Genomic DNA, 72,089 nt, shown 5'->3' with positions numbered 1-72,089 from the left:
TTAAAGAAAAGAAATAAAATAATTTCCTTTTTTCTTTTATTTACAAATTTACCACCTTCCACCACTTAATTACAAAATTGGTAATTATCACCACATAAGACTTGTTCTACCAATATATCACATTAGATCTCTTCTATATATATATATATATATACTAGTTTTTGACCCGTGCGATGCACGGATTCATCTTAATATATAAATATTAACAAAATATTATTATTTTATTTTCACATTTAATTTAAATAATCTGTTTATAGATAAATATAATAATATAATTAAAATTAATATATTATATTATATTTTTTATCAGTAAAAAAAGGAGGAAGTGACACCCAAGCTCCACCGTTACTGTTTTATATATATACTAGTTTTTGACCCGTGCGATGCACGGATTCATCTTAATATATAAATATTAACAAAAATATAATTAATAATTACAATTAATGATATAAAGGTGCTATATAAATTAAATATTATTATTTTATTTTCACATGTAATTTAAATAATCTTTTATAGATAAATATAATAATATAATTAAAATTAATATATTATATTATATTTTTTATCAATAAAAAATAATGAAGTGACACCTCAGCTCCATCGTTACTGTTTTATATTATATATAGATATGCAGAGAATTAGAGAGATTTTAGGGATTAATTTAAATTATGTAGAACTTTTAGATATAGATATGCAGAAAATTAGAGAGATTTTAGGGATTAATTTAAATTCTGTAGAACTCTTAGATATAGTACGGATAAAATAATCTTTTTATAAATAAATATAATAATATAACTAAAGTTAATATATTATATTTTATACTATATTTTTTATCAGTAAAAAGGAGGAAGTGACACCTCAGCTCCATCGTTACTGTTTTATATTATATATAGATATAGATATGCAGAGAATTAGAGAGATTTCAGGGATTAATTTAGATTCTGTAAAACTTTTAAATATAGATATGCAGAGAATTCGAGAGATTTTAGGGATTAATTTAAATTATGTAAAACTTTTAGATATAGATATGCAGAGAATTAGAGAGATTTTAGGGATTAATTTAAATTCTGTAGAACTCTTAGATATAGTAAGGATAAAATAATCTTTTTATAGATAAATATAATAATATAAATAAAATTAATATATTTTATATTTTATTATATTATATATTTTATCAGTAAAAAAGGAGGAAGTGACACCTCAGCTCTATCGTTACTGTTTTATATTATATATAGATATGCAGAGAATTAGAGAGATTTTAGGGATTAATTTAGATTCTGTAAAACTTTTAGATATAGATATGCAGAGAATTAGAGAGATTTTAGGGATTAATTTAAATTCTATAGAACTCTTAGATATAGTACGGATAAAATAATCTTTTTATAGATAAATATAATAATATAATTAAAATTAAAATATTATATATTATATATTATATTATGCTTTTTATCAGTAAAAAAGGAGGAAATGACACGTTACTGTTTTATATTATATATAGATTTTATAGTTGCATTTAACATAATGATACATGGATTTGGAAATTTGATTGAAGAAGGTTGTGAGTCCCCGTAACAAGAGCCAAAATGTTGCTTTTTTTTTTTTATGACAGGACATTTTTTTTAATTGAAGAGATGATATAAAAGGACTTATTAGGGTATTTTTTCATACATATAATGTAAAAGTACTAAATTTGCATCTCTTATTTTATTTTTCAACAATATTTAGCATTGAGAAGTTGAATTAGGAAAAAGAAGAAATCAACAACATGATTATACATTTAATTCTAGGAGAGAAAAGCTAGCTTGAAACATGATGATTATACATTTAATTCAATATTGCTATTTTCTTGAAAGTGGTTGGGTGTTATAAGTAACAGGCTTATAACATTCATTAGAGGTCCTCTTAAATGCTCTTGTTCCAGCATAGCTGCGGGAAAATCCATTGGTCATTAGGTAAAAAGTAGACCCGACAATTATCATGTTTGACTCGTATTTGTGTCATGTCATTTTTGGATTCCTGTTAAAAAGAGTAAACTCAAACCAATCCAAAAAATTTCATGTCACAATCGTGTTAACCCGTTTGGTTTAGTGTCGATTTTATGTCGTGTTTTCGGGTTACATGTAATTTTATTATGCATATATATTAATGATAACTTTAAAAAATAAAATAATGAGTCCGCTGGTCCAGAAGAACATCAGTTTCTCTGGATAAAAACTTCCACCCTTTACATTCTTCTCTTCCTAATTCAAAACGGGTCTACTTTGAGGAGGAAAAAGGAATTTTTCTTCTTCCTTCTCCTATCGGGTTAGATTGTGTGTTCTTTTTGTTGTTTTTCTTATTCAGCGTCCATATATTTTGTAGATTTCTATATCTGTCTGAATTATATCTGCTTCCAATCATTCTTTTATTTATATCTTTTTCAGATTTAGCAAGTGCGGAAACGATTTATTTTATACGTGGATTAATAGATCTATGTGGTTGCAACAAAAGAAAGGACTCTGATCCGAATATTCGAAAAGGTCTGAATGATGAAGATCGGATTGCAATTGTTCTTCTGTGGATTTTGATTTTCAAGAAGTATATGTTTCATTGTTTTTTGTGTTTTTTTATACATTTTATGGGTTTTTCATGCTCTTTATAGTCAATTTCTCCCCTTTGTGGTTTTGTTAGGATTTTATTCCTTGTGGTTTTGTTATTGTATTTGTACTCTTTTCATCTAATGAAGTAAGTTTGTTCAAAAAAAAAAAAAAAAAAAAAAACTTTTAAAAATATAAGAAGATGTAATACTGTTTTTAAATTCTTTGTGTCATTTTTAGATTAGTATGTAAACACTGCTAATATCATGCTAATGTATTTAGAACAATTTAATAGATTTATATTTGCAAGTAATAATTATAAATTTATTATCTTTATTAATAAAGTCACACATAAAAACACGTGATAATATAATAAAATTTTTAAATATTCATGTCACTTTGTGCCGTTTTCGGGTTATCATATCAACCCTAACCCCATCCAAAAATTTGCATATCACTTTTATATCAACCCAAAAATAACACGTTATCTACTAACCTAAATCCAAATATGTCGATTTTATGTCATGTTGTGTGTACTTTTACTACCTTTAATTACAAGTAAGTTTATAACTCACACTAAAGACCAGAGCCGGTCCTGACAATTTAGGGACCCTAGACAAAATAAGTAATAAGCATCCCTTTAATAATAAAAAATGTATACATAATAAAAAAGGCTTTTTAATTTTTTTTATTAATGGAGTTTAGAAAAGAAATAAACCCTCCTATATAATTTTATCACTATTTATATTAAAAAAAATTAAATTTTATATATACATATAAAGGCTAATTTTTTTGGGCCCTTTCAACCGTGAGCCCTAGGCTGGCGCACCTCGGGCCCATGCCTAGGACCGGCCCTGCTAAAGACGTTCTTAAATGGTTTTGCTCGAGCTGATGCTCGGGAAATCCGTTGGTCATTAGATAAAAAGTAGTGTATTTGTAAGAGGCATGTTTACCTACCTTTGCCTAATTTGGAATGTTTTCTCTAAGCAGGGTACAGAGGATGTCGGGGTGGGAAAAGCTTAAGCAAGCCCTGGAATTGGTTTAGTTTTCCCACAGGAAGAGAATTTTCGTTTACCAGGTTGGTATTTATTAATTCAAAGTCAATAATATTCCTAAAATATCAAAATATTCCTAAAATAAAAAAAAAAATATTCCTAAAATATCAAAATAATGTGTGAATTTGTAAATTTGATTAGTTTGTGAGTCACAATTCTCCAACCAAACCAATATTTGTCTATTAGTAAGATAAGTAGTTTCTGTCCCATTTCATCACATATACCAACAAAATAAATAAAACTCTCACCAAATTGCCAAAACAAGAAGTATATATTTAAAACACTGAAATTGAAAAGATTAGTCATTGTTCTTTAAAGGCTGCCTACTATTATTATTAAATGAATGCTGTTCTTCTGAACCGCCTAGACGTTCGAAATTGAGAATTCGCCTCGATTTTTTTATGATTAGTCCCTTTAGGCATTTTATTGACTCCTAAGCGATTTTCAGCTACTTGAACTCCGCTTAGACCGTGTCGACACCGCCTAAGTACCGTCTAAGCGTTACTTTATTATAATTCACTTTTAAATTATTTTAATGATATTGTTGTTGAAATGTTGATGTTTTCACAATTTTAAAGATATATGGTACAAATTGACATGTTTTTTTTATATTAAATAATTTTATATTATTAATTTCAGATAGTATAATACTTATTTTAATTGAATTTATATAATAATTTATTGATTAATAAATAAAAAAATAAAAAAATATAAATTCGATTGATTCCCGATTAATCCTCGAGGGTCCTGTCCGCCTAGCGCCTAATGTTTTTTACAACCTTGGTTATTATTATATTTTTTTTTTTGGATGAATCGCGGATGAGGTAGATTTTTTTTAAGACGTTCGTAGCACTGCTTCAAAAAAGTACAAGCAAATTAACATTACTATGATAAGTTTTTTTTAGATATTTTTTTTTTGTCTTTTAACTCTATATAAATGGTTGTGTTGTGGTCTGTCTCTCCGTATAAGTTTATCCTATTTTCCTCCATAGAAAAAGTTTTATCTACTATGACATAGATCTAGTTTACTGAAAGATTATGAAGTCACTTCTGAATAAGTATTACCTAATATGCAAAAATACCCCTAACGTTGACAGTCAGTAGCAATTTTACTCACAATGTTTAAATAATGCAATTGTACTCTTAATAAGCAATTTTATCCATAACAATGATAAATTGAGTCAATTTAGGAAATAATTCATTAAACTGATTTTTCAGTTACAAATCTTACCATACAAAAAATGTGAATTTTTTTTATGTAATTAGTTCAGAATAAGGAATAAAATATATGTATTTTATAATAATTTGTTAAATTGGTCCAATTTATCAATGTTAAAGATAAAATTGTTTTTATCTACCAATATTTACATCATTTTAAATGTTAGAAGTAAAATTACTTCTAATTATGAACGTTAATTTTTTTCTTTTTTCAACTTATATTTTTTACCCATATAGAAAACCCTTTTATTTAGTGCTTTGTATTTTGCAGGTAGTAGGTATATCGGTATGGTCACTTAAATGTCATCTGAATTGAAAACTGAACCCTTAAATTATTAACTATTATCAGATAGACCCATTAATTTTTTAATTTAACTACAGGCTGCTTCAGTTCCATGAATATATTTTTTTTTATACACTTGCGTCATATTCCACAATTGAAAATTAGATTTGAAGACGTGTACTTTGACTATTTATATTTAAGAAAAGTTCAATTTGACGTATGGAATATAATTAAGAAAAATCTCCCTCTTGCTGTCTATATATACGTGATTATTAATTTGATTTCATTACAGCAATTAGAAACAACAACAATGGTTTCATTACTGCTTTCGGGTTTAAAGTCTCTCGTTACTTCACATGTGAATCGTTTTATCCATCCTGATTTTCATCCTGTTGTGTCTCGGATGACCATCCTCGACACTTTTCTTTTTCTCGTAAGTAATTATTATTCGTAATTAATTAATTAATTAGTGTTAATTACTATACTAATTAATTATTTGATCCTGCAGATTGTACACTCAGTTGATAAGCTAGGGATATGGCCTAAGTTACCTGTTTTCTTAAGTCTGATATATCTCGCTATGCGCCGTCATCTTCATCAGGAATACAACCTTTTTAATGTCGGGAAAACTCCAGTGGGCGTCAGGTTTAATCCGGTGGATTATCCTTACCGGACTGATGATGGAAAGTTTAATGATCCATTCAATGATGTTGTAGGCAGCCAAGGAACTTTCTTTGCCCGAAACATCCTACCCGTTGACCAGAAAGATAAGGTTTGTATTCGTTTCTGTTTCGGTCTTTTTCTGTTTCTATTACTGTTTACTAGCTATATTTTCTTAGAAATAACGCTTTCCAGTGTTTATTTCATAAATCTTGATTTATACTAGCGTTTATGCGTTTTGTGTGCGTTTCTTTTCTGTTTTTATTAATGTTTCCGAGCTAAATTGTTGATTTGATGACGTGGATGCAGCTGACGAAGCCCGATCCGATGGTGGTAGCAGCAAAACTACTAGCAAGAAAAAAAATGATAGATACAGGAAAGCAATTCAATGTTATAGCAGCTTCTTGGATTCAGTTTATGGTTCACGATTGGATTGATCATTTGGAAGATACTAACCAGGTCTGTCTTTATTCGTTTTTTTAATGAAATAAGTTTTACGTCGTAATTTTCTAAGGAGATTATAATTATATAAAATTCGTAAATTAATTACTATATATTAGAGAGATTATGATTATATTGGAAATAAAAAAAGACATAAAATAAAAAATCAATATTTTTGTCATTACGAAATAGGTAAAGAATAATTTTATCATCTTAAATTTTATTTAGTATTATAGAATATTGACTTTAATTGAAACATTAAAGAGTCATTTGAAATAAATTATAACTTAGAAACTGTATAGTTATTTCTAAAAACACGTGTAAAGCATAAAACTTACCCTATTGTGAATATGGAGTATATGGTTTAATTTGTGGCATTTTGATGATATTTTTATATAGATTGAATTGGTAGCTCCAAAAGAAGTTGCAAGCGAATGTCCGCTTAGTTCCTTCAAATTTTACAAGACAAAGGAGGTTCCTACCGGCTTTCATGAGATAAAGAGTGGTGGATTAAACATTCGTACACCTTGGTGGTAAGACCATTATATTATATTATTAAAGATCATATAATATAGGAGAGCAAGATTTGGTAATGTTAATTAATTAAAATGACAATATAAATGATGTTCAGGGATTCAAGTGCGGTGTATGGAAGTAACACAGAAAAGGTGGAAAAAGTGAGAACATTCAAAGATGGAAAGCTGAAAATATCAAAAGACGGACTTCTTCAACATGACCAAGATGGTATCGCAATTTCTGGCGACGTTCGGAATAGTTGGGTTGGTGTTTCGGTTTTGCAAGCTCTCTTTATTAAGGAGCATAATGTGGTATGCGATGCTCTTAAGAAGGAATATCCAACCTTAGATGATGAAGAGTTATACAGACATGCAAGATTAGTAACATCAGCTGTAATTGCAAAAATTCACACCATTGATTGGACTGTTGAACTTCTTAAAACTGATACTTTACTTGCAGGAATGCGTGCCAACTGGTAATTTAATAAAACGTATAATTGGAATAAATTGTTGATTTTTTTTTACTTGAGTTAGACAGAATTCGGTAAAAAAAATCAATTATTCAATCAAATTCAGAATCTTTTTTCTCGGATATTCAATTCAATATTATATTTGTATTTGATTTCAGGTACGGATTGTTGGGAAAGAAATTCAAGGATACATTTGGTCACGTAGGAAATGCATTCCTTGGAGGTTTAGTGGGTACAAAGAAGTCTGAAAATCGTGGAGTTCCATATTCATTAACTGAGGAATTTGTGACCGTTTATAGGATGCATCCACTCCTACCTGAAACTCTTGTTCTTAGGGACGTTTCAGCTCAAACGGGTCCCAACAAATCTCCACCATTGCTTAATGAGTATGTATTTATTTGTATTCTCATTAAAATTGATGATTTGAATAAATAAATTGATGTACATATAATGCACAGGATGCCAATGGAAAACTTGATAGGTCTGAAAGGAGAAAAGGTCCTACCTGAAATTGGATTCACTGGATTAATGGTGTCAATGGGTCACCAAGCTTGTGGTGCACTTGAGCTTTGGAATTACCCTCAGTTTCTCAGTGATGTAATCCCACAAGATGTTGATGGCCATGAAAGGCCTCATCATATCGATCTAGCTACACTTGAAGGTATATATTTATATAAACAATAATTTTCGATTGTTACTTTTTATCAACTTGAGGCTTAAATATATCACGGATAACTAGAGTTTAGAATAACTTGAAATACATCAATGTATTCTATGCCATGAAATCTTTTTAACGACATAGTATAAGCTCAAAATTAACAAACGATGATCGAGAAATTGATGCTTAAAATGAACCACTTGGAATGATTTTGAATAAGATAAAAGGAACCAAAGCTAAACTAAGTTCCTCCGACATCCCACGTAGTAAAAAAAGTGAGACTTTCCACTGGTTTATAAGTAAAAGAGCTTTATAACCCGTTAACAAATTACTAGAGGAAAGATTCTCTCATGCATGTGGGGTGACTATTTTACTTCTTATTCATTCATACTGATATAATTTCCTGCTCCGTTGATAACAAATTCACGCATGGTAAGAATTCTCTTAAGCAATATGTTGTATACAGGTAGACGATCGTCAATAGAGATAAAATCTATCTTAAGGAGAATGTTAATATAAATCTCATATTTCTCTATTCATGTTCTTTCGAATGGTTTATAAGCGTTTGATACACTTCCGTATCCTTTCACTTAGATTCTATTAGTCAAATTTTATTATTATTGCATTTTTATGTATCCGTTTTTATTTTTGGATTAATCATATGTAACACAGTAAGGAATTTATATGCGCAGTTTATAGAGATAGAGAGAGAAAAGTTGCAAGGTAGAATGACTTTCGCAGATCCCTACTTCTGATTCCCATTTCCAAATGGGAAGATCTGACTGATGACAAAGAAGCTATTGAAGTACTAAAAGAGGTGTACGATGACGATGTTGAACAACTTGACATTTTAGTTGGTCTTTTAGCTGAAAAAAAGATCAAAGGATTTGCCATTAGTGAGACTGCTTTTACCATATTTCTTGTGATGGCTACGAGGAGGCTAGAGTCAGACAGGTTTTTCACAAGCTATTTCAATGAAGAAATATACACAAAGAAAGGATTTGAATGGGTGAATACAACAGAGAGTTTGAAAGATGTAATGGATCGTCATTATCCTCAAATTTCAAACAAATGGATTAACTCCACAAGTGCTTTCTCTGTTTGGGACTCTCCTCCCAATGCTTACAATCCCATCCCTATCTATTTTCGTGCGACCGTATGGAGCTTGCAATCAATTTCTTTATTTCTTTATTTACTTGTTGTAATTAAAGTTATAATTCTTGTGTTGAAATTTCCATTTCAAGGTTGATGTTATCAATTTTCATTTTTAAATATGTTGGGGTGGTTTTTAGCATTTAATTTTTTGTTGTTGTTAATCTTGCAATGCCCTTTATTATATTGTCAACGAATTCTAATAATATAAGCTTAACATATTCCTAGCCTTTTGTATTTATAAAATAAAAAATTCAATTGTCTTATGTACTTTTAAAATGTTCATTTCATCCCTTAAATTTGTTTAACGTGATTTATTAACCCTTTAAAATTCACAAGGTAGAGTAAGGAAAAATTTTGAAAAGTTGAAATTTGTACAGTTTGAGCAAGTTCAGGGAGCCAATAAATCACTCTAAGAATATGTGTCATTTAAAGAGTCAATTAGTCACTTTAAGCAAGTTTAGGAAGTAAATAGAATTTTTTCAAAATACAAAGGGACAGTTAAACAAATACCGAGAACTAAAAATGTATTAAACCAATAATATAAAAGAGATTTTACTATATGTCTAGTTCACTAGGTTATTATACCAATAATATTCTATGAAACTTCAACTAGTAAAATATTAATAATTTGCAACTAATTAATCATATATTTTTAATTAGTTTTTTATATAAAATTTTAGATCTTAAAATATAAACCTTAAATTGTAGAAAAATAAAGCATAAACCTTAAATTATAAATCATTTTCCTAAAATATATTTTTTGAATAAAGGTTGGGACGATACTTACCTCGGTCTAACATCCCAACTAGGTCGGCACCCCAGCCAAAGGCAAGCAAACCCGAATATATTAAAAAAGGTAAAAATCTGTACAAGGAGGGAAAAGAATGAAAGAATAAAAGCTAGAAACGAAAGTTAAGAGCGCCTAAAATGTCCAACGTTACAAATGTCTTCAAGAATCATCGAATGACAAAATGACGGGGCTGCGTCCCACCATGTCAGGTCCTGTGAGGATACACCAAAACGGGCCAGCGCATCCGCGGGGCGGTTTCCTTCTCTGTAAATGTGGGTGGCCGTCACTTCCATGCCCGAGCACTGGTTTAAGCATTTTAACCATATTTGTCTAACTTGCCAAGGAACTTCTGTTGAGCGGTGTCTGATGAGGTTGACCACGTACGTGGAGTCCGATTCGATCCATAGACAAGACCAGCCCTTCTCCTAGGCAATGTCCACAGCAAAAATTACAGCTCTAAGCTCAGCCAAGAAGGCGAAAGAATGTGGGATCGGGAAGGCGAAGCAGCCACGGGCAAAGCCACGCGAGTTCCGAAAGATGCCACCGGCTCCTGCCGGACCAGGAGCCCCAAGCGCCGAGCCGTCTGTGTTAACTTCCAGCCAGCTACGCGGGGGAGCCTTCCAACGCACCACTAATATATTAGGTGCAGGTGGGGGTCTGGGAAGCAGTCGAAGGGGCGATAATGTCTGAGTCCGCGCGGTTGCTGCAGCTTCCAACAGACAGGCCATGAGACTCACGAATATAGCCTTTCAGCTGCAGAATAGCATTTTGGATTGAAGGGAGCTCGGAGTCAAAAATTGCTTTGTTCCGAGTATGCCAGAAGAGCCAAAGGCAGCTCGTTACAGCACTGCGCCAAAGCCCCGTTACTTGCGAACCAAACCTGCACAGACAAAGGTTAGTTAAGAATAAGTTGAGGCCGTTATTTGTAACCAGTTGTCTGTTGAAAATGCCGCTGAGTTCCCTCCACAAGGCAATGGCGAATTTACAACTCATGAAGAGGTGAGGAGTTGTCTCAGATTCAAACAGGCAGAGGGCGCAGCGGGAGGCCAACATTTTCCTAAAATATATGATCTATCATTAAATTATTAGTGTAATACACGAATAATATGGTGAGTCGAATGTATAGTATAATTTTTTAATGAGAGTAATTTGTAATCATTCAAATAATTATTATTTTTAATTTTTTTTTGTCATATCCTAATTAAATGGGATAAACAAAAGTTGCTTATCGAAATGTATATACAGAGCAGAAAAATTTTAAAAACCTAAAAACTTGAACTGCAACACAACTGAAAATTAGGTTGACCAAGACAAATAGACTAATGTATGATTTTCAATTCTAAAAATAATGGTCATTATATAGTTTGGTATTAGTTTTAAATTTAACTTAATTAGAAAATCTAACGATTTAGAGGTCATTTGTTTCTTCTTTTTATTGTTTCAGTCCAAACATGAGCTAGTTCTAGCGCATGAGCTAGTTCTAGCACGGAGTGGCAATGAGGTGAAAGTTCTAAAAAAGTAACAACCTAAATGATGTTGATGATAGAGGGAAAATTATAAGTTGAATTCCACATCGAAAATATAAAAACAAGTAGTTGAACTATATTACTAAAAACTATTTGTAATACATGTAGACGAATTTAGAGCCACGGGCCAATAAGTTGGATTTGAATTGAAACGAAAAATATCAACATTGGTCAAAGTATTAATTACAATTAGTATTAAAATCGAATCTCCACTTGCGATGTATTGGTCCTGACGAATCAAGTAAAAGTTGGTGAGCCTGTGTAATAACTCGGTCCTAAAAGGATGGTGTGGAGGTGGAAGATCTAAGCAAGGAGTAGATGAGAAAGATATTTAAAATTTAAGAATAACTTTTATTATTGTGTTATATCCATATATGATTCAAACCCTCTACTACATAGTCTAAGAGATTTTGATATCATATCAATGAACCAGTTGGATCAACAAATCGATTGACCTTAATTTACAAAATGTTTCATTAGCCTCCTAAACTTGCTTAATGTGATCTCTTGATCATCTTAATTTATTTAAAGTTGTTTTATGAAATTACATGTAACATTCTGACCTAGTACTATGTAGATATTATTCGTTTTGGCCCAAATCTAACACCTTGGACCTCACAGCTTTAAAACGCGTCTGCATGTATTGGATCTACACCTTACTAATAAGCCTCAGTCACACACACTCTCTCTATTTCCGATATAAGATTTCGTTCATTCCTGTCCCTATCGTCATCCCGTAGGACCGTTCTTTGCTCATGCCTTCTACCACAACACCACCTACTCCGGACCAGATCATTATAGGCCCACCAGCTTCCGCCTGGTTCATCCCCGAATCACACATCGTATGTAGGTCATCCCTTAGGGCAGCTCTTTGCTCAGGCTTTCTACCTCGACGCCACTCACTCCGGACTGAGTCTATAGGTCCACCAGCTTTCAGCTGGTTCACTCTCGAAAACCACATCGTATATGGGTCATCCCTTAAGGTAGCTCCTTGTTCAGGCCTTCTACCCCGACACCAACCACTACAGATGTCGTTATAGATCCACTAGCTTCTTCCTTGTTCATCCGCGAACCACACATCGTATGTGGAGAGTCGACTCTGATATCAATTGTAACATCATGACCCAATACCATATATATATATTATTCACTTTGTCTCAAATCCAACACCTTGAGCCCCACGATTTTAAAACGCGTCTGTATATATTAGATCCACATCTTACTATAATAACTCACAGTAACTCTCTCTCCATTTCCGATGTAGGATTCAGTTCATTCATGTCCCCATCTACATCCTTGAAGGTCGCTCCTTACTCAGATCTTCTACCCCGGCACCATCCACTCTGGACCGGCTCATTACATTGCATATAGTGATCTATTAGTCTTACAAATTTACTCAAAGCAATCTAGATGTCGCCCTCTTATTATTACTACTACTACTACGTGTGACACAATGTTAATATTACTTAATTCACATTAATAATTTATGTGGTCTCTATCAACAATTAACACAGATAGATGATACAATATCTCATTGACCTCCCAAACAATTGGGAAAACATAAATGAAACATGGTGTTCCTTCAGGCTCGGAGACAATGACTTCCAACAATGTCGGATTCTCCAGTTCATCATCATCCATTCCTCTTGCCACCACCACCTCCACCTCCCCATCTCTCCATCACTCCCCCAAATCCAATCCTCCAATCTGAACTTTCCTCCCCTCTCCCTCCATTACCAGAAGAACCAGACCTCGAATTACTCGAACAACAACAACAACATGATGAAACCCCCGAAAGAGACAACAACAACAACAACGAACAACAACAAAAAGACCTCAAACGACGTCGTTACATCCTCTGCTGCGCCTGGATAATGTTTTCATTACTCGCTGCCGCTTTCATCACCCTCATCACCTTCCTCCTCTTCATAGTCTCCGTCCGGTCAGCATTGCCGGAATTCAGCGTCATCCGAGCCGAGTTCCGGAGGCTGCACATCGGTAACAGAAAGGAATTGGATTGTGATGTTCATGTAGTGATTCAAGCAATGAACATGAATAGGAATGTGGGGATTGAGTATGGGAAGTTGAGTGTTAATACGACGGCGTTTGGGGGTGTTAAATTGGGGAAGAGTAGAATTGGGGGATTTGTGCAAGGGCCAATGGAGAGTAGAGATTTGAAAATGAGAATGAGAGTGAGGAATGGTGTAGTTAAGGAGGAAGATGGGATTATGTTGAGAGAGAAAGTAAAGAAGAAAGAGATGGTTTTTAATGTGTTTTTGAGAGTTAAAATTGGGTTGCATGTTGTTTCATTTTTTGGTATGAAAGTTTGGGTGCCTTGTCTTGTAGCTTGTCATGATATTGAGCAAGTTCAACTTGATTTTGGTGCCAAAACTAAATGTAACATTCAAATCTTTAAGTTTGAGTATTGATTAATAAGATTCCATGGATTAATTTGATTACTTGTGTAAGGTATTAGTTTCATGTGATTAGGGCTGTAGTGAGCGGAGCCGTTCGGTGTTCGGCTCGATAAAAACTCGATTATAAGTTCATGAGCAAGCTTAGGAGCAACCTCGATTATAATATTCACAAACACGTTCATAAGCAAACTTGGTTTAGTTATTTTTTTAGTAATAATATTTGTATAAAATGGATGTAAAACATTGTAGTTTTGTAGATTTCAGAATTATGTAGTTTTGTGTTTAAGAAATTAATGAACATAAATAATGTATTGTTCGCCAGCCAAGTTCATGAACTGATGTAATAATGGGCTAGTCACGAGCAAAGCTCATTAACATGCTCGTGAATAGCTCACAAACAAAATGTTAAACTTGAGCTTGACAATTTTTATATGAGCAGACCATTGCTCGACTCGGATGGATTCAGTTACACTCCTAAATGTGATTGTGAAGTTAATATTAAGAAGTTGTGTAGGATGTGATTACAAGTATAGATGTAATCTCTATCTGATACGTTAAAGCAGGTCGTCATGCATTATTTATTACGATTTGCATTAATACTATCAGATATTAATATAAGATCTATTATTAGGTATTACCTATTAGCTTAAACGATTCCACAATATTATATCAGATTTTCTTAGATCAAATGGTCGAAATATACTTGAATCAAGACAACCTTGTTTATTGAAGACAACAATTGGAAGTTAACATTCCACAACAAAATAAACTTACCTGAGAATATGTCCAGGCCCCTATAAAAAATGCATAACAAACAACATGGTATAAGCTGAGCCACCAGTAGAAAAAAAACTGTCCTTAAAGTAATCCGATGTTAACACTAACATCATGCATAACAAGAGGGTCTAATATTCACACGGTGAGTCAATTTCACACGGTGAGTCAATTTCAGATGTTAAAGAACATATATTTTGTTAGTATAGTACGCAAGAATTGCATATTAGTTTGTTTAAAAAAATGATTTTAGGATTTTAGAATAGGATTTAAAGATAAAATGCTCTTTTTCTTATATAAAAATGTCATATTTCATTCCATAGAATCACAAAGTATAAATATAGCACCATAAACTTTTCACCCATACATGTAAGAAAATAGACTACAAAGAGCAAGAAAAAGACTACAAAAAGCAAATAAAAACCATAAAAAGTTCAAATACAACAAAATAGAAATCATATACTCCTCGTAAGTCGAATCCCATTGAAAAATAGCTGTAACCCATCCTTCATCATTTAATCTCTTCCGGACATTTGAGTCCTTTCTTTTTTTTTGTATCCAGCTCTTGCTAAGACCGAAAAAAAATAAACGATAAAAGTATAGCTAACAGGTGTAGATCTGGTGGAAAAGAGATTCGAGAAAGTATATAGACTTGAAACTAGGAAGAAAAGATAAATTTGAAGCTAAAAAAACAAAGATTAAAATATAAATGAGAGGAGGAAGAAGGAAGACAGACTTCCTCCTTACTCCTCTAAGGGAACCTGAACAGAAAGGAGTAACTGAGACAGTGACGGTGATGGAAAGCTTGAGAAGAAGAGCAAAAGGGAAGAAGAAAGTGTAGAGAGATGGAGGAGTCTCTCTCTTTACAACTTGTGTTTTTGCTGTTTTTTTACTTTATAAAAGATAAAATGCTCTTAAATTCCAAGAAATATTTGCTATAACATTGGTTCTAGTTGCAACATTTTCATTTGAGGTCTAATGTTCATACTACTAGTAATTTTAAGTTGAGTAACTTGATTTTAATCAAACAAAGTTTCACCCATTTTTAAACTTAGAAACAGCAACAAATACAAACACAAACGCAATACTCATACTGCCAAAACCTTCTAATGCTCTATTTAGAAACACAATTGCCTTATTGCCTCCGTTTCTCCGATCACTACTCGTCGCCTTTCTACCGCTTCCCCGAGCTCTCCCCGCGCCTCTTCTTCTCCGGCTACCAGCTCGACACGCTCCATGTGCAGTTGTTGCATAACTTGTTCATTCATCTGATCTCTCTTCAACTTGAGACCATCGTTACTTTTGTTTAAACCTACGATTTCTTCCTTGAGCTGATTGATTTCAAAACTGTGTCTTTCTTCCTTTTCAATCTGTAATACTTTAATTTCATTCTTTAAAGATTGGTTTTCTGACTCTAATTCTCTGACCTGCTTCTGCAAAATAGAACGTTCATCCAACATTTTGAGTATTCGACCCCTTATTTCACCTTTTTCAGGAATTCTTAATTTCGTCTCAACAGCATCATCAGATACTTCAATTACTTTCGTGTCTTCAGATTGATTGTTCCTTTTAACTTCTGCCAGTGGCGAATACATGATTGATCGATTGGGGGGACGTCAGGAGTGTTGAACTGTGTTTTGGATGTAATGCAAAATATGGAAGTAGGAGTATGTATGTATATATAATAATATTCTTCCTCATTGAATCAGGAAGGATTTTTAACTTTTATTCCTGAAAAATAGCCATTCTATCAATTAGGAATTAATATTATTCCTAAAACTGAGATTTGTGTGTTGTGTTTTGGAGTATCTATTTACTTTATTCATTTAGGTAACTTTCTATTTCCTAAATAGTCACTTTACCAATTAGAAATTGTCATTTTCATTTTACTAAGAGCTAATTTCGTTTTTTTTTTTTTTTTTTTCTAAGAATAGGAAAGAAAAAAACAACAAAAAGACCCACAAACTAGTTCAGGATTAGCCTAGGAAAGCTAACCCCCACTTGATCATCCGAAAGTAAAGAAGAGAGGAAGTCCGGAGGAGATGAGAAGGTTGTTACACCCAAGGACGGCAAGGCGGTCTGCCACCCGATTTTGCTCCCTGAAAACGTGGCCAAACCTGATGGAATCGAAAGAGGTGCCCAATCTTTTGATCTCTTTAATTAGGTTTTGGCACCCTAAACTCATAGCTTTGTTATCAGATATCATTTTGACCGCTTCGACGTTGTCTGATTCCACAATTCGTTTCATCTCTTCATTTATATATTTGATTCTTTGCCTTTTCGGGGGTGCCAACCTGGTTGGGATTCCCGTTGGGCTATGTCCGTATTTCAATAGGAAAAAAAAAATTCTTTATTCCTAATTAGTTATTTTTTTTCTATTTCTAATTAGTTGCTTCCTACTCACTCCTACTCGATTATAATTTATAACGAAACAAATGATGTATATAATATAAATATATATAATCCAAACTTTGATATTTTTTTATATTTAAAACCATGTTGAAATCGAAAACCAAAAAAATCTACTTGTATAAAATGAAATCGAATCGCTCAGTTCGGTTAAACAATTTTTTCGGTATGAAATTTTACTTTTAACATTTTCAAACAAGATCAATTTTATTGTCATATCCAAGATAACTAAAATAGTAAAATAGAAATGAAAATCGTAAAATCGCCGAAAACACAAAACAGGAAATTAAAAGCTTTAAAGGCCAAAGTTTGCTAAAAAGACCCAACTGTCACATCGAATCAGTGTGTATTGCTCGCGGACCCATTTCCATGTAAAATAGGGTTTAAAATCGCAAAAAACCGCAACTCTACAACTTGTCAAAATTTATCGAATTTCAATCAAATCATACTCTTCCGTAAACTATGTGATTTGAAATATTATGTTCTTTCTTCAAATGTCAGCTCTCTAACTTCTGACTCAACCTACAACATTAAGCATTTCAAATTACATTGGAAAATCCAGTTCGGTTTTTCGATTTTTTTTATTCGACACCAGTTTGATCGTTTTTTTTGCCCCTATACACTCGCGTGAGTTGGTGGAGAATAAAAATAAGAAAAAGAGACAATATTCTTCTTCTTCTTTTTTGCCCCTATATGTTTGTCAATGTCAATTGTTGAGTACATGTGAACATGCTACTCTTGTGTTCATAATTCCAGTATCAAAACCTGCATTTCAAATTAAAAATAAAATTAAATAAATTACTAATTAGATAATATATCAATATAACATATCTCTTTTTAAATTAATTTATTGGACTACAACTTTTAAATAAAATCAGGATATTATTAGAATATTGTTATGATCCATTTACCATTTTATGCATGAAAATGTATTAAATATAAACCAAATAATAATTTCTTGCTATAAAATCAGGATATCATTAGGATTGTAAAAATCTGGTAACAAGGAAGGACTAGTCCTAGAGCACAGTGGCGGAAGCATGAATAAATTGAATCTCACATTTGAAATGGAGATCACATAGTGATTTGTTGTGGCTGTATTATAGTAAAGTCTGTCTTTAATATGTGTAAACATGCTTTAAAGCTGTGCGGTCCAAAAAATTAAACATTAAAAATTAAGTAGCTTCTCACCTGAAAGATCATGTTTAATAATTTTTAACAACCAATACAAAACAATTGAGATATAATAATCTAATTCAAAATTCAATACAAAAAAGTTGAGATAGAATTTCTCACCTAAAATGGTTGTGGCTAGTGAAATTGTGGGATGATAAGCCTTACTGTCACGATCCATCCCACGGACCGTGACCGGCGCTAGAGAACAGGTAAGCTTAAGCTACCGGAACCCGTAGCAAGCCTAATTTATCTTAGATAATTAATATACATAAATTCATTTCTTTTTCTTTTAAGTTTTTATACATATTAAATATTATGTCATTTCCAAATATAAATAAATACTAGTATATCTGATACTGCGGTCTAGAATTAAATTTTTTTATATTAACTAGAAAGGCTATACATAATAAAGATAAGTGTGCCGCCCGGAAGAAGATATTGGGCTGCAACAGACTTCTAGTCACCTGAAAAATTAAAGGAGTAAAACCTCCCATAGTGAATTAATTATATGCAATGCATGAGTAATTTAACATTTATGTCACACACAATAATAATAATAATAATAATAATAATAATAATAATATAATATACGTGATCACACAATATGTTTTTCATAAAATTATCTTATAAATAAATAGATAGGTGGTTTAATATGTGTGTTGGACCCTAAACCTCAATACCCGATCTAATAATCCACCAATAATCACCATTTCACTCATATCCAATAACTGGGGACCGGGAATAACTCAACCGACCACACGCCCAGTTAGTTGGAGGACCGAGAATAACTCAACTGATTCCGTACCCAGCCTCACTTAAATCCCAAATCCACATATCATATAGCCCGAGAATATCTCAACCGAGCTTATCCATATATCACAACATTCACAATACTAGTATTATCAATATCCAATAACCCGATAGTACCTGTGCGCATAAGGTCGTAATGCCGCTCACTAGGAAGTATGTCCATAACACGTATTTATCCACAAATAATTACGTATAAATTATTATAAATAATAATACACTTTTATAAGTGAAAATAATACTTTACTTGAAATATCATGAAATAATTTATTATGAATGCAAATGCTAAGTTAAAAATGCAAAACATATAATTAACTCACAAATTGCTCCTAGCCGATTGTCCTAATTTTCAGGTACTGCTCCTCCTCCTATCGGTTGAGTATCTAAAAGAGATAATATTATTTTTAGAATTTATATATGGTTAGGGAAATATTAAATTTTATTTTGTCTCGTTTTACAGACTGTCTACCGAAAATTCGGCAGAGTCTCCTCTATAAAACGGACATCCTCCTAGTAATGACTAGGGTCAACCCTGCAATAAAATACACTTCTATATTCAAAAATATTCAAAGTCTAAAAACCTAAAAACTTGAACTGCACCACAACTGAAAATTAGGTTGACTAAGACAAATAGACTAATGTATGATTTTCAATTCTAAAAATAATGGTCATTATATAGTTTGGTATTAGTTTTAAATTTAACTTAATTAGAAAATCTAACGATTTAGAGGTCATTTGTTTCTTCTTTTTATTGTTTCAGTCCAAACATGAGCTAGTTCTAGCGCATGAGCTAGTTCTAGCACGGAGTGGCAATGAGGTGAAAGTTCTAAAAAAGTAACAACCTAAATGATGTTGATGATAGAGGGAAAATTATAAGTTGAATTCCACATCGAAAATATAAAAACAAGTAGTTGAACTATATTACTAAAAACTATTTGTAATACATGTAGACGAATTTAGAGCCACGGGCCAATAAGTTGGATTTGAATTGAAACGAAAAATATCAACATTGGTCAAAGTATTAATTACAATTAGTATTAAAATCGAATCTCCACTTGCGATGTATTGGTCCTGACGAATCAAGTAAAAGTTGGTGAGCCTGTGTAATAACTCGGTCCTAAAAGGATGGTGTGGAGGTGGAAGATCTAAGCAAGGAGTAGATGAGAAAGATATTTAAAATTTAAGAATAACTTTTATTATTGTGTTATATCCATATATGATTCAAACCCTCTACTACATAGTCTAAGAGATTTTGATATCATATCAATGAACCAGTTGGATCAACAAATCGATTGACCTTAATTTACAAAATGTTTCATTAGCCTCCTAAACTTGCTTAATGTGATCTCTTGATCATCTTAATTTATTTAAAGTTGTTTTATGAAATTACATGTAACATTCTGACCTAGTACTATGTAGATATTATTCGTTTTGGCCCAAATCTAACACCTTGGACCTCACAGCTTTAAAACGCGTCTGCATGTATTGGATCTACACCTTACTAATAAGCCTCAGTCACACACACTCTCTCTATTTCCGATATAAGTGAAAATAATACTTTACTTGAAATATCATGAAATAATTTATTATGAATGCAAATGCTAAGTTAAAAATGCAAAACATATAATTAACTCACAAATTGCTCCTAGCCGATTGTCCTAATTTTCAGGTACTGCTCCTCCTCCTATCGGTTGAGTATCTAAAAGAGATAATATTATTTTTAGAATTTATATATGGTTAGGGAAATATTAAATTTTATTTTGTCTCGTTTTACAGACTGTCTACCGAAAATTCGGCAGAGTCTCCTCTATAAAACGGACATCCTCCTAGTAATGACTAGGGTCAACCCTGCAATAAAATACACTTCTATATTCAAAAATATTCAAAGTCCAAACCGGGACTCCATAAACTACAATTTATCAACCCGGTTGGACATCAATCATTCGACAGTTCCATAACTGTCAGTAATTCCAATACTTTACTCCCAAAATTACTCATCATCAAACAACATATAAACATATATACTTATAATCCATTTTCATAATATCTATATCAACCAAATTAACTAACCAATAATCTTAAGAGCATAATTAATTAATTATGCTTAGTCCAATCTCCCTTCAACCTTTATTTTTAAAATTATATATTCAGAATATTTTTTTTAAATAAGGATCCAAAAATTATTTTTAACCCAACTTAATTTATTTTTCTTAATTTCACCCAACTATACTTTCGTAATTTATAGAGACTAAACGGTAAGGAATTTGGCCAAAGTCCAAGAATTAATGTTGCTCCAAATAATATTTAGAACATTCTGAAGTTAACCAAATAATTTTTTATGCACTTATTTCGTATGTCACCGGAAAATATCACCGGTGTTCGGGATCCGCCTATCGGAAAAATTAAAGTTGATTGTTTTGAGAAACTAATTATACCACTTTGTTCCTTATGATTTCAGGAGTCTAGAATCACTCTCAAAACACCCAAAATCGACCGGAAAATTAAACTTTGGTTAGATTTCTTACTTTTTTCGGTGTAGCTCCGATTACCCCTCAAAACTCTTTGCATGCATCAAAATCTAGTGTATCCATAGGTAAATCGACCACCTGAGTCCATTTTTGGTGTTAGAATTGCAACATAATGAACATAGGACCGAGAAATAGAGAGAATAGCAAAAGTGATGAATTTTCTCTCTCTAAACGATTTTTAAAAACTTAAAATCTCACCATAAAACTTACATGCACTTATAGCTGGAGTTGAGAGCTTCATTTCGGTATAAAGAACGCCAAAAACGGTGAAGAAAGGAGGAAGATTGAGGTTAGAGAAGGATAGAGAATGGAAATGAGACTAGAAGGTATAGGGAAGAAGATGATCCCTGATCTTTCGATTTATTACAGGCCTTATTTTAAAAAAATTGGCCAAATGTCCATAATAGTCCCTATATTTATAATATCTTTTAAAACTTTCTCAAAAGTAATTATACTTTAGCCTTACCTCCTTCTAACTAATTTATTTTAGCAACTAGTTTATACATATAAATTGGGGTATTACAATTCTTCCCCCCTTAAGGGAATTCGTCCTCGAATTTAAAATTGAAGGACTAACCTCATGTTTGAAATAGATAAGGATAATTGTTCTGCATCTCTAATTCAGATTTCCAAGTGCACTCTTCCATAGAATGGTTACTCCATAACACCTTCACCATTGGGATAACTTTTGATCTAAGTTGGCGAATTTGACGATCCACTATTGCCATTGGTTGCTCCTCATAAGATAAATCTTCACTAACTAGGTGTCAACTTTCCTTTCTTTCCAAATCTCATGATTCCTTTCATTGGTGACACTTTGATAAAAACATAGTCCTCTTCCATGAATACCACGTCCTTCCTCCTTGGATCCACATAGCTTTTCTGCCTACTAAAAGCAGTTTGCAATCTTTTCTGCCTACCAGTAAGCTTCCTTTCACCAACTTCTTCCCAACATAAAGGAGATCTACACTTTCTACCATATAATGCTTCATAAGGAGCCATTTGAATGCTTGAGTGGTAGCTATTATTATATGCAAATTCAATGAGAGGCAAATATGTATCCCAATGACCGCTAAAGTCCAAGACACACATTCTCAACATGTCTTCCAGTGTTTGGATTGTTCTTTCAGATTGACCATCTGTTTGTGGATGAAAAGCTGTGCTAAAATTTTATCTCGTGCCCAAAGCACTCTGGAGTTTTTCCCAAAATTTTGAAGTAAATACCGAGCCTCTATCTGACACAATAGACACTGGTACTCCATGTAGGCAAATAATTTTATCCACGAACAACTGTGCCAATTTTGCCACTGAATATGTTGTCTTTACTGGAAGAAAATGCGCTGACTTGGTTGATCTATCAACTATGACCCAAATAGAATTATATCCGGTTAAAGCACGGGGCAATCCAACTACAAAATCCATAGTTACTCGCTCCCATTTCCATTCTGGAATAGGGAACTGTTGTAATAATCCTGAAGGCTTCTAATGTTCGAGTTTCACTTGTTGACAAGTCAAACATCGAGCTACAAACTCTGCTACATCTCACTTCATACCATTCCACCAATACAACTTCTTAAGATTTTGATACATCTTAGTAGAACCCGGATGTACATTATAAGCTGCAAAATGTGCCTCTTCCATGATCTCCTTTCCTAAATTATGTACATTCGGAACACACAATTGTTTTCCATGCCATAGACATCCACCATCATCAATTCTAAAATCTCGAGCCTCACCATCATTCAATTCATATGCAATCTTACACAACTGAGGATCTCTTGTTTGAGCTGTCTTGATTTTATCAAGTAATACCGATCTAACCTTAAAGTGAGCTAAGAATATGCCATGATGATTCAACTCTAGTTGCACTCCAGAATTATACAGATCGTGCATTTCTTTAATCAAGGCCTTCTTTCTGAGCTAATATGAGCTAGACTTCCTGAAGATTTCCTGCTTAGAGCATCTGCCACAACATTAGCTTTACCAGGATGATATAAAATGGCACAATCATAATCTTTCAAAAGTTCCATCCAACGTCTCTGCCTTAAATTCAAATCCCTTTGCTGGAATATGTATTTAAGACTCTTGTGATCAATGTAAATTTCACAAGCTTCTCCATACAGATAGTGTCTCCAGATCTTTAGTGCGAATACTACTGCTGCCATCTCTAAGTCGTGAGTTAGATAGTTTTGTTCATGTTTCTTTAATTGTCTCCAAGCATATGCTACAACCCTACCATTTTGCATCAAAACATAGCCTAAGCCAACTCTAGAAGCATCACAATATACAGTGAATCCTCCTGATCCCGATGGTAAAGTGAGTACCGGCGCTGAAGTCAAACATTCCTTTAGCTTTTGAAAACTATTCTCACATGCTTCTGACCATACAAAAGGAATATTTTTCTGAGTTAGCCGAGTTAAAGGTGCAGCTATTTTGGAAAAATCTTAAACAAATCTCCTATAATAGCCGGCTAAACCCAGAAAACTACGAATTTCTGTCACTGTAGTAGGTCTCTTCCAATTGGTGATTTCTTCTAACTTTTTAGGATCTACTTGAATTCCATCTTTGGACACTACATTTCCTAAGAAAGCCACACTTTCCATCCAAAACTCACATTTAGAGAACTTAGCATAAAGTTGATGTTCTCTCAAAGCATGCAATACCATTCTCAAATGGTTGGCGTGTTCCTCCTCGTTCCGTGAATATATCAAGATATCATTAATGAACACAATCACAAAGCGGTCTAAAGAATGGTTTGAACACCCTATTCATTAAATCACTAAAGGCCGCTGGTGCATTGGTTAAGCCAAACGACATTACCAAAAATTCATAATGGTCATATCGTGTTCTGAGTGCTATCTTGGGTATATCTTCACTCCTGATTCCCAACTGCTGATACCCAAACCGCAAATCAATTTTAGAGAAGTGACACACTATAGGTGCTGCGGCCTCGCTTGGAAGACGCGGGGGGTGGACACCGTTGATGACAGATGCTGTGATTGGCGCCGAAAGCAACCAATCGCGAAATCAAGCTGCTCGGTAGGGCCGGAGCTCAGAGTATGGAAGAGTCGCCACCCACGAATGGAAAATGAACACCGATCCCTTGCGAGAGACCGGTGAGGGTTCGAGAAATTTGGGTACGAGCCGAGAAGGCTAGCTCCTTTCTGGAGAAAGGCTATTAGGCACCCCGACATCGCCCGATTCTGAACCACCGGCCTCCTACTTAGCATGTTAGGCGCTAACGGACTAATCGCATATTTCTTTAAGTTTAAAATTCATTTTGAAACCTTTTCTTTCTCGTTCTGAAAGCCGTTTTGAGCATGTTATTGAAATCCACTTTAGTGAAGAATCACTCATTTACATGAATTAAGATATATAGAAGGAAGAGGGAGATAAGAGGAAGAATTGGTTCATTTACAACATGAATTGTGTCTTAAGCTATACATTCAATCTAAACTAATCTCACTCCCTGAAAAGAAGGTTTATTTACATGGTTCGTACCTTAATCGCCGTTGGAACGATTTAGATACGTTTCAAAGCCCCGTTAATTTACATGTTTTTCACTCGAATCGCCGTTGGAACGACTCGAGCGTTTGAAAACCTGAAATAAAAAAACTTTAACCGAAAACATGATTAAGCATACAAGTCCATTAATTTTCGTACAAAACCGTTTAGATAGAAAAACGATTCAAAACTCCATTATTTACAAGAAGAAAAGATTTTAATTACAATGTTCGCTTAATCCGTCATTGGAACAGATTAAGGTTTCAAAACGTGATATTTTAGGAAGTCGTTTAAAAAGGATAACGAACCAAACCTTTTATTTACATTAGGAACCTCTAGAAATCTTTAGTTTAAATAAGCAAATTGAACTCTCTTTTTGTGGTTTATTTTCCTTTTTCACTCAATTAAATTTTACTTGAACATAATTACAACAATTAATAAATTAAACCCAAATTGACTCAACCAAAATAATATATACATATAGGAAATTCAAAAAGGAGAATAAATATACATATATATAAATATACATTATGGTAAAAATGATAATAATACTTATAGATCAAAAATAAGATAAGAAAAATAATAATAGTATATATACAAGTGAAAATAAAGATAATACTAGTTATAATACACTTCGATTTTAATTTAAGAAAAAGCAATGTAAAAATAAGGAATAAAATTCATGAATAAGAAAACTACATTTAATACCCAAAATAGCTTTTCTTTACATAATAAATATATAGAGAATAACCCACCCAAAACAATAAATTAATATGGTGCAAATATTTTTAAAGAAAACATATATATATATATATATATATATATATATATATATATACATATAGTTTTTATAAATCCAAATTAATATAAACAATGCTCAAATATACGAAAATAAGTAGTTATTAGTCATATACTCCAAAATGATTTTAACAAATTAGCTACATAATTATACATATATATATTCAAGAATAAATGCCAAAAAGATGAGAAAAAGGTTGAAAAAGAAGTTTTTTTAAGTTCCAGCAGCTTTACCGACGGAAAATCCGTCGGTAAACCGCTTTTAGTGACAGAAAAGGGAGAATTACGGAAACAGTCCAATAATTTCCAAATTTATCAAAAAGCTTTAGATCTACTTCTATTCGATCATTTTGATCCCCGAACTACCCAAATTGGGTCATAGTCTATAGCGGAGCCCCCCAAAACGATGTTTTATTTTTAAAATGTTAATTTCAAAAACCTTCAAAATTCTATATTTACAACGTTTTAATCCCGAACTACCCTTAAATCGGGTCACGGTTCGTATTGGGACCTTAAAACGAGGGTTTTTTTATTTAAAACAAAACCAAAACGTTTATTTAATACGAGACGGGAATTAAATAAATGCGGAAAAATAAATAAACGTGATAAATAAATAGCTAACTAAACGAATAAATAAACGAAACTATAAATAAAATAAATGAAATAAATAAAATAAATAAATTATAAACGAGTCTAGTCCTCGGATAATACATTGAGATCGGTATTGACAGTTGAAGTCGGTTGATTACACGAGTTGTGATTTTTGGTGTTTTTGGTGTTTTTTTTTGTAAAATATTTAACTTTTGGAAATTTCAATTTTTTAGGAAAAAAATGTTTTTTCCTTAAAAATTTACTCTCTCTCTAAAATCACTTCTAGAGTGAGAAGCTCCTCCCCCCTCAAATGCATGGGGATCCGTGCCTTTTATAGGCACGGATCCCAAAGTTGGGCATGCGCCCAACGGGTGTTGGGCGGACGCCTAACAGGTGTTGGGCGACGCCCAACCTCGTTTGGGCGAGCGCCTAACAGGAGTTGGGCGGACGCCCAACGCAGGTTGGGCGCGCGCCCAACTGCCGTTGGGCGTGCGACCAGTGCTGTTGGACGCGCGCCCAACTGCCGTCGGGCGTGCGTCCGACACTGCTGGGTCCAGCGCTCGTTGGGCGCACACCCGACGTCCATTGGACGGCACTCCACATTTGTTGGGCGCCCTCCTAATTGGATTCGGGTGGCCGTCCTACGAGCGTTAGGCGTGCGTCAAACTTTCGCCGATCGAGCATTTGGCGCGCCGAGCGCTGCGTCCAGCATTCGGGGGACGCCCACCTGCTGGGGAGCGCCGTTAGTTGCCTACCCACCGACACGCAATCCTTCAGGGCCCTTTCGTGGTTTTTATTTTTTTTAACTATTGGAATCAACTGCTTTAACCGTCTTGTTATGGGTTTTCGTCACAGGTCCTCCGACTCGGTGTCTACAGTTGCCCCTACTTTTCTATTTTGACAGTGACATGTGTGCTTTTTCGAAAAAAACTTTTTCGTGAATGCGATACATGCAATGGGAAATATATTAAAGTAAAAGACACACATATAGAGTGGGAGGGGAAATACATGATCTCCATGTCGCAAGCTCCTTCCTTATCTTCAGTCTCTTCATTGACCGTCTCCCCATAGCTCTTTCTAGCGACCCTAGTCTCTAAATCGACCGCAGGTAATATGGCTCTTTCTAGCGACCCTAGTCTCTAAACTGACCGCAGATAAGTGGCTCTTTCTAGCGACCATAGTCTCTACATCGACCACAGGTAAGTGGCTCTTTCTAGCGACCCTAGTCTCTACATCGACCGCAGGTAAGTGGCTCTTTCTAGCGACCATAGTCTCTAAATCGACCGCAGGTAGGTGGCTCTTTCTAGCGACCTTAGTCTCTACATCGACCGCAAGTAAGTGGCTCTTTCTAGCGACCCTAGTCTCTAAATTGACCGTAGGTAAGTGGCTCTTTTTAGCGATTGTGATCTTTGACCTACTGTCCTCTGCATTTGGACTGGAGTTACTGTCTTACGTACTGAAGCCGTCGATAGGAATGACCTCATCTCTTCGTCTGGAGCATTCTCAAGCTAAAAATTATTTTCCTATTGACTGTTGTCTGTATTTTTACTGGCGCCACTGTTCTGTAAATTTTGCCTGTCGTCTGGAGTCGTCTCCCTAGTCGATAGTTACTGCTCAGCTAAAAACGCAGGCTGAAACGGACTGTGAATCGGAGGTTTGTGCACTTGGTAATTATTTATTTACTTTTCACCTTTATGTCACGTCGTACCTTTTTCTCTTGTTACCATAATGCCATCTTTTACCCTTAGAAAAGGGTGGTGGGGGCACATTTCAATCCCACACCTTATCTCTCCTCCCCTCTCTCTCTCACTAACATTTGAGCATTTTTGCGATGGCGTCGAGCAAATACGATGGCACAAAGGGTATGAAGATGGTCTTCGAGAATTTGTCAAGCGTCGTTCCCTTCCAGAACCCCGACTCTCATCGTAGTAGGACCAACATAAATCGGGTAAGTACCTCTTTGCCCTCCTTTTCTTTTTTATGTCAAGACTTTTAGGCTTTAGCAACCCCGTTTGCACGTTATTTGCATGCTAACATTTAAACTGCTTATGAGCCCTTTAGCTAGAAGACATGAATTTTTCATGCATGTGAACAACACTTTATGATTTTTGGACAAAATGTGAACTTTAAACACGTGAATAGTAAAAACAGCGTGAATGGTAAAAACGTGAATAGTAAAAACGTGAATAGTGCACGTGAATAGTAAAAATGTGAATAATACTAAACAACCTCCATCGAAAATTTGAATCGGATTAAGCTCCTCGCAAGCACGCGGGCGAGTGGAATGCCAAAGAATAATGAATTGAGTTAAATCATATACGAATGATCCTATGGACAGGAATTTTAAAGAATAATTAAGTTAAATTTCACGTGAATGCTCATGAGAATAAAAACTTTAGAGAATAGTGATCATGTATAAACTCAAAGAATAACCCATTAAACTAAACCACTATTAGACGTACATGGAAGTGAAACTCTTAAAGAATAACGACCTTAGTTAAACCCCACTCTTATTTGTACTATCTCTTCCCAGTCTATCATCATATCGGGATCCACCGAGGGCATCCACTCCTGGTTCGCTTTGCTTCCTACGGCGGTGAGAGGCCGTGTGCGGGAGTTGGGCTTCGAGCCTTTTATTCTGGCACTACCCCACGGCAACAGCGTGTGCTACAGGTGCGCCCTGCGAGCCCTCTACGAGAGGTGGGTAGATTCGACCCACATATTTCACCTTCCGTTCGGGGAGATGACGATCTCGCCCAGGGACTTCTCCTTACTGACCGAACTACGGGGTAGCGACGTGCCGGTCCCCCTTTGCTTCGAAATGGTGCATCCTAAGGTTGACCCTACGAGATGGACGCCCTGCTCAGTCCCGGAGTTTACATGGGCATCAACTCTACCCTCGCGAAGTTTATTACCACCTTCGGACTGTTGAGTCGCCGAGACTTTTATGGTAGAGATGATACGGACAGGGCTACCCGTAGTTTCCTTCTTCATGCTCTTGGCGAGACGATCTTTCGCACCCGGAGCAGGACCGTGCACGCAGGTCTCGTCCAGGCCTTCAGGGATTTAGATGCGGTGTTATCCTTCGATTGGGCCAGGGCCCGCCTGGTGTATTTGTATCAATTTCTGGACCTGACTTGCCACGTACGCATAGATTTCGGCGGCTATACCTTCGCCCTCCTAGTGCGTTTTCCGCAACTAGCTTGTCTTTTATTCTCTTCCGGTCTTCTTTTTCTGACAGAGGTTTTTGTGAGCAGGTTTGGGCCTATGAGAGGAGGATTCTCCCGAGCGTCCGTGGGAGTAGTCAGCGTGGAGACCCGCTTCCACTTATGATGAGGTGGAGGGATTTCGCTTTGAGCGATGAGGCGAGGCCGTCAGTGGCACGATCACTATCTTGGATCGACACACGGAGCTTAGGGCAGGTGAGTGTCACCTGATTGCTCTAGATTTTTACTTGTTCTTGTCTGATTCTCTTTATGCTTTTAGATATCTTTTGGATGGGATGACCTTGATTTCGGCCCTGAGTACGCACACGTTACTCGCATCCAGAGGCAGCAGTGTGTGCTTACCAGACCATGCGTGTGGGCGTGGTATTTAGGTGATCGGAGCTTTACTGGGGCTGATGTCTTTTATTGGACTCCAGGTGAGATCCCCGTCTCTATGTTCGCGGTGAGGACTATGCCCTTACGGAGGATACATCGTGACCTTGTCGGACGCTTAGTGCCTCGGGGCGTATGGGCCCGTGCGAGAGATCGAGCTCCCTATTTGTCGACGCTTCTGACTCCGATAGTCCCACCCGAGGTCATGATGGATGTTGATCCTACGACGGATGTGTTCTCGACGGAAGCTGTTGTTGGGGTCTTCGGCCTCGAGGTGGTTCCGGTGAGTACTCAATTTCGCTTATTCTTTATTCGTGAGATGGTTGGATGTGTTTATTTTGCTTTTGTTCGCAGGAGGGTTCTTTGAGGAGCGCTCAGACATCGGACTTCTTTGACGATACGCGGGCCCGGACGTCCAGAGCATCCCCGGTGGGCGAGCCTTCCTACTACGCAGGCGAGTCTTCAGGCGTTACTCGACCAGAGCAGCTCTCCCTAGGCGTACCCTTCCCTACCTCTAGGAGAGAGTATTCAGTGATCTGTTATGGCGAGGCAGGCGTGGCCTACTCCGGTCTTCCCCTCCGGTTTTTACCTCGATGGTGTCATTCGATCCCCATGATGCCCTCCATACCTCGAGGGAGACTTGCACAGACTTTGTGGGATTATTTGATTATTTCTGAGGGCAGCTCAACTTGCCTTGTGCCAGCCACCTAGTGAGTATCCTTATTCTATTACAGTGTAGTGAAATGTATGCATGTGATGCACGTATGTATGTATAACTTCTGTTTTCTTTTTATTTATTTGTAGAGCGATATTCAGGTTGTCGATCAGAGAGTTAATGAGTTACAGTGAGACGTCGATGCTCGGGTCAGACACGTCTATCGGGAGAGGGATGCCAGCTGGGCGGAGAGCATTTGGATTGAGACAGAGGGCCGCCATGTTGCTGAGGAGGGACGTCGGACTACCGAGGAGGACCGTAGGATCGCCGAGGAGGCCTTAGCTGCGGAGCGGGCTTCACATATGAGGGGCTTTGAGGACTTCTGGGACTTTGGGCAGTTTCCTCCTTGATAGGCCTATGAGTATCATGTCTTGTAGCTTTCTTTTTATTAGTATCACCCCGATGTATAAATTGTATGTAGGGAGAGGGGTGGATATAGGTATAGGCTTTTATTTGGTAGAGATAGGGAATGTATAACTCATGATTTATAATACAATGCATTCAGTCGATCATAATAATTCCAATCATTCTCTTCGAATATATTCATGCCTTTATTTATTTACAAACAATAGAAATACTTAGCCAATTATACATTATTTTTATAATTGCTCAAGACATAACCTCTTTTACCAGGATCCGCCTTTTTTCGGTTTTCAGATCCCAGCGATTTTTCAACTCTCCTTTTATTATCCCGGAATTTTCAAATGAATGCCCTCTCGGGTTTTCACTCATTGGGATGTCCCTTATTGTTGCATAGATCGCCCTTTGCGGGTTTTCAACCTATCGGGAATTTTTATTTTCTTCTTTTTTTCTTTTTTTACGAAAAGTATTTCTTAAGCCTATCCAGATTGGTAGGTTCGGAGAACTCCATGCCGTCCATGGTAGTTAGTTTCACCGCCCCTTTGCTCAGTATCTTCTGTTGGGGTTTAGTGTCCTATAGACAATTGTTCTAGGATACAAACTTAATGTAAATGAAGTGTTCTTTATATCATTTGTTTTAATGAGATATATGTTTTATAACTATATAAAGACAATCCCTTTTAAGAACTAAATAAAGTCTAATAAAAGGAAATCCGTAAGTTTGTTTAAGGTGATTATAAAGTGTTCATACAAGCATGAAGTGAGACGAAACTTTATAATAAACTTAAAACCACCCCAAGTCAAGTAATATGTTCAGGATTGACATATCACTGTTGAGACTTGCATGTAACAATGTCTTCTATCCCGACAGAAAGCTGATCTCACAAGCTTCATATATACAGATATCTGGACAGTTACATGGATCCGATGAAAAGAAGTTCATTAGGATTGGGGACCCGACTTGAGATAACAGGATGGGTAGATTCATCCTTGTCACATGTTCATCTCATTGGTATTAATAGGTATAAGTAATCCTCAGACTCAAAGAAATGTTAATTAGTAATTCTGGATTACGGAATGTGACGCTTTGATCTTGTTGTAACACGATCCTTAACAGAGATGACTCCGGGGTGTGAACAGCAGATGTTGGGTATCACAGGAAGTAATTGCGGGATAGTTATACATTGGATTGAGCATTTATCACTCCCGATAAATGGGAGATATGTCCATGGATCGCTTGTGGAAGACTTGACTCTAAATCCTTGCAAGGTGATAGCTTAAGATTGAAATGCAGATTTCTCTTAACCTATCTAATTGGAGTTGACTCGGCCTGTATAAGTAAAACGAACGTCTCGCTATATGTGACTTGACATTATCCATAGTCATAAGATTCAGTTCAAGGACGTAGTTGATAAAGGATCGAATTATACTGTAACTAATACGGAAAGGTCAACGACAGAATCAACATGTCTCCTTATAGCTCTGGGGGAATGATTACGGACTTGCTAATCACATTCTTCGTACATCATTCCGTTATGCAAAGATTAAATATAATTCTTTGAAAATTAATTTTAATAGTTGCATACGGCTAGAAGCAATAAGAACCTAATGGGTCACACATAAGACTTGGAACCCAAAAGAGAAACAGATGTTAATTAATTGATGGAAGCCCGACTAAGCCCAATAGGGCCCAGTAACTGTAGGGGGCGATTTTATGTATAGTGGATACATAAATAATTAATTTGATTTTATCAATTCTAATTAGATTATGATTATGAATTAAATTAATTAAAGGATAAATAAATTAGGAGATTTAATTAGATTATATTACTCCTATTATTATCCAATAAGGTTATTATTATTATCTTTATATTTAGATATATTAATAGATAATAATTAAGAATTCTATTCCGAATTAAATTCTTATTCAATAACCTAATTCTATCTAACTAGGGATTAGATACAATAGATTATAAATACCCCCTACATAGTGATTTTCGAAATCCCCAAGCAATCCAAGAGAGAGAATTTCGACCCCCCTTGTTCGAGGACGAGATTATCTACCGCTTCCTTCCATTCAATTGATTTTCATCTCTTTCTCTTTATCCTTGATCTTGTGTTGATTAATTAGAGACAATCTACTTTGGTTGTTATAAACGGTTGATTCTAACTTGATCTTCCATTGTTTTTGTTTTGTGCTCGGGAACTCGAAGTAAGAGTTGTGGGCACTTCGTTTGCAACGGTAGATAGAACTTCTGAAAGGTACTTTTTTTATCCCTCTTTATATGAAATAACGATTAACGGATCTTGGGTTAATGGAAATAGGTTAAAATTTTTATATTTCCGCTGCTATACGTTTGCCTATTTTCCTTCATCTTCTTCACAAGGAATGGTCCTTCCCAGTTCGGCCTAAACTTGCCCCTAAGGTCGGTGTGCATTATCTGGATCTGTTTCAGCACCATGTCCCCTTCTTTGATAGGGCTAACCTTAACCCTTTTGTTGAAGGCTCGGGCCATCCTCCTCTGATATAGTTGTACATGGTAGAGGGCTTCCATCCTCTTCTCGTCGACCAAAGCCAACTGTTCATACTGTTTCTTCACCCATTCCGCTTCAGGAATCTCTGCTTCTACCGCGATTCTCAGTGATCGCTTCTTAATCTCGATCGGCAGAACTGCTTCTGCCCTATATACTAAGGAGAACGGCGTTGCCCCAGTATATGTTCTAATAGTCGTGCGACAGGCCCACAAAGCAAGTGGAAGCTGCTCGTGCCAATTCCGATGTGACTCTACTGTCTTTACGAGAATCCTCTTAAGGTTCTTATTAGTCGCCTCCACTGCCCCATTAGCTTGCGGGCGGTACGGTGAAGATCTGTGGTGCTCAATACTATATTCTTGGAAGAGATTTTTCACTTCTCCCTGGAACTGGACCCCGTTATATGTGATCATGTGATGGGGCACCCCAAACCTGGTGATTAGATGTTTTTCGATAAACATCCTCATCTGCTTAGATCCCAACTTACTAAACGATTCTGCCTCTACCCACTTGGTGAAGTAATCAATGGCCACTGCGATGAACTTATGTCCGTTTGACGCATTAGGTCTCACCTCGCCGATGATATCAATGCCCCAAGCCGCAAACGGCCAAACAGGTGCCAACACGTGCAGTTCCATAGCGGGCAGGTGATTATAATCTCCGTGGATTTGACAATCATGGCATTTCTTCGCATATTCATTGCAATCTCTTTCCATGGTGAGCCAATAGAAGCCTTGCCTTACGATTTTCTTTGCTAACACTGCTCCTCCCATATGGGCTCCACAAATTCCTGAGTGTACTGACTCCATTGCTTCACGGGCTTCTCCCTCGTCTAAACATCTCAATTGTAATCCGTCCGCGTGCCTTTTATAGAGAAAGTCATTGTGGATGACGAACTACTGGGCTAACCTTCTGATCACGGCCTGATCGCTAAGTTCTGATTCTGCCGGATAAGTTCCACTTTTCATGAAGTTCACGATGTCGAAATACCAAGGCTTTCCATCCACTCCTAACAACATTACATCTTCATAGCATGGTTTGTGAGACCTCCTCAGCACCAGCTGTAACACCCTGGTCCAATACCATGTAGATATTGTCCGCTCTGGCCCAATTCCAACACATTGGGCCTCACGGCTTTAAAACGCGTCTGCATGTATTAGATTCACATCTTACTAATAAGCCCCAATCACTCCCTCTCCATTTCCGATGTGGGATTCGGTTCATTCCTGCCCCCATCGCCATCCCTTAGGGCCGCTCCTTGCTCAGGCCTTCTTACCCCGGCGCCACCCACTCCGGACCGGGTCGTTACAGGCCCACCAGCTTCCGCCTGGTTCGTCCCCGAACCACACATCATACGTGGAGAGTCGGCTCTGATACCAATAAAATCTTAAGAAGGATGACTCTACATACTGGCCGATCCATATGAGCATTGCTAGTCTTTTATTCCTGAAAAGTGGTGGTGGCAAGGGGTGAGCTGCCGACTCAATAAGATAGTTAATTAAATACACAGTTCAACCACATGCGCATACAATACTTTCGTGCATTTAATTTATAGGTTATCAAGCAATATGTTTATCAATTTAAAAAAAATTATTAGTCCTTTTTATTTAAGGGCCCTGCTTACTCTAGTCTAGTAATACCCAATGGTTGCTAGGCCAATAAAATCATATCATGGGATACCCTATCGTAACAAATACCCGGTATCCCGTCTCTTATCTTTAGGTACCCTGTCGTAACAAATACCCGGTACCTTAACACCCTGTCGTAACAAATACCTGGTGTTTAAATTTCAGTCGCAACCATTGAATATACTATCTAGATAAGCTCTTATGCTTATAATTTTCCAGTCTTTCATATTATCAAAGTTTATCAACTGTATCATAATCGATTTCCATTCTATCCCCAATAAATCTCGGTCTAACATCCATTCATATCCTCACAACCATTAATGTCAAATTCAATTCATTCACGTTACCGTAATCATCATAAATATCAGGTATACGTATCAAACATATAAATCAAATCAATAAGCAATTATTACACGAAGTCAAATATAGCACTCAAACATACAAGTGCACATATTATATATTTAATTAACCATTTACACATGTTAAACACGAAAAATCGAACCAATAGACAATTTATCTCAACCAATTAACATGGCTACAAACATATAATGAGAGGTACTGTATATTTAATTAACTACTCACCTTGATTGCAAACAAAAATACGAACAGCTATGGATCTCTGATTTATCACCCGTTTGATCACCATAGCTTTGAGCATAATTTAACGGGATCTCCACAAAGTAATCACCCTCAATAACTCAATATAATATAATTTTAGAAGATGGAGGAAGGAAAGAAAAATGGTAGACGGCTGTTCTTCTCTTTTTTTTCTCAAAAACTTAATATACATACCTGTATATATGTAAATCCCGCCAACCCTATTATATTAGAAAAAGAGTTCCATTTTGTATAGAGCTCCCTTTTATTAATTATTATAAAAAAAATCCTAATGTATGATGTGTAAAAATAACAATTCTCTAAAATAATGTAATGTCTAATACTTTTACGTAGTCTTTTAATTACAAGATATATATAATGATAAAAAAATGTTTAATATTTATGCTTATCAAAATCAAATTAAATTTTGACGAGTTATTATACCGTCCTAATTAATTATTTTAGGAACCTAATTTTCTAGATGATAATATCTAATAAAATTTTCATATACAAGTAAATGTTTATAAAAAGTTATTTTGCGGGCGTTACAGTTCTTCCCCTCTAAAAGAAATTTCGTCCCCGAAATTTAAAAGTGGAGTATATGATGAAATTATTTTGACTATATTTAAAGAAATATTAAATAAATAAAAAAGTATTATAGTAGAAAAGAGAAGATTTTAGATATTGCAATTAAGAGATTTAATTGAAAAAAAAAAAATCATTTTAGAAGTAAACTAGGAATCTTTCATCGAAAATTTAAATTTAAGGAAAAATTACTTTAACTAAACAATTATATATATATATCCTTTATGTACGATTTGATATCACAAGGGAAAAAAAAACAAGAATTTTTTTTTATCACTTTTTTTTTCACTGTTATCTTAAATCTTCTAAATATATATGTAGTATATAAGTTCTATTATTAAGCCTATAAGTATATAGATCCACAAGGACTCAATACTAATTATAAGCTGTAAGAAAGGATCATCTTGTTAAAAGGTATGTAGTAAACTAATATACATGGAACCCAAAACAAGTTAAAAATGATATTAATACCACTGCGAAATCACTTTCATCCCAAGAAAAAAAAAAGAGATCTAATAAAATAAAAATAACATAAAGGTTAATTATATGCAAATCATAATAATGTGAACATAAAAATTCCTTAATTTCGTATCATTAAACCTCAAACACTTTTTCATATTTAAACTATTTAATTAATTAGCTAAATGTTCCCAATTTGTTTTGAGTTCTCTCGATCCGCTTAGTTTTCTAGCTTCCCGCATTTCATTAAAAAAAATTAATTAATTAATGTAATAAATACTTTTTGTAATAAATAATATTTTTGGTACAATGAAATCTAAAACCTATACTGTCAATTTGTCTTTTATAAAAAATCATGTAATCTAACAAACTGATCCAGGTACTGCTGAAATGTGCGGTTCATTAGAGCCATGAATGCAGCTGGTGCATTTGTCAATCCAAATGGCATCACTAGAAACTCATAATGTCCATAACGCGTACGAAAAGCCGTCTTAGACACGTCTTTATCTGCTACCCTTAATTGCCAATATCCAGATCTCAAATCAATCTTTGAAAATACCTTTGCTCCCTTCAACTGATCCAACAAATCATCAATCCTCGGTAAAGGGTACTTATTCTTCACAGTCACCCTATTTAGTTGTCGGTAATCGATACAAAGTCGCATACTCCCATCCTTCTTCTTCACGAATAAGACGGGTGCACTCGAGTAGTAGATCAGGGTTTCAACATGGAGCTTCTAGTTTTAGAAGTGGCGGCAGGTCTGGATTTAGGAGATCTTCTGGGTATGGCCGAGGTACTGGTGAGCATAGTTCTTATAGTGCTCCATCTGTGGGTACTGGTCGAGCATTCAGTGCTGGAGGTAGTACAAAAATGTATCGAAACTTGAGACCACATTACTGGTGGAGGGCTATGAAGAAAGACATTGCCGAATTTGTGGCTAAATGTCTTACATGTCAGCAAGTTAAAGTGGAACATCAAGCACCAGTTGGGAAATTACGACCTTTAGCTATTCCATCATGGAAATGGGAAAGGATCACCATGGACTTTGTTATTGGACTGCCTAGGACACTGCGTAAACATGATGCCGTTTGGGTGATTGTAGACCGGCTAACTAAATCCGCTCATTTCTTGCCAATGCGGCAAACTGATCCTTTAAACAAGTTAGCAAGGTTATATCAGGATGAGATTGTGAGATTGCATGGTGTTCCAGTCTTTATTGTATCGGATAGGGATCCCTGTTTCACTTCTCGATTTTGGGGTAGTCTGCAGAAAGCTTTAGGTACAAAACTGAATTTTAGCACAGCTTTTCACCCTCAAACAGATGGACAATCAGAACGTACTATTCAGACCCTAGAAGATATGATGAGGGCTTGTGTATTAAATTTTCAGGGAGATTGGGATAAGCATTTGCCTTTGATTGAGTTTGCTTATAATAATAGTTTCCATTCTAGCATCGGGATGGCACCATACGAAGCTCTGTATGGTAGGAAGTGCAGGAATCCTGTTTGTTGGGATGTGGAAGGCATGAGGCAGTTGGAAGGACCTGAATTGGTACAAGAGACAGTTGAGAAGGTCGAGACAGTAAAGAAGTGTATACAAGCGGCACAAGACAGACAGAAAAGTTATGTGGATAAGCATCGTCGGGAGATGGAATATGAAGTAGGAGATCGTGTGTTCTTAAGAGTTTCACCTTGGAGAGGAATCGTTCGATTTGGGAAAAGGGGTAAGCTAAGTCCTAGATACATTGGACCATATGAGATCACAGAAAGGATTGGACCATTGGCTTACAGATTAATGCTGCCAGTGGAGCTATCACAAATTCATAACGTTTTCCACGTATCAATGCTAAGAAAGTATCGATCGGATCCGAGTCATGTGATTTCTGAACCAGAAATTCAAGTAGTCAAGGACTTGACATACAAAGAGGAGCCAGTAGAGATATTAGAGACCCAGATAAGGAAGTTGAGAAGACGAGAGATTCCAATGGTGAGAGTTCGTTGGAGTCACCATCGATCTCTACGTGAAGCTACGTGGGAGATTGAGGAACACATGAGACGACAATATCCATATCTTTTCAACATTACTGGTATGTAAATTTCGAGGACGAAATTATTTTTTTTAGGGAGGAAGAAATGTAACGTCCGTAAAATATATATATATATATATATATATATATATATATATATATATATATATATATATATATATATATATATTATAAGCATTAATTAAGTCTATGCATTCACTTATATATTAATATCAATTGCACTATAGTTTATAAATATTTATATAATTTACTCAGTTAGAGGTTATTTTAGAGAGCAGTTATTAATTAAGGAGTGGGTACTATTTTAAATCCTATCCTATCCTTTTTTTTTCCTAGCTATAAATACTATAAGAAAAAGGAAAACCTAATTGCTTTGAAAGTTTTTTTTACGGGAGCCGTTTCTCTTCCACATACACCATCTCTTTTTCCTTTCTGCAAATCTTTTACAGAACTCTCGATATCTCAAGAAATCTACAGGTACTGATTATTAATTATCCACTTTATCATAATTGTTTTGTTTTCCAGAAAAAAAAAAGAATGATTTGACATATTAATTAGGGCTCTAGAATTGTAGGGTACAAATATAGGTTTTTGCTTTCAATTAATGCTAGTGCAGCAATGACACCTATCATACACTTTCTCCTAACCATTTACTGTATCATTCTTTTAATCGATGAGGTTTTAAGGGTTATAAATAAATATTTTTCCTTGTACTGGATTTCCAAGACTAATTTCTTTTTTATTATTATTTTGGAATCCGTATACATATACAAATTTCAATTGTTGATTTGATAACTTCCCCACTCAAAATAAATTTCCAATTTCTAAGTTCCAAGCATATATTGTATTTTGTCCTTATATAATATATAAATAGGTAATGAGCTTATTTTGTTTCTTTCCAATTTTTCTTTATATATTATTATATAAAGCCCTCTAATAACAAGTAAGTTAATTAAATAAAGAATATTGTACTTGTACTTGCTTACTTAACATTTTTAAGTAATCAGTTAATGAGTTTATTTTATAAATATTATTAATAGGAGGTGAGGATCCAGCGGAAGGTAGATTGGAAGGAACCGCTTAGTTAGACCTTCTATTAGTGTTAGAGGTGAGTAGTTAATTAAATATACAGTACCTCTCATTATATGTTTGTAGCCATGTTAATTGGTTGAGATAAATTGTCTATTGGTTCGATTTTTCGTGTTTAACATGTGTAAATGGTTAATTAAATATATAATATGTGCACTTGTATGTTTGGGTGCTATATTTGACTTGGTGTAATAATTGCTTATTGATTTGATTTATATGTTTGATACGTATACCTGATATTTATGATGATTACGGTAACGTGAATGAATTGAATTTGACATTAATGGTTGTGAGGATATGAATGGATGTTAGACCGAGATTTATTGGGGATAGAATGGAAATCGATTATGATACAGTTGATAAACTTTGATAATATGAAAGACTGAAAAATTATAAGCATAAGAGCTTATCTAGATAGTATATTCAATGGTTGCGACTGAAATTTAAACACCGGGTATTTGTTACGACAGGGTGTTAAGGTACCGGGTATTTGTTACGACAGGGTACCTAAAGATAAGAGACGGGATACCGGGTATTTGTTACGATAGGGTATCCCATGATATGATTTTATTGGCCTAGCAACCATTGAGTATTACTAGACTAGAGTAAGCAGGGCCCTTAAATAAAAAGGACTAATAATTTTTTTTAAATTGATAAACATATTGCTTGATAACCTATAAATTAAATGCACGAAAGTATTGTATGCGCATGTGGTTGAACTGTGTATTTAATTAACTATCTTATTGAGTCGGCAGCTCACCCCTTGCCACCACCACTTTTCAGGAATAAAAGACTAGCAATGCTCATATGGATCGGCCAGTATGTAGAGTCATCCTTCTTAAGATTTTATTACTAATAGTTTAGCTTGTCTGCACTTTTGGTAATTTTTAAATGTTTGGTTTCATTTATTTGAACCTATTGGAAGGCATTTATAAACGTAATGGAATTGCACTTTTGAGTTTTGTTAGTATATAAAATGAAATTTATTATTGTTCGAGAAATTGACGGTTTTTAAAAAGGGGTGTTACACCAGCGGCTTTGAAGCAAGGTTCCGAGGATTATCCCATACCGACACCAAGGTGGCCAAAGCATCCGCTGCTTGGTTCTGCGCTCGAGGAATATGATAAAAGCGGCACTCGCTGAACCTTTGTGCCAACCCCTCCAGCTGGTCTAGGTATGGGCACAACCTTTCTTCCCTTACTTCCCAATTTCCATATGCTTGTTCGATAATCAGCTTGGAGTCGCCCCAGATTTCGACATACGATGCTCCAAGTGCTGCCAACGACTCTAACCCGTAGATGCATGCTTCATACTCGGCCATATTATTAGTGAGAGGGAACGACAACTTCTTTTCCATTGGGATCCTTTCCCCCTCTGGTGAGATAAGCAACACTCCTACCCCCGCTCCATTCAAGTTAACCGCTCCATCAAAGAACATTTTCCACGGTATAACTTCTATCGGGTTCAAATGCTCGTCGGGAAAATCATAGTTTATCTCCTCTTCTTCCGCACTTAGGGGTTGATTGGCCAGATATTCCGCTACGGCTCTTCCCTTGATAACCTTCTTCGTTACATATTCGATGTCGAATTCAGATAAAAGCAACAACCATCGGGCCAGCTTCCTTGTTATGGATGGAGTTCGGTACAGATTCTTGACGGGATCCATCCGAGAAATAATGATCACTTTGTAAGACTGAAAATAGTGCCGCAGCTTCTTTGTTAGCCATACGACTTCCACGCACGTCTTTTCGATCATATTATACTTAAGCTCGTATTCCATGAACTTTTTACTCAGATAATACACCATATGCTCCACACCGGTGTCCCCTTCCTGGGCCAACATTGCTCCGATGGATCGCTCCTCGATCGCTACATATAAGAGAAGTGGTTTTCCGAGTTTAGGCGGCCTCAAAATCGGTGGATTAGTCAAATAGGTACAGACGCTTTCCAACGCTTGCTGACACTTGTCGTTCCAAACCGTGGGTTTATCTTTCCGCAACAGCTTAAAGATTGGTTCGCAGATCGTGGTGAGTTGTGCTATGAACCGACTGATATACTGAACCTGCCCCAGGAACCCTCTTACTTCTTTCTCATTCTTCGGTGCTGGCATTTCCTCTATAGCCTTCACTTTATCGGGATCCACCTCAATCCCCTTGTCACTGATTATATAGCTGATGCGCCTCGCGGCGTTCGGTACCGCAAGGCTCACTGAGGGATAAGTGTACCCCGTCGTTATCAAGTAATAAAATTCTGGATAGGTCCAGGTATCGTCCACAGGATTTATTTCTGCAAGTATCGAGCTACTTGGTCTCAGGTGTTATCTAGGCTGTGTGGGTTTTGAGTTGGTTTTGTTTAAGTTAATCTACTCCTAGTTGGATTATGCTACTCCTAGCTAAGTTATACTAATTCTAATTACGTTATTCTACTCCTAATTAAGTTAAACTACTCCTAGGTGATCTTTCACTAATGCAATTCCCTAAAGGAACATGGTATGAACGATAATAATGAAGTTTGATTTGCTCCCTTTTGGATTCTCTTGGTAGGTCGAAGAGAATGAAAACTTCTGAACAAGGAGTAAATCCAAACTTTTCTAACTTTTGAGGAAAAGGTAGTTGATATACACAAGCTTCGATTTGATCATTTATTTATATCACATGATTTAGGATTTTAGGTTTTGAACCGGGGTTGCTTACCGCTTCTGGTTCCTCACTTACCTTGAGTGATGCATGTGACAGTGGGCTTGGTTCTACCTTTTTGTCGTTCCTCATGGAGATGGCTTGAGCTGATTCCCTTTGTGGGATTTCTATGTTTTCCTTTATGCCTGGGAGAGCATCTCGGGATTGCTCTTGCATCTCATGGTTTATTTGAGCCAATTGGTTGCTCAAGTCCTTGCAAACCTCCTCGTTGATTGTAAGTCGGGCTGATATTCCTTTCAAAAGGGACAGCACCTCATCTCATGAGCTAGAGGGTTGTGGAGGAACTTGGCTTGCTTGTTCGTAAGGGAACGTTCCCAATTCGTTTTCCCTGTGCTCACTAACAAACCTATTTGGAGGCCTCAACATGTTAGGGTTCCCGTAGGACAGATTTGATTGTTGAGGTCTCCTCCAATCACTACCATAAAAGCTGTAAGAATTGGGATTAGAATTATACCTTTGGTGATTACCCACAAAACTTACACTTTCATTGGTGTTGAGGCTCAGTTTCGCCATCAAGATATCCATTTTCTTATTTAACTCGGCCATGGAGGGATTGGGAGCCTCATTCTCCAGGGCATGAATGTATTGTCTTGATGGGATAGTAAACTTTTGAACTTGCCACTCGACTCTTTCTTGCCAATTCATTGATCAGAGAATGCTGAGAAAAAGTGAAGTTCTAGCACAAAAGTTGATAAGTAAAAGTATATAGTTATGAACAAATACAAAAGATATGAACAAGTATAGAAGTTATAAAGAATTATATATAAACAGGTATAAACGATATAAACAAAGGAAAACCAAAGGTTTAGCCTTAGTAATTGGAATTAAAAGGTAATAAATGGTATATGAAGAATTAATTAAACTTAAATGCTTATTTATGCATACAAGTTAAAAGAACTATATTAAATGCATATTAAGTTCATATTAATACATATTAAAGACATGAATTAAATCAATTGAAAGAATTGGGAAAATTTAATGTATTGAATCCAATGAATTAAGTTTGGAAAAATGGAATATGTGTTGAATAAGAAATCATATTAGGTTATCTAAACATTTAATTATCGTTATTTAACCAATATTTGCAACTATTAGAAAATAAATGAACTAAAACGAAATAGAAAAGGTAATTTATTAATCGAACACATATGTACAAAAATAAAAATAAACAATTTAATTACAACAAAATAAAAGAAATATATACAAAATAAAATTGAAAAACCTAAACTATTCTATATATTCATCCCTATCGAGCGGGATTTCCGTGACCCTATAATGGTCAATTTTTAACTGCACGAAAGCTTGACGTTCCGGTGCAGAAAGAAAATACGGGCCCGCACGAAAGACACGTTTTACGAGTCCTTCGAACTCTAAAAACTCATAGTCTATTGTCGGGAAGAATTCATCATCACTCCAAGGAACATCAATGGTACCCTTGGTACCGAGAATTATTCCACAGATTATATTGCCGAACCCAATCTTTTTATCCTTGGATCGAGAAGCGGCGACAAGACCCTCCATCAGAATTTTTGAAGAATCCACTGCATTCCCCTGGATTATATCTCCAAGAACATATAGATCGGTGTCACTTACCACACTACTAAATGTGCGACCGAACAAACTGTGACACAAGAATTTGTGTAAATACAGCATGTAGTTTGAGTGAAAGGAATGATTATAGGCGAGTCTGGGATTGAAACGCCAAAAACCAGTAAGCATTCTCCAAATGTCCGTGGATGTCATGTCTTTGCCAGGATGACGTTTGATTGTATCCCTCGGGGGAAAACCAAACCAGGCCTGCAACTCTAGATAGCCAAAAGTGAAGATTTCGCCATCGCGGCGAAATCTAAGACGGACCCGACGTTTGTTAATGAAACGAACGGTACAGAAAAATTCCAGAATCCAATCGCCAATGATTGGAAATCGCATTTTGGCGAATTTTGTCCACCCTAAGCGTTCCAAATAGCGACTCATGTCATCGCTTATACCAAGTTGATCATTCAAGAAGTCATCCATATATAACATTCCAACAAAGAATGTATAACGGAGCCTCCAGTAGCGTCTTCCTTCATCGTGATTGAAGATAGGAAATGGCGCATCATATCGTTTGGACAAGTCTGGACGTTTGTTGCTTGAAGCAGCATTTTTCTTTGAGGTTTTGTGTTTAGTAGGCATGGTAAAGAACTAAAGAGACAAGGTTTCTGTAACTTAGTGAAAAATGGTGTTTGAAGAAAATCAGAAATTTGATCTGACAAAGATGAAAAGAATGTAACAGAACCATGATCTTCAAGGACTTATTTATAAGAGTTTAGGATGAAATGAGGTGTTGTTTTGATGTGAAAAGGCATAAAATTATACCTTTCTGAATTGAAGAAACGTAATTTTTCATTTATGAAAGGTTTTGTCTATAGGTTGAAGATGATTCAGGTCTAATGTTGCAAAATTAACGCGTGTCGCGACCGAGAATTCCAAATTCTCGGTCGCGACACGCTGATTTCCTTGCGGAAATCAGGCGTCGAAACCTATCTTCCGATTCTCGGCCGAGAATTTAATATTCTCGGTAAGTTCAGAAAAAACCTAACCTATTTGGACAATTTTGAAAAGGAGAATTCTCGACCGAGAATTCCAAATTCTCGGCAGAGAATCGTCTGAAACTTCAATTTTGAACTAATTTCCTAAAATCAAATCTAAAATCATGAAATAAACATATTTTATGCATCTAAATCATAATATAAAGTCACCTAATCATAAAAATGGTGTAAAAAAAAATAAATAAAAATAAAAATTTAACAAATAAAAAAAATAAAAAAATGGAAATGAACAAAAATGTAAAAGAAAATAAAACAAAATAAACTGTGTTAGAAAAGCTAAACAAATTATACGTCAGATAATCTTGTTACGAATTCAATTCCTATATTCGAAATATTTTCGTAATAAATTTTGCATTGATTACCATTAACTTTGAAATGAACTCCGTTAGGTCCTTCAAGTTCTAAAGAACCATAATCGAATGTTTTGACGACTAAATACGGTCCTATCCATCTGGACTTAAGTTTTCCTGGAAATAAACGAAGCCGTGAATTAAATAACAGCACCTTATCCCCAACATTAAAGTGTTTGACTTTAATCTTGGCATCGTGCCATTTTTTCACTTTTTCTTTATAAATCTTTGCATTTTCATAAGATAGATGACGTAACTCATCTAACTCATTTAAGTCGAGCAAACGTTTCTTACCTGCTTGTCGTAAATCAAAGTTAAGTTCCCTAATAGCCCAATAGGCTTTGTGTTCTAATTCGACTGGTAAATGACATGCCTTCTCATACACTAAGTGGTATGGAGTCATTCCTATTGGCGTTTTAAATGCAGTACGGTATGCCCAGAACGCATTATTCAGTTTAGAAGACCAATCTTTTCTTGAAGATGAAACTGTTTTCTCTAGAATCCATTTGAGTTCTCTATTAGATATCTCTGCCTGTCCATTTGACTGAGGATGGTATGGCGTTGACACGCGGTGGCGTACTCCATATTTTTTCATAAGCATATCAAAACTTCGGTTTATAAAATGGGTACCGCCATCACTAACGATGACTCTTGGACAACCAAATCTACAAAATATATCGTCGAGAAAATTAACAACTACTCTAGAATCATTTGTTGGGGTTGCAATTGCTTCAACCCACTTTGAAACATAGTCAACGGCGACTAATATGTAAGTTTTACCATTAGAAGGAGGAAAAGGTCCCATGAAATCTATCCCCCACATGTCGAAGACTTCGACTTCTAACATGGTTGTGAGGGGCATCTCATCTTTCCTTCCTAAATTTCCTGTTCTTTGGCACTTATCACAACGAGTAATAAATGAACGGACGTCTTTAAACATCGTAGGCCAAAAGAAACCACATTCAAATATTCTAGCTACTGTTTTACTAACTCCAGTATGTCCTCCATAAGAGCTAGAATGGCATTCCGACATTATGGATTCATATTCATTTTCTCCAATGCATCTCCTAATTATCCCGTCACCATAAGTCTTGAACAAAAAAGGATCTTCCCAAAAATACTGTTTAATGTCAAAGAAGAATTTCTTCCTTTGTTGGAAAGTTAATCCTTCCGGAGCAATATTGGCTGCAAGATAATTTGCAATATCCGCATACCATGGTGACATGACAAGTTTTATTTGATAGAGATGTTCATCAGGGAAATCATCTCGTATACCGTTAGTTTCACCTATAGGACCGTTTTCATCTTCGAGCCTTGATAGATGATCGGCGACAAGGTTCTCGACTCCCTTTTTGTCTTTGATTTCTATATCAAATTCTTGTAATAATAAAACCCATCTAATTAGACGTGGTTTAGCATCCTTTTTAGCAAATAAATATCTTAAAGCTGCATGATCAGTATAAATAATAACTTTCGAACCTAACAAGTATGACCTAAACTTATCACATGCAAAGACTACAGCTAACATTTCTTTCTCTGTTGTGGTGTAGTTTAATTGTGCACCGGACAGTGTGTGACTTGCATAATAAATGACATGAAGTTTCTTATCCTTCCTTTGACCTAAAACACATCCGACAGCTAAGTCACTTGCATCACACATAATTTCAAAGGGTAAATCCCAATCAGGTTTAGCAATAATTGGTGCACTGACTAAAGCTGTTTTCAATGTTTCGAAAGCTTTAACGCAATCTTCATTAAAATCAAAGGTTGAATCTTTCATGAGTAAATTAGTAAGTGGTTTGGAAATTACAGAGAAATTCTTAATAAATCTTCTGTAAAAACCGGCATGTCCTAAAAATGACCTTACTCCCTTAATAGTAGTTGGAGGGGGTAATTTTTCTATTACTGAAGTTTTTGCTCTATCCACTTCTAATCCTTTTTCAGATATTTTGTGACCTAAAACAATTCCTTCGTCAACCATGAAATGACATTTTTCCCAGTTTAATACTAAATTTGTTTCTTCACACCTAGACAAAACTTTATCCAAGTTTTTTAGGCACGAATCGAAAGAATCTCCATAAACTGAAAAATCATCCATAAAAACTTCCATGATATCTTCAATGAAATCATTAAAAATCGTAGTCATACAACATTGAAATGTTGCAGGTGCGTTACATAGACCAAAGGGCATTCTCCTATATGCAAATGTTCCGTAAGGGCACGTGAAGGTTGTTTTATCTTGGTCATCCGGGTAAATATATATTTGAAAGAATCCGGAGTAACCGTCTAGAAAACAATAGAAAGCATGACCAGCTATCCTTTCGATCATTTGATCAATGAAAGGTAGAGGAAAATGATCTTTCCTAGTTGCTTTATTAAGGTTCCTATAATCTATACAAACCCTCCAACCAGTGGTGGTTCGTGTAGGTATTAATTCCCCTTCGTCATTCCTTACAACTGTTATGCCTCCCTTTTTAGGTACACAATGGCTTGGACTAACCCATTCACTATCCGAAATAGGATAAATGATTTCATTGTCTAGAAGTTTAGTAATCTCATTTTTGACTACTTCTTTCATATTCGGATTTAGGCGTCTTTGCCTATCCGCTTTAGGTGGCTTATCTTCTTCTAAGTGAATTCTGTGCATTACGATGCTCGGATTAATACCTTTTAAGTCTGAAATTTGCCAACCCATACTTCCTATCCTATTTCTAACAACTTCTTTCAATTTCTCTTCTTGAACTTTTGTTAATTTGTTAGAGATAATTATAGGTAGAGAATCGCCTTCGCCTAAGAAAGCGTACCTCAAATGACTTGGTAATTCTTTAAGTTCTAATTTAGGTGGAACTATAATTGAAGGCGGAACTGGTCCATCTTCTCGAATCAAAGGCTCTGGGTCCTTATCTTCTAGTTCCTCACTCATTATAGGTTCTATTATTTCCTCTTTTTGAACAATGTCATTTACACATTCTTTAATTAAATCAAGTTTCATACAAGCGAAATCCTCCATAGGATATTTCATCGCTTGATTCATATCAAACTCGATCTTATCGTCTCCTATTCGTAAAGCTACTTTCCCTTCCGACACATCAACTAGAGCACGTCCCGTGTTCATGAACGGTCTACCAAAGATTAGCGGACAATTTACGTCATATGCAAAATCTAATATAACGAAATCGGTAGGAAAAATAAATTTATCAACTTTAACTAAAACATCCTCAATTATACCATATGGTCTTTTAGTTGTTTGATCCGCTAATTGCAAAACCATATTGGTACGTTTGATATCTTCTTCTAAGCCTAACTTATTAAAAATAGATAATGGCATCAAGTTTATGCTTGCTCCTAAATCACAAAGACAACTTGGGAATTCAATATCTCCCAATTTACACGGAATGGTAAAACATCCGGGATCTTTGAGTTTGGTGGGCAAAGTACTTGACACAATTGAACTGCAATCTTCAGTTAGTGAAATGGATGAAATTCCTTCCCAACTGATTTTCTTTGAAATTAAATCTTTGAGGAATTTACCATAATTGGGAATTTGCGTAATCGCATCCATAAACGTCAAATTAATATGCAAATTCTTAAGTTTGTCTAAAAATGTTAAAAGTTGTTTGTCATAGTCCTTATTGCGGACTTTGTGTGGAAAAGGTGGTTTGGGTACAAAAGTTTTTGTAATTGAGTCAATTTGTGCATCTTTTTTATTTAATGTATCTTTTTTGGACTTTGGTAAATCAGTTCCTGGCAAAGTTGAATTTTCGGGCATTTCCGGACCTAAGTAATTTTTCCCTGAACGAAGAGTGATAGCCTTTATATGCTCTTTCGGATTTTCTTCCGTATGGCTGGGAAGACTTCCCTCTTTGCGGGATGGAATTGATTTAGCGAGTTGTCCAATTTGAACCTCCAAATTATGGATGCTAGATGATTGGTTTTTAATAAGCTGATCGAATTTATTCTCGATCCATTTAAAACCATCGTCGTGATTACTTATTTTTCCGCTCATAGCATCAATAAATTTATCGATTTTAGAAGATAAATTGATAATCGTATCTCTTGATTGATTTTGATAATTAGTGGTACGATTTTGATTAGCATTAGAATTATTATTATTATCTCTCCCGTTAAAGTTAGGATGATTTCTCCATCCAGGATTATATGTATTGGAGTAAGGGTTATTAGGTTGGTTTTGCCCTTAGACAAAATTTACCTGTTCAATTTCGCTCATACCTTCATAATCCACATCCGTTTGGATTGGCTTACCATTAAGATCACACGGTGCCATAAACCTATCAATTTTGTGCGATAAGGCAGAAAACTAGGCTTGCAACATCGCGACTGGATCAAGATTCACTATACCTTTAACTGATGACGTAGTTGAGGATGATGGTTTCGCTATTGGTATGTGTCCACATTCCGCGGGCCACATACTGCTGTTGATTGCCATTTCCTCCAAAAGTTCTCTTGCTTGGGCAGATGTTTTCTTCATGAATAACCCTCCAGACATAGCATCCAATGAACCTCTAGTTGTAGGATTTAGTCCATTATAAAATGTTTGCATTAAAAGTTCAGCGGGCAATTGGTGGTGTGGGCATAAACGTTGAAGTTCTTTAAAATGTTCCCAAGCCTCATAAAGAGTTTCATTATCATTTTGAGAAAAAGATGTTAACTCTTTAATGACTCTTGCGGTTTTTGCTAAAGGAAAAATTTTTGATAAAAATGCTTGGGCTAATTGCTCCCAAGTCTCAAATGATGCGGCTGGCATAGAAGTTAACCATTCTTTGGCTCGATCCTTCAAAGTAAAAGGAAAAAGGCGAAGATTGATTGCTTCCACAGTCACATTCGGTATTTTAAAAGTGTCACAAATTTCTAAGAAATTTGTCAAATGGGTTTTAGGATTTTCGTTAGGTAACCCGTAAAATGTTACGTTATTTTGTAACATATTAAGCAAAGCTGGCTTAATCTCAAATTGATTTGCATTAATTTGGGGTCTAACTATACTGTTCGTTACACCGACCACTCCTGGCCTAGGATAATCCATAAGTGTGGTCATAACTTCTGGCTCGGTAATTCTAGTTTTTATTGGAGTTTTGTTTTTCTTTTTCTTTTCTTTCTTGTTCTTTTTAAGAATTCTTTCAATTTCTGGGTCAATAGGATCTGGTGACGTGCCTGAACTTCGAGAACTGCGCATGAACTTGAAATTTCGCACGAACCAAAACTACCTTCAAAACAGAATGTGAAAAATAAATATGTTAGTAATTTAAAATAAATAAAATATAAAAGTTTGAATAAGTATAAATAAACCTAGATTCGAAATAAAATACGAAAAATCTAAATTTTTGTCAAAAATTTTGGCTTTCCCCGGCAACGGCGCCAAAAACTTGTTGAGCGATTTCCGCAAGTGCACGGTATACGCTTGTAGTAATAAAAGATATCGATCCCACATGGAACGTTTTTTAACAAAAACTTATTTTGAATTGGTTAAATATACTTTTAAAATTTATAATAAGGAAAATCGTTAAATCGGATTTGGTTTTGAAATTGCTAGAATGAGAATTAGATTAGAGTATGAAAATGTTAGAAAATGCTTCTGATTAGGGGTGAATTTGCAAGACAGGAACGTTTAGTACTTTTTAGAAAAGTAAACAAATATATTCGTTTGCATTAAGCAAAGAAAACAACTTTAAACTTTGTATAAATTATTACGATGAAATAAATGACGGAACCTCTAATTTTTAGGCTTTGAATGCAACAATCCTCTTAACTGGTTTAGATTGCTTCCTTAACCAAATTAAAACTCTACCGAGATAATAACTTGTCTAAATGTTCAACAAAGTTTCCTTGTAAAGATTTTGAATTAAACTACGTTTTAATGAAAACACCAGCAATCCACTTCGGATCCTTTACCAAAGTGCTGCATAAAAATCTATCGAATAGAACGAACTTTATTAGATGAAATATAAATTGATACAAGTTTATAGAGAACAAGGAGCATGAAAACATTCGACGGCGTGCAAGTGAACGGGTTGTCAATCCTTTCCTTGGATTTCGTTAGAGTTTGTCAGGCTCAGGGGCGGATTCTCTACTCAATCTTCTCGCTGAATCTTCGGAATAGAGACTGGTCTATCTACTACCAAAATGAAAACTAAATTTGAACAATGTCTAAACGCTACTGTGTTTGTTATTATTAAATAAACAATGTGTGTACATCATATTGCTTTGAACAGAAAGGAAATCTAAATTCGGAATCACTTGATTCGGAATTTCTGCATAAGTTCTATACTAATCTCTTTCTTCTATATATCTTCAACTCTTTATTTATAGATGTTGAAGAGTCGTGTTTGAAGTGTCGTGTCCGTTGTGAAGGATCATGTCCGTTGTGAAAGAACGTCTTTATCCACCCGAATGAATGCATTTCTTGGATTTTAACATGTGTTCATTGTACTTGGCAGAATTTCTGCACTTACCGAGAATGGAAATTCTCGGCCGAGAATGGGGGAGCATTTATTTGGTCTTTGGACGAAGGGAAGGAGATCTGGACGAACGCGTGTCGCGACCAAGAATTGTGGATTCTTGGTCGCGGCTTTCATTAAATTCTCAACCGAGAATTCGTTTCTTTAACCGAGAATTCGACATTTCTTCTGTTTCTGACCTCGTCTTTGTCCTCGTTTTGGTGTAATTTGATCTTCGTCGTTTTTAACTCCTTTTGTAAGGTTTTTATTCTGTTTTTGAGCTCTTTTCGTTCCTATTTGGATTTTACCAAATATTTATGTACCTTGCAAGAAAGAAACATATTCGAGAGTAAAAGCATTCTAAACAAGTATAAATAGCATGAATTTGTAGCAATATTGATGTAATTATTGATGATATATTAGGTATATTTTGGGCTTAACAATAATCAATGCAAAGCCGAAGTGATCCATCTTTCTTCTTAACAAACAACACTAGAGCACCCCAAGGAGACACTATAGGTCGAATAAAGCCTGTATCAATTAAATCTTGCAACTATTCCTTCAACTCTTTCAATTCTGGCGACGCCATTCTATAAGGTGGCATGGATATTTGGGTAGTACGAGGAACTAAGTCAATACAAAACTCAATTTCTCTTTCAGGAGGTAACCCTGGTAATTCCTCGAGAAAGACATTTGGGAATTCATTAACAATGGGAACATTCTGTACTTTACCCTCATCTACCATTGTGTCCTTGACTAAGGCCAAATATCCTTGGCACCCTTTATGCAACAACTTTCTAGCTGTTATGGCTGATATCAAAATCGAAGAGGAAGTATCCTTATTGCCTTTGAATTCGAATTCAACATCTCCCGGTATGTTAAATCTCACTACCTTCGCACGACAATCTAAAGTGGCAAAATATTGAGATAACCAATCCATTTCCAAAATGACATCAAAATCAATCACATCTAACAAAATCAAATCTGCTAGTAGATTTCTTCCTTCTACCGTAATATGATAAGAAGAAAATACAAGATCTGTTTCCACCGAGTTGTTTAGTTGAGTAGCAATAGATAACGAGAACTCTAACCTTTTTGGAATCATTTATTATTATAAGAAAACAAAGAGCAATAAAAGAATGAGTAACACCAATATCCAAAATATTATAGCATCTCATGAAACATTTCAAGTCTTATTATCTTGTGGAGTAAGAGTGAATTACACTCTAGCTTGTCCCTGTTCAAACTACAAATCTTTCAATTGTCTTGTCCCTACAAACAAAACGACTCGGTTGATCCAAAAACATCCCACGCACATTCTAAAATTGAGACGATGTAGAAAGATTCCCAATTTGAATAAGAAGTTTGGTTCACTGCACTAGATGAAGAACGTTGAAAAAGGAGGTTAAAATTCTTATTGCGAACATTATTTGATATATTCTCACACACCTTACGAAATACCTATTGGTTGTAACATAATAAGGACCATTATAATTTATGCCATGGATATTATTATCATTTCCTGATAGTTGCAAAAAAAAAAATCTTCTTCGTATAACGACGACTTATTAAATAATTTCTTAAATTTAACCCACGTCATACTTTCCATTTAAGATTAAATATGATCTTTAACCCATACTCATATATCACTTTTTTAAAGGGTATTCTACCATACAGGTAGTAAGATAGCCATTGCATTTTTCTTTACTTAATTTAGCTAGTCCATATGGTCATTTGTGACACCATCATGCATATGAATCATTATGGAAACCCTTTCAACTGACATAAACCGCAATAACTTCCATTAATCTATTATCATCTTATCAAAATTTGTACAAGTTGAGTTGAGGTGAATAGTTGTGTGGTGGTACGAAGGTAATAGATGATCGATAGGGCTAATAAGTTCTAGGTTCGTAGGAGACATGTAAGAAAATGAACCAAATTATGGATATACATGTCGCAGTAAGGAATGGAGGGAAAAATAAGATAGATTTTGATGCAAAGACCTGTTATTCAATTCACAATTCATACAAAAATATAATAGCAGTTTGGTTAACCGGAGATTGAGGAGAAATGTAATACTGGTAGAACAAATGAAGAACAATGGAAAGAATTGATTGAATTTTAAATCGCTTGTATGTCTAGAGAAAATTGTTTCTTATTATCGAACCCGTTGGTTCAAATAAGGTCCCACTTATTTAGTCCTCTAGTTTATTTGCCTCTTCTCCTCTGAAGAGGTAGTTAGGGGTGGTAAATCACTACCTTCTTGACAAACAAAAATCTCATCATCAAGATCTTGTGTAATTGGTTCATTTACTAATTCAGTTTAAACTATTCTAGATATTGATCGCCTCATTCTGAGAATAAACAAGGAAGGATTAGAAAATAACAGACTCTTACGGTACGCTGAACTCTAGTTATAAGAAGACTGTCAAAGACGAATTCGAAACCTATTTCCGCAGTAACCAGATTTTCTATCATAGTAGGTCATACAATTTCTAACCTAAGCTCTGATACCAACTTTGTCACGACCCATCCCATGGACCGTGACCGGCGCTAGGGAACGGGTAAGCTTAAGCTACCGGAACCCGTAGCAAGCCTAATTTATCTTAGATAATTAATATACATAAATTCATTTCTTTTTCTTTTAAGTTTTTATACATATTAAATATTATGTCATTTCCAAATATAAATAAATACTAGTATATCTGGTACTGCGGTCTAGAATTAAAATTTTTATATTAACTAGAAAGGCTATACATAATAAAGATAGGTGTGCCGCCCGAAAGAAGATATTGGGCTGCAACAGACTTCTAGTCACCTGAAAAATTAAAGGAGTCAAACCTCCTATAGTGAATTAATTATATGCAATGCATGAGTAATTAACATTTATGTCACACACAACAACAATAATAATAATAATAATATAATATACGTGATCCCCAGATTCTCTGCTTTCAATCTAGCATTATTAGGTAAACAAGGATGGCGGCTACAGTCATCCCCAGATTCTCTTGTCAGCAAAGTTTACAAAGCTAAATATTATCCAAATGGGGATTTTTTAACTGCTAGGCTGGGAAACTCACCTAGCTATATTTGGCGGAGAGCTCTCAACTTCTGCTTGAAAGAGGCGTGAGATGGAAAATCGGAGATGGTCAAAGGATTAATGTATGGAAGGATTAGTGGTTACGGGATGAACACTATCAGAGGATTACCTCGCCTATGCCTGAAGGAATAGAGGAACTGACAGTTAGTGATCTATTTATTCCACGCTCCTTTGACTGGGATTTAGAGTTACTACAGGAGCTTTTCTCAGAACAGGATATTGCTGCCATTTGTAGATCCACTGTACGAACGAGAATTGGAGCAGATAAAATCATTTAGCATGGCTCACGTGATGGCATGTACTCTGTTAAGAGTGCCTACAGGTTGGAAACTACAGTGTTAACAACAGATGAGGATTTGCAAAGAGAGGGTGCCTGGGAGATTATCTGGACTGCTGCTGTCCCCTATAAAGTCAGATACTTCTGCTAGAGGCTGTTACACGACTGTGTCCCTACCCGAGCAAAAATCAAGAGTTGAGGTGTTCAAATTGATGATGTTTGTGTCTTTTGCTCACATGATATTGAAGATATCTGGCACTTGTTCTGGCTTTGCCCGAAGGTTCAGGAGCTTTGCAGGGCATCGGGTCTGTTTGCTCCAATCGCTGCTACTGCCGCTGATACAGACAACTTTTTCGACTTGTTCTTTCATCTGTGCAGGTCCGCTGGTAAATCGAGACAGGAGAAGTTTATGATGTTGCTCTCGTGGTGGTGGGAATCACGAAATGATTTCATCTAGAGACAGGCGAGCACAACAGCAGCCCAAGTCGTGATCATCGGATACATAAGTCTTGCAGACTGGCAGCTAGCACAGAAACGCAGAGGAATTACGGACCAACGCCCCTCCATAAGACGCTATGAGACCCAATGGCATCGCCCCCCTTCGCACTTGGTTTCCTGCTGTACAGACTACAGTTCATTCACCATTCTGGGTTTGTCGGGATGCAGCGCGGCTTTAAGAGGCTCCACCGGGAACTTTATCAGTGCTAGGACGAACCTCACCGAAGGATTGATGGAGAGCAGGGAGGGAGAGACATGGGCTTTGCTGCAAGCTTTGGAATGGATGATTGATCTTGGATATTCAAATGTTATTTTTGAAACAGATTCCCAACTCTCGATTCAAGCTCTTCATTCACATCAGCCGAATCTTTCGGAGTTTGGCGACCTTATTGCTCACTGTTGTCGGCTACTTTCAACCAACAGCGGATTCTCTGTCCATTTTATCAAAAGGCAGGCAAATAGTTTAGCCCATGGTTTAGCAAGGGCGGCTTCTCAACATGTCAGGCCTACTGTTTTTCATTCTTTACCATTATCTGTACTTAACTTTTGTCCAATTTTGATTAATTAATGATATTCCTTTTCAAAAAAAAAATATAATATACGTGATCACACAATATGTTTTTCATAAAATTATCTTATAAATAAATAGATAGGTGGTTTAATACGTGTGTTGGACCCTAAACCTCAATACCTGATCTAATAATCCACCAATAATCACCATTTCACTCATATCCAATAACTGGGGACCGAGAATAACTCAACCAACCACACGCCCAGTTAGTTGGAGGACCGAGAATAACTCAACCGATTCCGTACCCAGCCTCACTTAAATCCAAAATCCACATATCATATAGCCCGAGAATATCCAACCGAGCTTATCCATATATCACAACATTCACAATACTAGTATCATCAATATCCAATAACCCGATAGTGCCTGTGCGCACAAGGTCCTGATGCCGCTCACTAGGAAGCATGTCCATAACACGTATTTATCCACAAATAATTACGTATAAATTATTATAAATAATAATACACTTTTATAAGTGAAAATAATACTTTACTTGAAATATCATGAAATAATTTATTATGAATGCAAATGCTAAGTTAAAAATGCAAAACATATAATTAACTCACAAATTGCTCCTAGCCGATTGTCCTAATTTTCAGGTACTGCCCATCCTCCTATCGGTTGAGTATCTAAAAGAGATAATATTATTTTTAGAATTTATATATGGTTAGGGAAATATTAAATTTTATTTTGTCTCTTACCAAAAAAAAAAATTTATTTTGTCTCGTTTTACAGACTGTCTACCGAAAATTCGGCAGAGTCTTATCTATAAAACGGACATCCTCCTAGTAATGACTAGGGTCAACCCTGCAATAAAATACACTTCTATATTCAAAAATATTCAAAGTCCAAACCGGGACTCCATAAACTACAATTTATCAACCCGGTTGGACATCAATCATCCGACAGTTCCATAACTGTCAGTAATTTCAATACTTTACTCCCAAAATTACTCATCATCAAACAACATATAAACATATATACTTATAATTCATTTTCATAATATCTATATCAACCAAATTAACTAACCAATAATCTTAAGAGCATAATTAATTAATTATGCTTAGTCCAATCTCCCTTCAACCTTTATTTTTAAAATTATATATTCTGAATATTTTTTTAAATAAGGATCCAAAAATTATTTTTAACCCAACTTAATTTATTTTTCTTAATTTCACCCAACTATATACTTTCGTAATTTATAGAGACTAAACGGTAAGGAATTTGGCCAAAGTCCAAGAATTAATGTTGCTCCAAATAATATTTAGAACATTCTAAAGTTAACCAAATAATTTTTTCTGCACTTATTTCATATGTCACCGGAAATATCACCGGTGTTCGAGATCCGCCTATCGGAAAAATTAAAGTTAATTGTTTTGAGAAACTAACTATACCACTTTATTCCTTATGATTCCAGAAGTCTAGAATCACTCTCAAAACACCCAAAATCGACCGGAAAATTAAACTTTGGTTAGATTTCTTACTTTTTCCGGTGTAGCTCCGATTACTCCTCAAAACTCCTTGCATGCATCAAAATCTAGTGTATCCATAGGTAAATCGACCACCTGAGTCCATTTTTTGTGTTAGAATTGCAAAATAATGAATATAGGACCGAGAAATAGAGAGAATAGCAAAAGTGATGAATTTTTCTCTCTCTAAACGATTTTTAAAAAGTCAAAATCTCACCATAAAACTTACATGCACTTATAGCTGGAGTTGAGAGCTTCATTTCGGTATAAAGAACGCCAAAAATGGTGAAGAAAGGAGGAAGATTGAGGTTAGAGAAGGATAGAGAATGGAAATGAGACTTGAAGGTATAGGGAAGAAGATGATCCCTGATCTTCCGATTTATTACAGGCCTTATTTTAAAAAAATTGGCCAAATGTCCATAATAGTCCCTATATTTATAATATCTTTTAAAACTTTCTCAAAAGTAATTATACTTTAGTCTTACCTCCTTCTAACTAATTTATTTTAGCAACTAGTTTATACATATAAATTGGGTATTACAATTCTTCCCCACTTAAGGGAATTCGTCCTCGAATTTAAAATTGAAGGACTAACCTCATGTTTGAAATAGATAAGGATAATTGTTCTGCATCTCTAATTCGGATTCCCAAGTACACTCTTCCATAGAATGGTTACTCCATAACACCTTCACCATTGGGATAACTTTTGATCTAAGTTGGCGAACTTGACGATCCACTATTGCCATTGGTTGCTCCTCGTAAGATAAATCTTCACTAACTTCTATCGCTTGAGGATGAGAAGGATCAAGAACATATTTCCTTAGCATTGATATATGGAACACAGGATGAACCTGTGATAAGTTAGGAGGCAATGCTAATTGATATGCAACTTCACCTATTCTCTTCAAAATCTCAAATGGTCCGATGTATCTGGGTGTCAACTTTCCTTTCTTTCCAAATCTCATGATTCCTTTCATTGGTGACACTTTGATAAAAACATAGTCCTCATCCATGAATACCACGTCCTTCCTCCTTGGATCCACATAGCTTTTCTGCCTACTAAAGGCAGTTTGCAATCTTTGAAGAATGATAGGAACCTTTTCAGAAGTTATTTGTATTATCTCGGGACCAGTAAGCTTCCTTTCACCAACTTCTTCCCAACATAAAGGAGATCTACACTTTCTACCATATAATGCTTCATAAGGAGCCATTTGAATGCTTGAGTGGTAGCTATTATTATATGCAAATTCAATGAGAGGCAAATATGTATCCCAATGACCGCCAAAGTCCAAGACACACATTCTCAACATGTCTTCTAGTGTTTGGATTGTTCTTTCAGATTGACCATCTTTTTGTGGATGAAAAGCTGTGCTAAAATTTTATCTCGTGCCCAAAGCACTCTAGAGTTTTTCCCAAAATTTTGAAGTAAATACCGAGCCTCTATCTGACACAATAGACACTGGTACTCCATGTAGGCAAACAATTTTATCCACAAACAATTGTGCCAATTTTGCCACTGAATATGTTGTCTTTACTAGAAGAAAATGCGCTGACTTGGTTAATCTATCAATTATGACCCAAATAGAATTATATCCGATTAAAGCACGGTGCAATCCAACTACAAAATCCATGGTTACTCGCTCCCATTTCCATTCTGGAATAGGTAACTGTTGTAATAATCCTGAAGGCTTCTAATGTTCGAGTTTCACTTGTTGACAAGTCAAACATCGAGATACAAACTCTGCTACATCTCGCTTCATACCATTCCACCAATACAACTTCTTAAGATTTTGATACATCTTAGTAGAACCCGGATGTACATTATAAGCTGCAAAATGTGCCTCTTCCATGATCTCCTTTCCTAAATTATGTACATTCGGAACACACAATTGTTTTCCATGCCATAGACATCCACCATCATCAATTCTAAAATCTCGAGCCTCACCATCATTCAATTCATATGCAATCTTTCACAACTGAGGATCTCTTGTTTGAGCTGCCTTGATTCTATCAAGTAATACCGATCTAACCTTAAAGTGAGCTAAGAATATGCCATGATGATTCAACTCTAGTTGCACTCTAGAATCATATAGATCGTGCATTTCTTTAATCAAGGCCTTCTTTCTAGAGCTAATATGAGCTAGACTTCCTGAAGATTTCCTGCTTAGAGCATCTGCCACAACATTAGCTTTACCAGAATGATATAAAATGGCACAATCATAATCTTTTAAAAGTTCCATCCAACGTCTCTGCCTTAAATTCAAATCCCTTTGCTGGAATATGTATTTAAGACTCTTGTGATCAATGTAAATTTCACAAGCTTCTCCATACAGATAGTGTCTCCAGATCTTTAGTGCGAATACTACTACTGCCATCTCTAAGTTGTGAGTTAGATAGTTTTGTTCATATTTCTTTAATTGTCTCGAAGCATATGCTACAACCCTACCATTTTGCATCAAAACATAGCCTAAGCCAACTCTAGAAGCATCACAATATACAGTGAATCCTCCTGATCTAGATGGTAAAGTGAGTACCGGCGCTGAAGTCAAACATTCCTTTAGCTTTTGAAAACTATTCTCACATGCTTCTAACCATACAAAAGGAATATTTTTTTGAGTTAGCCGAGTTAAAGGTGCAGCTATCTTGGAAAAATCTTGAACAAATCTCCTATAATAGCCGGCTAAACCCAGAAAACTACGAATTTCTGTCACTGTAGTAGGTCTCTTCCAATTGGTGATTGCTTCTACCTTTTTTTTTGGTATTACAATGAGTTAGAAAACAAACAGCAGCAACAAAGCTAAAACAGCAAAAAAAAACCAGCATCAGAAAATAAACAAAAGGACAGAAAGAAAAAAGAAAATTCAGGAAGACCCAAAAAACAGCAACAACAACAAACAGGCTGCCTTAAGCAGCAACTCGCCTGGGCACGACGTGCCCCATTATGTCTCTAGATAGAACCTCTCGCATATCCACCGGAGCCGCAAAAAGGTCTGTTACCCCCATTGGAAAATCATGAGCTTTTTTCGCTAGACAGTCGACACTTTGATTTCCTTCCGAAGGATATGATTAATCTGCACGTCATGAAATTGGGACAAAAGCAATTGTGCCTGACGAATTAAAGACCGTGAGGGATGGTGTAAAGGGCATTTTTGGGTTATGAATTTCACCACTTCCAAACAGTCAGATTCAATCAACAATTCTTTTATCTCCAGATTTCTAGCCATTTTCAAACCAGTAATAATACCCCAAAGTTCGGCTTCAAATGAGGAGCATCTTCCTATATTATGCACGAAGCCTTTGACCCACCATCCATTCACATCCCGGATGACACCTCCCGCAGCGATTTTGCTCGAGTCCTCCCTTCTAGAACCATCAGTATTCAATTTAAAGTATCCCTCAGGCGGGTGTATCCAGCTGATCCATGCATCGATTTTTTCCTTAGCCTTTCCTTGTTCAACGGTATGAACCCAGCTTGAAAGGTAATCTTCCACCCGTCTGTTAATCAGGGTTCGTTTGTCCCAGGGAATAGCGAAATTGGGTTGAAAAATGGATTTATTCTTCCATTCCCAAAGAAGGGAAGTAGTCACCAGGAAGTATAATTGCCAGTTAGCTACCCCAAAGAAACTATCTACTTTCTCAATGCACTTTATAAACCAGTTTTCGCCTCTCATCTCAAAAAAAGTTCTCCACTGTACCTGTGGTATCAGAACTTTCCAAGTTTTGGCACTAATTGGACAGTCCCGTAGTGCGTGTGTGAGTGTCTCCTCCACACTATTACATCTAGTGCATGCACCATACTCAATCAAGTGGCGTCGCTTCCTTTCAACATTAGTAAGAAGTCTATCATGTGTGCATAGCCAAGCGAATGTTCTATTACACTGCGGGACTCTCAACTTCCAGATTAGTTGAAAAGTCTTGTTAGGTTCAGGGCTAGTGGTCTCGTTCACCATCATCTGATAGGCAGATTTGCAAGTGTACATCCCTGAAGGAGAGCCTTTCCAGCGAGGCATGTCCCTTACCTCAACATCTCTGACAGCTAGAGTGCATCTAAGCCGAAGGAGAGTCCTTTCCTCTAGTAAGCCCTCCAATAAGTCCCACTGCCCTCTGCCATGTTCATCTAAAAAATCGGCAACCTTCCAATCAGATAATTCATCAGGAACAGGGGTTATAACAACCTCTCTCAGCCTCCTATCATCCAACCATACATCATCCCAGAATGAGATTGAAGATCCATCTCCTATACTCTAAGCCAAACCATTGAAGAAATCGTTAAAAACCCCATTGATACTCCGCCACAAGTGGGAGCGGTTTCTGATAAGCCTCTTACTGCCGCCAAAGATCATATCATTTTTATACTTGGAAGCTAAGACAGTAACCCAGAAAGAGTTAGGCTCCTTCCAAATGCGCCAAAGGAGCTTCATAAGAAGAACTTTGTTATTGTCGCTAGCCTTCCTGATTCCTAGTCCACCTTTTTCTTTTGGTTGGCAAACTATCTCCCAAGGAAGGAGGTGTATTTTCTTCTCTTGACCATTGTTCCCCCAAATGAAACTTCTATTTAACTTATCCATCCTTTTCATAATTCCATTTGGAAGCATGTTGGTCTGCATAATATGACTTGGGGCAGCTGAGGTAACCGATTGAACAAGCGTGGTTCTACCCGCCAAAGAGAGAGAGTTAGCTTTCCATGAACTACGCTTGGATTGCATCTTATTGACAGTTTCAGCAAAGGTAGTTAACTTGATTCTGTCATGGAGAAGAGGCACACCCAAATACTTCCCAAGGCATTTCGTAAGGGGGATGCCACATGCATTGCTTAAACCACGGGCCAGAATATCCGTGATGTTTTTGGAAACACAGAGTTTGGACTTGAGAATGTTAATCTTTTGGCCTGAAGCCCTACAGAACGCATTCATTATCTCCATAAAGCTTGTTATCTGGGAAATATCAGCTTCAAGAAAGATCATAAGGTCATCGGCAAAGAACAAGTGGCTAATATCTGGGCCATCTCGAGAGAGCCGAATGGGCTTCAAGGTCTTTGAATCAATGGCATCTCGCATCAAGTGATCAAGGCGGGCCATGCAAAGAACAAAGATATACGGGGAGATAGGGTCCCCTTGTCTTATCCCTCGAGAAGGAAGAAAAGGTTCAGTCATCTCACCATTTATCAGGTGTAGACACCGGGGTCGGAGAACCGATGAAGAAAAATTATAAAAAGGAATCCAAATCAGTCGATTGAAATAAACGATGAGTCAATAAAAATAATAAGCAAAAAAAACGTTGTTCGAAGGAACCGTGGAGGCTGGCTTGGTTGAATTCGAAAATTAAATCGAGCGACGGTCGAATCGGTTCCGCGAATGAAATCTTAAATCGTCTCGCCGAGTTCGGAGTATTTCATGTCATTTTCTTATTAATTTTATTATTAATAAAATTTCGGGTCAATAAGGGTTTTGTTTTAAAACTCGAAAAATAAAAAGAGAGTTTTGTAAAAAGACCGATTTTATAAAAGCTAATTTTATAAAATCAGTTTTGGTAAAAATCGTTCTTGATAAAAATCATTTTTTTAGTTTTAGTTAAGTTTATTTTTATTTATTTATATATTTTTATATATACGACTTGGGGGGCCGTTTTTTTCGTCACGGGCCGTTGGACGGCCCGTGACGGGGGCTGGGCCGCCCAAGCCCAGCCCCATGGCACTTGGCTTCGGCCAAGTGCATTTTGCTGCACTTGGCCGAATGCCAAGTGCACTAATTTAAAAAAAAAAAAAAAAAAGAAAAAGACAAAGAGTAAAATACAATAAATGAAATTAAGCCAAATTAGCTTACCTTGTATGCTAATTTAGCTTTGCTTGGAGCCTACCCTTGGCTCCAAGCTAAGGTAGCTTAATTATTAAGGCTTCATGCCTATAAATAGGATAAAGCCCAAAGCATTGTGGGAGAAGAAAATTGGACCCGAACCCCTGGAAAAATTCAACGAGACCCGAATTCTCCCAAAAATACAAAAAACCGACTCAAAACACAATCAATCGACTTGATTTGGATCCCCATTACCGATTGAAGAGGTAATAATCCGAGGAACTAGACCCATTTAATTATTTATTACATTTTTGTTGTTTAGATCTAGTTATTTACTTGTTTTTTACACTTTTATTGTTTAGATTTGTTAAGTTAATTTTTCGTTTTGCATTTGAACAAGTATTTGGTTTTGGTTTTGAAATAAAAACTTCGTTTGGATCCCAATACGAACCGTGACCCGATTCAAGGGTAGTTCGGGATCCAAACGTCGTAGATCCGTTGTTCTATAAACATTTTGAACCGTTATTTTCAAGAAAACGTCATTTTAGAATCCCCCGTTACAAACCATGACCTGATTTGGGATAGTTTGGGGGCTAAAATGATGAAATAGAGTAGATCTAAGGTTTTTCATCAAATCTGAAAAATATAGGAACTGTTTCTGTAATTCTTCCGTTTCTGTCGGTAAAGGAGTTTAGCGACGGATTTTCCGTCGGTAAAGCTGCTGGAATTCGAAAAAATACCTTTTAACCCCATTTTCTTAACCTTTTTGATATTTGGTCCCTGATATATGTATATATAATTATGTAATTATTTTATTAAAATTATTTTGGAGGTATATAACTAATAATTATTTATTATATATTTACTCATTTTGTGTTTGGGTATTATTTATATTATTCTAACTTTGTAAAAAAAAAAAAATATATATATATATATATATATATATATAGGTTTTCTTTAAACTCATTTAAGCTATATCTAATTAGTATTTTTGTGGATTATTTGCTTGGCCCATTTGGGATAATTAATAAATGCTTTTGGGTTATTAGATATTATTTTGGGTATTGATATTGGGATGTACATTTGGGTGGGTTAATTTCCATATAGTTATTATGTAAAAAACTATTTTGGGGTTAAATGTTATTTTCTTATTTATGAACCTTTTTCATTCTTTTTTTTTACATTTGTTTTATTAAAATAAAAGTGTATTATATCTAGTATTATTTTCATTACTATTTTTACCTATTAATAATCATAATATATATATCTTCTCTTTACCTCATTCTTAATCTATAGGTATAATTACCATTTTTGCTAAAAATGTATATATATGTATATATTCATTCTTTTCCTTTTGACATCTATATATATATATTTCAAATGTTTTGGGTTGGGTGAATTTGGATTTAATTTATTAATGGTTGTCATTATATTCAAATGAAGGATAATTAAGTGAAAAAGGGAAAATAAAAGACAAAAAGGAGTTTAACTTGTTTGTGTAAATTAAAGCTTTTCTAGATATTCCCAAAGTGTAAATAATGTTTTCTTGTTGTTTTTAAATCGTTTCTAAAATATCACGTTTGAAACCTTAATTCGTTCCAACGACGGATTAAGCGAACCTTGTAATTAAAATTGCTTTTGTGAATAATGAAGTTTTGAATTGTTTTCCTAACTAAATGGTTTTTGTACAAAATAAATTGACTTGTATGCTTCACCACGATTTTAGATTAAAAACGTTTGCTCAACGTTTTCAAACGCTCGAGTCGTTCCAACGGCGATTCGAGTGAACGTCATTAACGGGGTTTTGAAACGTGCCTAAATCGTTCCAACGGCGATTAAGGTACGAACCATGTAAATAAACTCGTTTTTGGGGAATGAGATTAGCGTAGAGTTAGTGTATAGTCTAAAGCATAAAATCACACTGTGAATAAATCAATTCTTTCTTCTCCCCCTCTCTCTCCTATATACTTTAAATTTATGCAAAATGGGTGATTCTTTACTAAAATGGCTTTCGAATAGCATGCTCAAAACGGTTTTCAAAGCGAGAAAGAAAAGGTTTCAAATGAATTTTAAACTTAAAGAAATATGCGATTAGTCCGTTATCGCCTAACACGCTGAGTAGGAGGCCGGTGGTTCATAACCGGGCGATGTCGGGGTGCCTAGTAGCCTTTCTCCGGAAAGGAGCTAGCCTTCTCGGCTCGTACCTAAGTTTTCCAAACCCTCACCGGTCTCCCGCAAGGGATCGGTGTTCATTTTCCCATTCGTGGGTGGCGACTCTTCCATACTCCGAGCTTCGGTCCTGCCGAGCAGCTTGATTCCACGATTGGTTGCTTTCGGCGCCAATCACCGCTTACGTCGCCATGAGGTGTCCACCCCCCGGTCCCCCCGGGCGAGGCCGTTCGGCACCTCGTCTAACATCAGGACTTTCATAGAGCTACTAGTTATGCAACGGTGGGTTAAGTTCTGCCAAAGGCTTGGAATACCTGCTTGTTGGAGAGACTCAAGGATGAAGTTCCAGTTCAGCCTGTCGTACGCTTTTTCCAAGTCTATTTTGATAGCCACAAATCCCTTCCTCCCTTTTTTTATACGCATAAAATGAATAACCTCCTGAGCCACAATAATATTATCACCAATTTGTCTGCCCGGGACAAAGCTACCTTGGGTGGGAGAAATAATTCTAGGCAAAAGCAGTTGCAATCTATTTGCTATAATTTTGGTAATCAGCTTATAAACAACGTTGCAGAGGTTGATAGGACGAAATTGGAGGAGACAAGTAAGATTCACCATTTTGGGAATGAGAACCAGGAGGGTTTGGTTAATATCTGCTATGTTTTCGTTACCCGAAAAGCAGTTGAAGATGAACTTATACAAACTTTCTTTGACAATCTCCCAATGCTTTTGGTAGAAAACCGTCGGTATGCCATCGGTTCCCGGAGATTTATAAGGGCTCATATCAAACAGAGCATTCTTAATATCGTCCTTAGTAATCTGCCTGAACATTTCAGCTTTCTCCCTTTCTTCCAAAATCAGGTAAGAGTTGCTAGTTTTCAGCGAACCACCTGATTGATCCATTTCCTCTGTGAATAACATCTCATAAAATTGCTTCGCGTGGCAACGGATCTCATCCATCATATAAATCCAGTCACCCTTCTCGTTCTGAATAGCCTCAATTTTATTATTCTTTCGACGGATAATTGTCGACAAATGATAGTACCTTGTATTTCTATCCCCTTGAGTGATCCATTTCCTTCTCGACTTCTGGAACCACAAGAGTTCCTCCTGTCTCAGTACTGCCAGCAGCTCATTTTGGAGCGACCGTTCCAACTGAACGAAGTTAGTGCGATAGGCTCTAGTAATAGCATTTTGAACCCCAGCTAGACGTTTCATCAATTTCCTTTTCCTTGCGAAAATATTGCCAAAGACTGTTCTATTCCACAACTCAGCCTGCCGCTTAAACTCTTCACCCACCAGAACCGGATGATCAATACTGCCCCAAGAGTTTCTGACCACTGCTTTGAAATCCTGATGCTCCTTCCAGGCCATTAGGTAACGAAAGGGGCGGAGCTCCTTACAGCCAACAATGCCTTGAAGCTTAAACAGAATAGGTGCATGATCCGAGTGTCTAAACGGGAGGTTAATGACCGATGCTTCAGTGTACGACAATCTGCTCGCTTCATTACCGTAGACTTTGTCCAACCTAACAGATAGAAACTGACGGCGCCAAGTGAAACGAGCTCCAGAAAATCCCAAGTCCATCACACCGCAATTATCCATGTGTGCTTTATGGTTTATAGCTCTTCTAGCATACCGTTGGCTCCCTCCCTGCTGATCTTCCAGGGATCCAATGTCATTAAAGTCTCCTATAAGGAACCAAGGGGTGTCCAAGGACCTGCTTATCACCTGCAGATAATTCCAAAGCATGTTCCTCTCGGAAAGACAATGGGAAGCATAAATAAAGGAAATGAAACAGAGAAACTGTCCGTTCTGTTTGATTTCACAATGAATGAACTGATGATGCATCTGTACAACTTGGAGCTGAATCCTCGAGTCTTGCCAAAAAACCCAAATGCCCCCATATCGACCTTGAGCCTCTGATCGGATACACTTCCAGCCTCTAAACTTATCTACAATCTTTTGAGCAGCCAATCCGCTTACTTTAGTTTCTAGTAAAGCAAAAATGGAAGGTTTATGCAACCTTAGCAAATCCTTGAGGTGAAGACGGGTTGCCATATTCGTAGCCCCTCGAACGTTCCAAGATAGGCAGTCCATAAAAGCAACAAGTAGGAGAAAAGGAAGCTTAATGCTGGATCCTTGGACCCATCATCGGCTTGGTGGAGCCGGGTCCAGGTGCTTGCCCCTTAAGCTTTTTGTCGAAAGCTCTCTGTCTCTCCTGGTTCCCTTGCTTGGAAGGGTTGGAGTTCAGCGGTCTATTGGTATCTTTATGGTTCGAGTCTACTTCCGAATCCTGGCCTCGAATCGAATCTTTCTTAGTAGAGGATGGGTTTTTGTTCGTACTCCCCATACCTTTACTAGGTTCAGTTTTTTCTGGATCCTGGTTGCTGTTCTTTTTAACTAGTTCCTCTATTTCCTCCTCCTCCTCATCCCCCTTCAGGATTGCAAATCTCGAGCCACCACCATCTGGTAACCCTGAGCCTTTTATATCCATTCCTCTTGCATCTGGTTGGTCGGGTATCTTACTGACAATCGAGTTCTCCATAGTTGGAGCGACACTTGCATTTTTTAGGATGTTCGAAGGGGCAAGTTCATTTTTGTCAATTCTTTGGGAGGCTTTTGTTCGTAGTCTGATTGGATTTTTTGCAGTCATCCAGGGTCCGTAGTCATTAGCAACTTCTTCTCGAGTGACCCTATTCAGGTCTGATACGTTTCCACCATTGTTGTTTTCCCCTGTATCTGTGCCTTCTAATTGAGCAATTGAGGGACACTTATCCTGATAATGTCCATGCATACCACACTCGAAGCAAATTGTGTGAAGACCCTCATACTCAATACGATAGATTCTATTCCTGAGTTTGAATTTTGACAGTAGAGGCTTATTCAGATTGACCTCCACACAAACCCTGGCAAATTTTCCCCGTTCCATCGAAATTGTTGTTTTATCCACATGATGAACATCCCCAACCATGTCCCCTAATTTGTTAAGGAAAAGCAGTTTGTAATATTCAATTGGTAACCTTGGAAACCTTACCCATGTAAGAACTCTATTCACCTCAGCATCAAAAGGATCAAAGTTTGGTTTCCAGGGTTGAATTGTCATGACATGATCAGCTATTAAATAAGGGCCTCCATATTTAGCTTTCTCAAAATCATCAGCATTAGAGAATTTTGCTATATAATAATCATTTGAGAGATCAATTAGATTAACAGTACCTTGGCCTGTCCACAGAGCTTTAATCCTAGCATCCAGATAACGGAAACCGACTTTCCTCTCTAGCACTTTGATGATAAGAGAGTGAGCCCAAGGTTTCCATAGCGATTTCTTCTCTGCTGGTGACAAATGTATTGTTGGACATTTTGGATCTTCATCATCTTCCTTCTCGGCTTTAAATTCTTCCTCTTCATACTCCGAATCAGCGAGCTCGGCATTCTCCGGTACTAATTCCATGACTGCATCAGCTTCTGGTTGCCCGAGCAGAGTCCCCTTCCAAGAAGTTTTCCGTTTGGCCGGAGAAGTAAGGATTTCAATTTTATCCGCAGATTCAGATGAACCGTCAGCACCTTTGGCCTTCTTGTTGCTCATGGGAGATGGTTCGACAACGGATCGAGTAGAAAAAGTGGGCGGTGGCTCTTGCTGCTGTAGATCGGAAAATATAGGGTCAAGGGGGCAAGAATTTCCGTCCATATCTTAGAGAAGCCAGGCTGAGAATAAGAACTAAGTGAGGGGAAGAGAGCAAGGGGTGGGCTGTAAGTCCAAAGCTTTGAACAACCGGCCGGTTGAGAGCCGCACCGGCACGGGTAGAGCACTGTGCGAAGTGGAGATGGAACGCGATTTACTGTTCATAAATCGCAGAGCTGATGATATATTTGCTAGCATTAAATGTTTAAAATGCTTGGCCGATTGCTTCTACCTTTTTAGGATCTACTTGAATTCCATCTTTGGACACTACATTTCCTAAGAAAGCCACACTTTCCATCCTAACTATATTCAGCCTAGTTAATATAATCGGCCCCCAAATAGCGAGACGGTTTAATGCTCCTTGTCGATCGCCGTATTGCTGAGCCCGGGTTAGTAATCTCGTCATCATTCACAGCAGCAATGTCATTAACAGCAGCCACAGCCAAATCCCCACCAACGGTTTCTGCTTCAACCGGGTCATCAACTGCAGCCCCTTCCATATCATGGGAGCTCACATTTGGTTGAAATGGTGCGGATAAGTTGTCCTGGATGTTAAGGGGACTGTCCCTTTTCACTGCAAATCGGACAAGAAGTTAATTAGATCAATCAAAGTCTGAAATATCTAATATTCTGGAATTAGGATATTATTAGGATTGTAATTACCATTTTTATGAATGAAAATATACCAAATATACCAAATATAACGTGACTCATTTTAATTAATTTAAGGTAGTACAACTTATAAATAAAACGAGGATATTATTAGGATTGTAATTACCATATTATGAATGAAAACATACCAAATAACAATTTCTTGCCATAAAATGAGAATATTATTAGGATTGTAACAATCCAGAGTTATAAGGAAGGAGTAGTCCTAGAGTATAGCGGTGGAAGCATGAATAAATTGATTCTGCTATGGTTGTATTACAATAAAGTGTGTTTTCAGTACGTACGTGTAAACACCTTTTGAAGCCATGAAGCCCAAAAGGACATTCAAAAAATGATGTAAGACGTACCTATGATCTTATCGGAAGGAGGTGGTGGTTGAAACAGCGCGGATAAGTTTTGTTCGTCGATGTTATGACCAAAGATCATACTAAGATATGATCTCAAGGAAGGTATCTGATGCAATGGCATGGTGTTGTTAGAGGCAGATTACTCATTGCCTATTATCCCAACATCAGAAGAGCCTTCACTTTCTGAGGTAACAAAATTAGGAGCCTTAGTATCCATGTTTGATTAGTGAATAGAAACACATACTTTCCATACATTTATTTATAGCTGAACAAGATCTTGGTTTTTTCATTTTTTACATATATATTTCTAGATTTATCTTTGTTTTTAGTTTTTTTTTTTTCTTCCTAATAATTTCTTCTAACATTGTTTTACTTCATTATCTCTTCCTTTAACACAATCGCTAATTTAATTATGTTCCGCTAGGCAAAAATACAACCGAACAATTTTACCTCTAGCATCTAAAATGATGCAATTTTATCCTTAATGTTGGCAGTCAAGAACAGTTTTATGTCTAAAGTTTGCAAATTGAGAAATAATTTATCAAACTATTTTCTCAATCATGAATTTTGTCATCTATACTTGACATGTGCGTCATTTTATCACTCATTACATCATTTTAGATGTTAAGAATAAAATTACTCTTAATCGTCAATATTAAAGGCATTTTTGCACCTGTTAGAGGTGGTTTTTAAATCGTATTTATTTCATATAAAATATCAAAACATACAGAAAATAATAATAAAAAAGATTAGCCCGTCCAAAAAAAATTCCTTTGGATTGCCTCGTCTCGGCTAGACGAGTCATGGTCATGGGGAGACAAGTCCTGATGCCATTTCGTGGCATCCCTTTATGCAATCACTGCCCACTTTTTTTTATCCATTTTTTCAAGTTAATTTAGCAGGAATGGTGGGAGTAAAAATCGGAGGTTATGGGACATGAAACTTGAAGAATTTGCTATAAATAGGACCCCAAATCACCATTCCAAATTCAATCAACTCCTACAATAAAAGCCCGGTTCATCCTCTGAAATTGTTTTTCCAACCAATCGAGCTTTGTGCTAAATCTTTAATCTTCGTTTTAAGTTTTTAATTTCATTCCCCAACCCTTCAATACGTTCGAGACTAGGTTTGTAAACAATTTTTGAAAGAATGACTATGTAAACTATAAAAAGCACAGACCATACTATTTACAAACTTTTAAACCACGTGAATTATTTTACAAATCCAAACTTTTATACTTTTCCCCAAAAATAAAAGAAAGTAAATGATGTTTGGTTATTAAAAAACTTAGTCGCTAAATAAAAACTAAATATTTTTGCTCCTGTTGAGAGCGTTCCTCTTCGAGTGGGAGTCTAATATTCTACGTCAAACTGACGGCTAGGGTTTGCTACTATCGAATTATGGAAGAACAGCTACAGAACCTAACGATTGTTGATGATGGTTTCGAGTTTC

General features: G+C 36.1%; 2 protein-coding genes and 1 non-coding gene across 10 annotated transcripts; 2 read left to right on the top strand and 1 right to left on the bottom strand.

Moving 5' to 3' along the window:
* Nucleotides 1-5,407: 5,407 nt before the first annotated feature.
* Nucleotides 5,408-9,258, top strand: LOC136201449 (alpha-dioxygenase PIOX-like). The gene is made up of 8 exons (XM_065992108.1): nucleotides 5,408-5,565; nucleotides 5,641-5,904; nucleotides 6,102-6,251; nucleotides 6,633-6,766; nucleotides 6,865-7,224; nucleotides 7,377-7,604; nucleotides 7,677-7,879; nucleotides 8,569-9,258. The coding sequence occupies exons 1-8, from the start codon at nucleotides 5,443-5,445 to the stop codon at nucleotides 8,601-8,603; spliced, it is 1,497 nt and encodes a 498-aa protein (XP_065848180.1). The 5' UTR covers nucleotides 5,408-5,442; the 3' UTR covers nucleotides 8,604-9,258.
* A 40,918-nt stretch (nucleotides 9,259-50,176) lies between these two features.
* On the top strand, nucleotides 50,177-50,283 carry LOC136201666 (small nucleolar RNA R71). The gene has a single exon (XR_010674011.1). It is a non-coding gene; the product is annotated as a small nucleolar RNA R71 (small nucleolar RNA).
* A 208-nt stretch (nucleotides 50,284-50,491) lies between these two features.
* On the bottom strand, nucleotides 50,492-70,026 carry LOC136234894 (uncharacterized). Of its 8 annotated transcripts, XR_010691519.1 has the most exons (4): nucleotides 69,153-70,023; nucleotides 57,988-58,068; nucleotides 57,070-57,132; nucleotides 50,492-50,821 (listed from the first exon to the last, which is right to left on the bottom strand). XR_010691519.1 is itself a non-coding variant. In XM_066024394.1 (3 exons), exons 1-2 carry the CDS (start codon nucleotides 69,622-69,624, stop codon nucleotides 57,092-57,094), a joined length of 513 nt encoding a protein of 170 aa, XP_065880466.1. In that variant the 5' UTR covers nucleotides 69,625-70,024; the 3' UTR covers nucleotides 50,532-50,821; nucleotides 57,070-57,091. The 8 variants fall into 8 exon arrangements, 7 of the variants coding, with proteins under 7 accessions (XP_065880466.1, XP_065880464.1, XP_065880468.1 ...); XM_066024394.1 differs by lacking the exon at nucleotides 57,988-58,068 and having other exon boundaries at nucleotides 50,532-50,821; nucleotides 69,153-70,024; XM_066024396.1 differs by lacking the exons at nucleotides 50,492-50,821; nucleotides 57,070-57,132 and adding an exon at nucleotides 51,768-53,424 and having other exon boundaries at nucleotides 69,153-70,024.
* Between the last annotated feature and the right edge of the window lie 2,063 nt (nucleotides 70,027-72,089).

The sequence above is a fragment of the Euphorbia lathyris genome, chromosome 7 (genome assembly GCF_963576675.1).
Source record: "Euphorbia lathyris chromosome 7, ddEupLath1.1, whole genome shotgun sequence".
NCBI lineage: Eukaryota > Viridiplantae > Streptophyta > Magnoliopsida > Malpighiales > Euphorbiaceae > Euphorbia > Euphorbia lathyris.
The sequence above is the reverse complement of the archived record's forward strand: the minus strand, read 5'-3'. Positions and strand labels throughout refer to the sequence as shown.

Bases quoted from the DNA above. Each gene is read 5' to 3' on its own strand.
- LOC136234894 (XM_066024392.1), bottom strand. From the start codon at position 69,624: ATGGACGGAAATTCTTGCCCCCTTGACCCTATATTTTCCGATCTACAG. The intron at 50,822-69,152 runs GTACTGTTAATC...TCTGTTTTGAAG, and splicing joins AGCTCTGTGGACAGGCCAAG to GTAGTTTTGGTTCGTGCGAA.
- LOC136201449 (XM_065992108.1), top strand. From the start codon at position 5,443: ATGGTTTCATTACTGCTTTCGGGTTTAAAGTCTCTCGTTACTTCACAT. The intron at 5,566-5,640 runs GTAAGTAATTAT...TTGATCCTGCAG, and splicing joins TCGACACTTTTCTTTTTCTC to ATTGTACACTCAGTTGATAA. The intron at 5,905-6,101 runs GTTTGTATTCGT...ACGTGGATGCAG, and splicing joins CCGTTGACCAGAAAGATAAG to CTGACGAAGCCCGATCCGAT.